At 40.7% G+C, this 71,450-nt stretch overlaps 4 protein-coding genes across 10 annotated transcripts; 1 reads left to right on the top strand and 3 right to left on the bottom strand.

Annotated features, from left to right (window-relative positions):
* The first annotated feature begins 11,279 nt into the window (after positions 1-11,279).
* LOC105048507 (glucose-1-phosphate adenylyltransferase large subunit 2, chloroplastic) lies at positions 11,280-36,027 on the top strand. Of its 4 annotated transcripts, none has more exons than XM_019845940.3 (15): positions 11,280-11,792; positions 12,182-12,304; positions 13,323-13,496; positions 13,821-13,913; positions 14,004-14,087; positions 14,175-14,230; positions 15,740-15,833; positions 15,963-16,075; positions 16,148-16,220; positions 16,416-16,496; positions 16,637-16,723; positions 16,801-16,905; positions 35,171-35,277; positions 35,365-35,425; positions 35,498-36,027. In XM_019845940.3, exons 1-15 carry the CDS (start codon positions 11,568-11,570, stop codon positions 35,597-35,599), a joined length of 1,578 nt encoding a protein of 525 aa, XP_019701499.1. In that variant the 5' UTR covers positions 11,280-11,567; the 3' UTR covers positions 35,600-36,027. The 4 variants fall into 4 exon arrangements, with proteins under 4 accessions (XP_019701499.1, XP_029121281.1, XP_073108757.1 ...); XM_073252657.1 differs by having other exon boundaries at positions 11,656-11,811; XM_029265448.2 differs by lacking the exon at positions 16,416-16,496.
* A 285-nt stretch (positions 36,028-36,312) lies between these two features.
* On the bottom strand, positions 36,313-39,895 carry LOC105048497 (mannan endo-1,4-beta-mannosidase 1). Its single transcript, XM_010927816.4, has 5 exons — positions 39,400-39,895; positions 39,084-39,278; positions 38,190-38,312; positions 37,354-37,553; positions 36,313-37,096 (listed from the first exon to the last, which is right to left on the bottom strand). The coding sequence occupies exons 1-5, from the start codon at positions 39,715-39,717 to the stop codon at positions 36,640-36,642; spliced, it is 1,293 nt and encodes a 430-aa protein (XP_010926118.1). The 5' UTR covers positions 39,718-39,895; the 3' UTR covers positions 36,313-36,639.
* Positions 39,896-44,121: 4,226 nt separating this feature from the next.
* LOC105048481 (GTPase ERA-like, chloroplastic) lies at positions 44,122-55,469 on the bottom strand. Of its 4 annotated transcripts, none has more exons than XM_073252653.1 (10): positions 53,970-54,430; positions 51,578-51,723; positions 51,309-51,449; positions 51,120-51,233; positions 50,792-50,917; positions 49,061-49,159; positions 48,857-48,958; positions 46,190-46,270; positions 45,983-46,088; positions 44,122-45,691 (listed from the first exon to the last, which is right to left on the bottom strand). In XM_073252653.1, exons 1-9 carry the CDS (start codon positions 54,376-54,378, stop codon positions 46,002-46,004), a joined length of 1,305 nt encoding a protein of 434 aa, XP_073108754.1. In that variant the 5' UTR covers positions 54,379-54,430; the 3' UTR covers positions 44,122-45,691; positions 45,983-46,001. The 4 variants fall into 4 exon arrangements, with proteins under 4 accessions (XP_073108754.1, XP_029121288.1, XP_073108756.1 ...); XM_029265455.2 differs by having other exon boundaries at positions 44,122-45,688; positions 53,970-54,429; XM_073252655.1 differs by lacking the exon at positions 53,970-54,430 and adding an exon at positions 55,400-55,469 and having other exon boundaries at positions 45,211-46,088.
* Positions 55,470-57,605: 2,136 nt separating this feature from the next.
* Positions 57,606-69,743, bottom strand: LOC105048490 (uncharacterized). The gene is made up of 6 exons (XM_029265316.2): positions 69,575-69,743; positions 67,671-67,778; positions 62,064-63,726; positions 61,810-61,835; positions 59,119-60,015; positions 57,606-57,813 (listed from the first exon to the last, which is right to left on the bottom strand). Exons 3-5 carry the CDS (start codon positions 63,487-63,489, stop codon positions 59,272-59,274), a joined length of 2,196 nt encoding a protein of 731 aa, XP_029121149.2. The 5' UTR covers positions 63,490-63,726; positions 67,671-67,778; positions 69,575-69,743; the 3' UTR covers positions 57,606-57,813; positions 59,119-59,271.
* Between the last annotated feature and the right edge of the window lie 1,707 nt (positions 69,744-71,450).

Below are 71,450 nucleotides of genomic sequence, written 5' to 3'. Positions count from 1 at the left end.
AAGTGAAAGATCTCGTGGCACCCTTCAAGTACTTCGAGATCTTCCACATCTCCAGGGCGGAAAATGCTCGGGCCGACGCACTCTCCAGGCTCGCGACATCCGACTACGGCACCTTGGGCCGGACGTTCATAGAAAGTCTTGAACAACCGAGCATCGACGAGGTCGAAGAGGTGCTACAACTGGCGACAGAGCCGAGCTGGATGGATCCGATCGCTCAGTACCTGACTGACGGATCTACCCCCGAAGACCCCGCGGAAGCCAAACGACTTCGGTGGGTGGCTTCCCAATATGTGATGATCGACGACCGACTATACAAAAGGTCATTCTCCTTTCCCTTGCTGAAGTGCTTGGGGTCGACCGACGCAGACTATGCCCTCAGAGAAGTGCATGAAGAGATCTGCGGTGATCACTTGGGGGGCAAGTATCTGGCTTACAAAGTCCTGCGACAGGGTTACTACTGGCCCACTATGAAGAAGGATGTGGCTGAGTTGGTTTGGAGGTGCGAACCATGCCAAAGGTATGCCAACATACAACACCGACCCGCCAACCAGCTCACTTCGATCGTCGCTCCGTGGCCCTTCACCCAGTGGGGAATCGACATACTCGGACCCTTTCCTCCGGCATCCGGACAAAGAAAGTTCATTGTCATCGCCATCGACTACTTCACCAAGTGGGTGGAAGCTGAGCCCTTGGCGCAGATTATCGAGCGGAAGATGGAGGACTTCGTTCAGAAGTCCATCATTTTCAGGTTTGGATTGCCGCACACCATTATCACCGACAATGGGCGACAATTCGACAATCAGGACTTCAGAGACTTCTGTGCGAGATTCCATATCACGCACCGACTGACCTCGATCGGACACCCGCAATCTAACGGCGAAGTCGAGGTGACCAACCAGACCATCCTGCACGGACTAAAAATCTGACTGAATGAAGCCAAGGGCCTCTGGGTCGAGGAGTTGAACTCCGTCCTGTGGGCGTACCGGACGACACCCCGGGTCCCGACTGGGGAATTACCTTTCAGTTTGGCCTATGGAACGGAAGCCATGATCCCGCTGGAGATCGGATTACCATCGACCAGAGTCGAGCAGTATCACGAGCCCGACAACTCCGAGTGTCGGAGAGCCGACTTGGACCTTTTGCCCGAACTCCGACGCGAGGCACAACTCCGTATGGCTTCCTACTGACAAAAGGTGGTCCGATATTACAACGCCAAGGTCAAGCCGAAGCTTTTCAGGCCCGGAGATTTAGTCCTAAGAAAGGCAAAAATCTCGAAGCCCCTGGACCGGAGAAAGTTGTCCCCGAACTGGGAGGGACCCTATAAAATAGCCGACACCTACGGGCCGAGAGCCTACCGGCTAGAGACCTTAGAAGGGACAGCCGTCCCACGGACTTGGAATGCCGATAATCTGAGGTTGTACTATCAGTGAACCCTGTATCCCTTCACTTGGAATACGAATTCAGTTTCAAACTTCGGAGTTTGGAATTTCGACTCTTCGACTGTTGTTCGACGCTCGCCAAGGAGTGCGAGCCCCCGACGTCCAAACTCGGACCTAACATTTCACTGCAGACCGACGGACCGACCGTCGCCGATGCATCGGACGCTTAAAGGGACCAACGCATCCGCGACGACGGGAGTTACACTCCTTCTACACCTAAAACTCTCGACCAAAATGATCGGCCGACTTGCCGACTCAGCCCCGGTCGAGAAAGGCAAAGCGCCAATGCGACCAACATCGCATTCGCAACTTATCGATCAGGTCACGACCGGTCGAAGGGTATTTGGCTTACCACCGTTTATCACATGGCGCGACGTAAGTACCCGACCTAAGTCTGGATAATGGGAACTCGACTTACCATCATTTTTTCGACCAAATGCGTCGACGTCGTACGACTAAATACGTCGGACGCCATCCGACTGATCATATCAGACGACATTCGGGTCATCCGGGTGCGCCCGAAGGTCGGTCGACCTTCGACCCCGCGAACAACCTTCGACTTCGCTAGCGTGCCCAACTCAACGGAAGCATGTTTGGAAGTCGGTCGACCCCCGACTTAACGAACGTGTCTGACTCGTGTCAGGACGACGCACGTTCGACTTTGACCTTCGACTTATGACCGAGTGACGAACATTCGGCTCAGGCCTTCGACGGACGCGCACTACGACCGCCGGGCGAACGGTTCGTGATTGAAGTTCATCTTGCCTTTCCTACGACGTATGTTGCCGACTACCTCAGCTAATGACTTGGGATATCGCTAAGTGACCTAATGTGGCACATCGGGTCTTCGACTCTACGACCCTACGACCCTATGACTCTACGACTCTAAGTCAGAGCACATCCTGACAGGCGAGGGGAAGAAGTTGAGAATGAAATTGAAAGTACTCTTAAGTATATCCAAGTCTACAAAATTGGGCCGAAGCCCAATTACAAATATGTAAAGCAAAACAAAAAAGTGACAAGACCCCGATCATTCTTCGGAGTCGATCTCTTCGACCGGGAAGAGCTCGGGGATGACCGGTGTATCCACCATGGTCGGTGCTGGATCGGAGGTCGGCGCTGGATCGGAGGTCGACGCTGGATCGGAGGTCGGAGCCGGGTCGAGAGTCGGGACCGTCTCTTCTTCGGCGATCTGCTCTGGGACGGTCTCCTCCACCGCAGCGGCGTCTCCCGATGATGGGTCGGCCACCTCTTCCGTAGCTTGATCCTCAGCTCCGGGGGGATGATACCGCTGAGGTCCAGCTCCGGGTACAAGGCCTGGACTGCATCCCGACCGTCTTTGTACCCCACCCGATACGACGCGAAGCCGATTTCCAGGAGTTCCTCCCGATATCTATCGGAGCCGTGAAAGTCCTCCACCGCCTGACTCAGTGACTCCTTCACCGACCTCGCCTCCGCTTCCACCCGATCGAAGGATTCCTTCGCCGACTCTGCCTCTGCCTTCGCTATGTCGGTGTCGGCTTGGACGATTGACAGGTCCTCCTCGACCTTGGCAAGATTCTCCAGGCTGACCCGGAGCTGCTCGCGTTCGGCCTCGAGCTCGGCAACGACGCCGTCCCGCTCGCATCGCAGTCGGTGAGCGGTCCGACCCTTGCGCTTGGCTTCTCCTCGGGCCGACTTAAGTTCGGCCTCGAGACAAGAAATCTCGTCCTCAAGCCTCGCCTCGCGGTCGGTCGACAGCTTTAATTGCTCGAGCAGAACCTCTTTGTCAGCTTCGACGGCCGTCGCCCTGTCCTTCCAGGCCGCCCGGATGTCCCCGAACCTCCGGTACCCGACCTCTAGTTCGGACATAGTGTAAATCAACTGCAAACGAGGACTAACCGTCAGAAAGGCGAAACAACAAAGACAGTAAGAAGGAAAGGGACGAGGCGGAACTTATCCTGACCATGGTCGGGTAAAACGAAGACAGCATCTCGGTCACCTGTCGAGCCTTCAGAACCTCCACATCGACTGGGAGGAAGATTCCCTGACATAGCCTCCTGGCCAAGTTGTGGTCGGCCAGGGCTGACGCTCCTTCGGTGGCCTGAGCGCCAGGTGACGCGGTGTGACTTCCCGACCTTGGGTCGTCAGCAGGGGCCATCGTGGCTTCCCCCAATCGGCCGCCCAGGCCTGTAGGTCGGGGAAGGAGGGGATGCTCGAGCTTGATTGAGCACCCCCGGCGGCAACTGCGAGCGCCGACGGATGACGTTCGGGTTCTCGAACGGTATCCGGCACCTCCTCCATCGGCGAAACCACCGATGTTCCCTCGGTCACTCCCTCCACCGGCCGCTCCTCCGATAGCGCTGTCAGAGCCGAAAGTGCGATGACCGGCTCCGACTGATCGGCCTCCGATGTGGTGGCGGCCGGCGCTGCTGTCGAGGGCTTCTTCGGAGGTCGTGAGGGCCCGACACCGAATGCCGGCCTCTTCCTCACTGCGTACTATCTGATCTCAACGTCGGTCGGCCTCATCCTCGGTGGCGTCCCTGCAATTTCAACAAGAGAATTAGCATATGTTCGGGGACCAACGTGAAACCAAAAGACAACTGATGGATCGGGTGGTACCTAGATGGGGGATCAGGCTCAGGCCAGCATCATAGAGGGCTTGTTCGGTAACAAGCTCCCTCTGCTTCGGTACCGACATGTCCTTGAGTCGGTGGAAATCCTCCCGGTCGTCCGCTTCCACTCGGCTGTTCTCGTTCGCCTCAGTCCGAGGCACGCCCCAGCAAGAAGGAAAACCCCAGGGAGAAGAAGAGGAAACGAAGAAAAATTGGTTCTTCCATCCGTGGATGGACGATGGAAGACCAATAATGAAAGAAAGACCCTTCCGGGGGTTGAAGAGCCACCACCCTCGGGCCTTAGGGTGGGGTCGGAGGACAAAGAATGCCTGGAAGAGAGAGATCCGAGGGTTGGTCGGCAACAGCTAACACAACAGGGCGAAGCTGATTATCAACCGAACTGAATTCGGCGCCAGTTGCGCCGGACAAAGTCCGTAATAATCTAGCAGATTTCGAACAAACTCCAGAATCGGAAGCCGAAGACCAGCCCGGAGGTCCTCAACGTACAGAGCCACCTGGCCCGCAGGCGGGTTGTTGACCCGCCCTCCGGACCCAGGGGCGGAGAGTCGGAACTGCTTCGGGATACAATACTGTTCCCGAAGCCGATCGATATTCAGCCACGAAAGTGAGGAAACCTCCACTTCCGGGGTCGACCGAAGATCATCGGTCGAGTTCCCCGACCGAGCCTCCCGAGGAGAGGTCCTGGCCATGACACCGGAACCAAGAAGAAGGGAAAACCAGAGAAGAAGTAGAAGAAAAGATTTCAAAGGAAGCGAGAGCAAGACAAAAGGAAACACAAACTCTGGATGAACCTTCCGAAGAACGGGGATGGGGGCAGCTACCTGCGACGGAGGAGAGACCGTTTGGGCAGAGTCTCCGCAGCAAGACCGTGAGAAGTGAGGCTTTGAGTACAAGCGGCCCCATATATATAGGGCTTTCCGACGGTCGGGATATGGCCGTGCCGATCAAGACCTCTCGGATGATCGATGCGTGGCGACATCCGGGCCCTCCTCAGGCCCGATGGTTCGGCGCACCCATCCCAGATCGGGCCACATCGCCTTCATTAATACGAATGACGCCGACCCAACGACCTCCCGACACGTGGCAGGAAGGCCGCGCCTCAGAATTAAATTGCCTACGGTGATTCGCATCCCCGACGCGATGCCTGACAGTGGCCCGCGCTCCCAAAGAAGGCGCCAGGCGGCGATTTGCGTTCCCCAGAAGTCGCCTGACACCGGATCATCTGACACCAGATCATCTGACGTCGAATCATCGAACGTCAGGACGCCTGACATCGATTTGTCCGAATCATTCGCTGGTGAGATCAGCAAAATCAAGGCATGACGCTACAAAGAATCCACTCCTTTCGCCCAACGCCCCACCCGCATGGAAACGCGCAACGATGTGACATCAGGCTCAGAAGTGGGGGAGAACTGTTGGGATATACCGATCAACCCTAATGCCGACTCACCAACGCCGACCGGTCCTCGACGCCGACTCAACGGCGGGTCCCGATGTCGACCCATCCATCGGGATGGACCGACCGACTTCATCCGACCGACGGTGGGCAACACCGACAGTATCTACCGATCGCCCGAAGGCCGTTCCCCCGTCGCCGACGCCCTGTCGAGTGGGATACCACCGACTCACCATCGGTTTGGACAACCGACGTCCGACCTCTGCAGGTCCTTCTAGACGCCGAATGAGCGGTATGGGCTGCAGTCCTATCAAGGACATGTCGTGCAACCGTCAGGAGGCGTTGTCCTGCCAGGAGCCTGAGGCGCTGTCCTGCCAAGGACGCGAATTAATTTCTAAGACCTGTCAGTTCGTCAACGACGTGACAACCCTGACGATTTGACAACTCTCTAGTTGTCTACATCACTGACGACGGCGCCATGCCGCGCTCCGCTATATATATCGGGGAAGGCAACAGTGCTGGGAGGTCCCTTTCGAAACTCTTGAACTCCCTCCTCTCTAGCTCTCTCTCTCCCTCACTGAGCTCTTTGTTTCTCTTCTACTGTTGTCTAATCTCCTCTCTGACTTGACCGTCGGAGGGTCTCCGCCGGAGTCACTTTCGGTCAGTGCGGACTTCTTTTACAGACGCTCGTTTTCGACGATCAGACGACGAGGAGATTGACTGCAACACATCTCAAAATCTTCATTAATTAAGGATATCGGGAAAAGCCTCCTCGTGACGGAACAAAAACTCATATTATCTTATCATCCTATATTAGATTTTATCAAAATTTTCTGGCCGTCACATTGCATCAGTAACGTTTGCTCTTTTTGTGACAAGCACAAGTGGATGAATTCGCTTTAGCACGGAAAGAGACTTGATCGGAAAACATGCCTCTAGCTACGTGTTTGGAACCATTCGTCTCCACCAACACACCACGTGAAATTTGATTCGAGGGATGATTTTTTTTTTTTTTAATAATTATGGGCACTGGTGGACCCTACTTGCGATGGAACAGAAACTCATTCTATCTTGTGCTCCATTAGTTTTTTATGATAACATTGCATTGCATCAATATCATGTGACGGAGACCATGAGTCGGAACATCCTTTCCCTCACCAAGCATGTAATTGTTGTCGGGGAATCTTGTGGAGCTTGGTAGCAACTCATCATACAAGATCAGTTATGTAACACAATTTAATGGAACCTCATGTCGGCTTGTTTGATTTTAGTAGATCCACCAAGATTTTGGCTGGGCATGCAAATGTGGCGCATCCGGAGAGAGCAAGCATTGCAAGCATGTTGGGTTTATACATAGCAGGCAAATGTAGAACTAATGTGGTTCCCATAGGGAAACTTCTTTTTTGGAGAATTCACATGGTGAAGCTAGCTTCATGGCCAAAAAGAGAATGAGGTTGGACATCTATTGTTGAAATGCTTGACTCTTTATCCAGAAGACAACATTGAGAATGAGAGAGAGAGCGCCGTAGAACTCTTGTTCCACTCACCCATTCACCACGAGTATGGTGCATGAAATACCATTGGATAGTGGATGATCATTGTCACAGCTGTAGGTCTTTATCTTACTTTTCAGCTGATCCTTATCTTTGCACTATTTCTTACGATGATGGCGATGACGTCGATGTTGGGTCCGCCCTCTATGAGATTATGAGTAGGGATGCAAATGAGTCGGATCGGATCGAATTATGAGTGATCTCGATCCGATCCAGTCTCTTAATCAGATTCTAATGTTGGATCCAAATCCAACCCATTTGAAATCGGATCAGATCAGATGGGTCCATAATCAAAAAGCCTGCCGCATTGGATCATTTAGATCGGATCGGATCCATATATAATCCAATCTTAATTTAAAAATTTTAGATCCGATTCAGATCCAAATTCTAATTGGATCTTGTTCATACGATAAACCAATATATATATATATATATATATATATATATATATATATATATATATATATATATATATATATGAAGTTTATGGCAAAAAATATTATTTTATTTTGACTATTAATTTATAAATAATTTTTCAAAATCTCACAATCAAATTGAGTAAAACTATATGAAAAATAATAATATTACAAGGGTATTTGAAATTTTAATCTCACTTTATTTGTCCTATAGTTTATATGTTGGATTTAATATTAAATTAGAATCAGATCGGATTGGGTCGCATCCGAATTCAGTAAATCCAGATTCGATCTGAAATATTGAACGGATCTAATTTTTTAATCCGATCCAATTTCTTGGGTCTTTTAAAACAGATTAGATTGGATCTAAATGGGTCGGATCATGAGTCAACTCAATCTATATGCAGCCTTGTTTATGAGCCGGCTATTTGAGTGACTTTGCCAATAGCTATATTTTGGATGATGGTTCTAACACTGTAAAATGCTTGTAAAGACTAAAGATGATGATGGGTCCAACAAAGAACCTATGGTCACAAGGCCATAACCTGCATGTTGGCCCTGACACATAGGAGCCCATGGTGGGGGACCACATGCTTGCAAAAACGTGCATGCTAGAATGTTCTTGGAAAAAAAAAATGGTGTGGGGAAGATAGGAGTGTGCGCTATAGAAAGTACGCATCGTGGGCCTCGCGAATGAATTAAAATTCAATAATTTAATCTGTTCGAGGATAGGAAATTGACTGTCCCCGTTGAATCGTCCACCTCTCCCTTTACGATCTGTGAATGCTGATGAATGGCGGAGTTCGGAGAGGTTTGCGATGTGTGCAGTTGATGATCCAACGGTCTGCGGCGGCGAAGGAAGGTGTATTCCTTTTTCTCGCGAAAGATACAACCGCGATCCTAACACTTCACTCGTCCGAGAACAAAAAAAGCTGTAGGTAGTAAGCACTTCGAGTTGCAATTATATATTACAACAGACAATTATTTTGGTAAAATAAAAATCGTACATGCAGAAATTAAAGCTTCAACTTTTGTCTCCTTCAGCGGCCAACGGGTATCAGCGTGTCGGCATTGGAGCACGGAGCGGATCCATGAAACATTGAAAACTTATAATCTACTGCGGATCTAGCTCCATGGTGGATTGTGAATTTTTTTTTTTTAGGGTATGCGTTACATAACGGGACAGAGGCTTTGAAATTCGCGTGGAACACAAAGATCTATCTCTTTATAGCGTGCATTGGAGGATACGAAGGTACGTGAATCAAAAATTCATTATGTACTCCAAAGTCTCCCAAAATTGGAGCAATGAAAAAACGACACATCGGCCATTGATTGCATGGACGCGTCCCATTGGGACTATCCGGCGCGACAGGCAGGCCGGGACGGATTCCTTGCCATTCCCTGCCGTACCATCGGAATTCAGCGGCGACGACGCGGACCCCCTTCCCACCAGCCGTCCTGATTCTGCCACGTATCGGTTCCAGCGTTCTCCGGTAAGTCGGGACCACGGGAACCTCCTGATCTACCCATGGGGCCCACCTCCACAGACACGTAGGTCCGAATGGGCTCCTGGGATTTGTGGACGAAATCACAGCCGTACATCCGTCCGTCTTGTCGCTTCCTTCGGTGGTCCTTTTTAGTGTACCTCCCCGCTGTGCCATCTCATCTGACTGCGAGATGCCGTTGCTTGTTCTATTACATCTTCTCGGCCGCCCGATTGCTGGATCTTTGGCGGTGGAATTGCAGGCGGGTCTTTGTCCGGATCGTAAGCCTCTGTATTCTGAGTTGACTGCTTAACACTGGATTTCTCAGCGAAAATAGCATATTGGCTTCTGCCACATAGACAGATTTGTTTAAGATATGAGGGGAAATGGTTTAGCTGCAACTACGGTTGCGACCACAAATTTACGGGAGATTGGAGCGCGCGGGGATTTGAAGCATCCCCTGTCAATGGGGGAATGCCCACGGCCACTCACCCTGAGCAAGACTGCTTGATATCACATGTGCTGCCCATCGGATTTCCTTTATTAGATTAGACTTTTTTGTTTTTCACCACTATAAGAAGAAATAAAGCATTATGTATAATAGCTACAGAATCGCCATGGAATTACCATAAATGTTTGACAAATGACTAATTTGTTAGTAAAAGTCTAAAAGAGGGTCGTGAAGAAAAAGATTGATCTCTTTTAGTCTTGAGGCATGGGCTTGAATGCTTTATTTGTCGGCGTACAAGGCTATGTTTTGCTTTTTCAAGCAAAATATACTCGGCAAAAAGCTTGGGAACCTTGCTATTGCGATATCTCCAAAGCCACCCATTTGGTTACATTTCATTGTGACAGCTAGTAATTATCATCACTTTGTAAATTATTTTTTTAAATTTGAAATATCATTTTTTAGATTGTTGTTTATCTTGAAAATGGAATCATAAACCAATAGATGTTATTTGCTAATATCATGGCTAAAGTTGTGCTTTTGGACTATGGTAGCACATCCATACAAATCCAAACATAGTCTTAGGGCCGTTCTTGTATGGATAAATATCATACAAAAATTAATCAATTTTTTTATTGATCAATTTACGTATATTTTCATACTTTTCAAAATAATTAAGTTATGTTCCCATGAATAACATTTACCATGAAATAGAGGAAAATCTTACGTACCTAAAGGGTGGCTAAATAATTTTTCCATCAATCAAAAAAATAATTTTTTTAGTTCATTCCTAATATACTTTTAACCTTATAATAATATAATATAATATTTATATAATATAATATTATATATAATAATATTATAAAATATATATTACAATAATATAATACTATAATAATATAATATATTTTTATATATAATAGTATATATTAGTACAACATAATATATAATATATAATATTATACTATAATATAATATTATATATAATAATATTTATATAATAAAGGGTATTATAGGAATATGGATAGATCATAGCAATTTATCTAGAAAAATAATAATATAAAAGAACATAAATAATAGATTTTCAAGCTATTTTCTAATATACAAAAGAATATGGATAAATTATTTTACTATCTAAATATTGTATGAAAAATATTTATTCAAAAAAATATAATTTTCTGAGTAAATATTTTATCCATAAAAGAATGGGCCCTTGACACCAAGAAAACAATAATTATTGTTTGACTGGAAAAAAAAATCCTAAGCTATCAAAGGCAGAGTTATCATATATATATATATAAAACAATACTCTATGGATCAGTATTGAAATGTTGCCAACTCAGCTTCTCAAATGAGTTTTGTTATGCTATCCGAAAAGAACACATTTTTATATTAAATTATATTATTAATGTATGATATTATTATATTTTTATAATTAAAATTTATTTATATAAATAGTTGAAAATACGAGTGATTTTAAGAATTTGAATATATATTATTTTATTATTTAGATATAATTTTTTTATTCGATTATATTAAAAAAAATATTTTCATACATCCGATCCTGCGTTAGTTTGATCAATGTTCTAAACATCAGGAGAAGATGACAGAAGAAAAGATCCGATCATAAAAATAGATATATTTAAAAATATGTAAATCCAAATATAAACTGAAGTTGTCATCTAATCTAAGATAATAACCTAAATATCATTAACCTAGTAATAAAATTTTAGGCAGAACGGGTTTTCCGTGATTCAATGGACTTAATTTCCCAAGAGCTATAGAAGACTGGTTTTTTTTGGGATGTCTGCTCCCTGGAAAGTCGAAACTCAGAAAAGAATATTCCAGTGAAGCGAAATTTTATAAGAAGGAAAAAAAAAAAAAAAACCATGATATAACGTGACTGATCACATGCCGAAGGCCACAAACGCCAGCAGCCGCTGTCACCGTTTCACGCCTTTGTTTCACTCTCCCCTTGCTCTCCAAAACCACGCCTGCAACCACTTGAGATCTCTTGAGTTTTCCGTGATCTTAGATTTTTGTTGCATCACTTGTGGTCCATTTTCTCACAAAGATCGTGATCTTTGTCTCAGATCATATGCTCTTTTAGTTGGTTCTTATATGATCGAAGTTTGTGCGTCATTCGAGCTTGCGTTGGCATACTTTTCTGGTTGCTGCTCTGTTTAAATTACAGATTCTGTGGTAGAAGGGAAGGTATGATTGGACCTATCATGGATGTTGGTAGTGTGGGATTGAAGGCCAATGTACACTTGAGCCCAGTGAAGAACGGTGGTGTTGGGAGTGGAGAAACTGTGATCTGGGGGGAACGGTTGTGTGGCAGGGTGGCAAAGAAGAGTGTGAAGAGTAGCAGTTTGGGTGGTAGGGGTAAGTCCGGTGTTGCATTCTGTGTTCTCATTTCCGATATCAACAAGAAGACCCTGGCAAGTGATCACGCTCCAAGTACCTTTTTTTATCTTACAAGCATGTAGACATTCTTTTCTCTTTTCTGTTGAGAAAAAGGGTAGCAGTTCTTCCCTGTTTCATTTCACAAAATGTAAGGTTAGAAAGAGAAAAAGAAAAAAGTTCATAATGCAAATCTTTTTCCAAAAAAAGGGAGTACTTTCAAATATAATTATGTATAGACTCGTTTGCTTGGATTGGTAAGAAATATCCTTCCAGTTTGTTAGGCTATTGATCTCCCCTTATCTGATGGAGGTTTTTGGAGTTTGGATGGTTTGTATTTCTGGTTTGTGTCTTCGTTCTGATATGTTTGATCTGCTTCGGCTTTTGATTGATGAATGGTGTTGCTAATTCTTGGTCACAAGTTCAGGTCTTTCAGGCACCAATCTTGGGGAATCCGAAGGCAGACCCCAAGAATGTTGCTTCTATCATACTGGGAGGAGGTGCTGGAACGCAGCTATTTCCACTCACTAGTACAAGAGCCACACCAGCTGTAAGAACTATGCATGCTTCCCTTCTTCAAGGATTATTTTATCAATATGTTTTTACGTTTGTAAATTGTTGGAGTGATATAAGCTCCTACAGGAAAAGGTATAGTTTTATTCTTGACTATTTTGGGGTTCCATCTTGTCATCTTTAATATTTTACTTGATTGCAAGTAAAGTTGGGATGTATTTGGATATATCTTTAAATTTGGTTCTTCTATGGTCCATCAGGTGGATCTTGATTTCAGAAAGCTTGATCTTGATTAACATAGAAATTTGAGATTAGTTTCAGACTAGATTCTGGCAGAAGCTTGGTACCAAGCATGACTCTTTCTTTTAATGGCTGATGAGGAGTGTATTGCTTGTGAGTGATGGTGGACACGATAATTTTCCAGACGTTTTTTTCTTCTTTTTTTTTTAAAAAAAAATTTTCAAGAGTGTACCTTGATGAACATTTCCTCTGTGGGTTGATTTCCATGAAAGAATATTTTATCATGATCATTAACAGTACAATTTACATGCAAGTCAATCTGGTTTAATTTTCCTGCATCAGCCTGCAAATTATCCCAACTCTTCCTACAGAATTGTTCTCTGGTTTACTATGGCTGGTTGTCTGTAGTCCCGTGTACCAGCTCGTGTTTATGGTGGAATTCTATATTCTTCATTCTCTAAACTCTTTATGCGCTATAACTTTACATGCTTCGTTTTTGTAATTTATGTTTTCTATTAAAAATCTAAATGAACAATTCTTTCTATTCATGTAATGACAAAATTTGTTGCTTTTTGTGTACTTCCTTCTCCATATTATTTGATTCATTGATCAATAGGACTTAAAAGCATTCATAGTTCATAACTATTATGGACAAGCACTAATCAAATCAACAAAAGAGGCAATTGTAACTTTGTTTCTGATAAGTGATAAAGGTAGTCACTTTTGGATTTCCCAACATTTATTGAATTGACTGCATGGTTTCTTTTTCTTGTTTTTAAAGAATAACGTTGACTACATGATTTTACATTATGTAGGTGCCAATTGGAGGATGCTACAGGGTTATCGATGTTCCTATGAGCAATTGCATCAACAGTGGCATAAACAAGATATTTATCATGACCCAGTTCAATTCTGCATCTCTCAATCGCCATATTCATCGTACATATAACCTTGGGAATGGCATCCACTTTGGTGATGGATTTATTGAGGTAAAACTTCTTAATTTTTAAGCTAATTCAAAGTTCCTTTCTCACTCTATTGAATAATACCATGCCAAATCAAGAAGATCATCAGATCGACTGTTTTATATCTTTTGATGGTATTGGTGAAGCAGGCAAGTAGCTGATAATGAACTACATAGCTGGCTGAAAACCACTGCATATTGTTAACTAAGCTTGCCTCAGAATAAGGATTCCAATTTTGTTGTGTTTATGATATATTTTTGTAATCGACATTGGAATTGTTTAGAGTTAATTTTTTAGTGCAACTCTGCTTCCATTTCCAATGAAAAGTTGATTTCATTCCATGAGCAGGTTTTGGCAGCTACACAAACACCAGGGGAAGCTGGAATGAACTGGTTTCAGGGCACAGCAGATGCTGTTAGACAATTTATTTGGGTCTTTGAGGTAGGAAAATATTGGACAAAGAAGGGAACTGCTAAAGCATATGATGAGATTTCATGTTACATCTTCCTTAATTTCCTTATGCATCAACAGGATAACAAGAACAAGAACATTGAACACATACTGATTTTGTCTGGAGATCACCTGTATCGGATGGACTACATGGACTTTGTGGAGGCATGCTGGAGCATAGTTAGTCGATTGTTTATACTGTTTTTATTGCCATATTTATTAACAGAGGTTTATTGTACATGACATATGCAGAAGCATATTGATGCAGGTGCTGATATTACGGTCTCATGTGTTCCTGTGGGTGACAGGTATGTTGGATGGACATAATTACTTTGCTTCAGTTCTGTTGCTGTTATCCTAATTTTATCTGTGTTCGTTGCTCAAAAAACATATATCCAGGTTCAACTTTTAACTTTGTTCTAAATACTAAGTTTGTAATTTTTTCTCAAAAGAAAATTGTAAAATTGTTGCTTGTGTTTTGGCTATGATATATACTACTTCATATGACTGAATTTCTGAAAAACCAACTTCCAGAAGTCATTCTATGTTCAGCTAAAAAAAAATACATGCTAATATCACTCTAAACTACTCTTAAGTGACTAATTATATTTCATAATCTAGTCATAAGAATTTCGAAATTATTAAATTTCTTTTGGAGTTGATGAAATATTGTACTTGGCAGGCACTATAGCTACTCGAAGCTTAGTATACTCTCACCAAACAATGGCAATATGTGAATACAGCTTCTACTGAAATAAATAAGAACTTTAATTCTTGACTTCAGAATACTCTCACTGACATGCTTCAATTCACTACTTTAATTTCTTTTTATTAAAATTTACCAATATTTATTATTTTTTGATACTAATGAATACACATTAAAATAAATAAGAACTTTTGAGTAATATGTAAATATGTAGATCAGAAATCATTTAGATATGGTCTAAAGATTTGAATGATCATTTTTCATCATTCTTTGATCCTATGTAGGATAAAGAACTTGAATTGTTGGCATGCCTGATCTGAAGGTTGTTTTTTATGACTGTAGGAGTGTAAATACATCTAGGTGTCTTTTTATCAGTGCCTTACACAGTATAAAGCTAATATTTCCTTTTGTCAGTTCCTTACACAGTATAAAACTAATATAGATCAATTAGAGGAAACACATTGCCTGTAATTAGAAATAAATTGCTAACTAGTAGTTCCCCAAAAATGTTGAGCAGACTCAATCATGGCCTGTGGTAAGGTTGCTATTTATCATCAATTATAATAATTTGTTTCTCAGCCTATCTCTCATCTTCTTATACTTAGTTTACTGCTGCTTGAATCTCAAAATCTTTTCCTTTGCAGCATCTTTGTTTTTTGGGCAATCCCTTTGCAACATCTTCGGTTTCATCTTCACATATAGTTTTAATTTCCTTCACATGTAAATTATTTCTTGGCCAATTTGTATTTGGTGTTCAGTTTCATAACCATGTAACCGTTTGCTTAAATCCTTCGAAGCAGGGAAATTATTAATTCCAAGTTTCTTATTCAAAAATCAAAACTTGTACTATATTCATGTTCTAGTAGATAATGTACATTAAATCACCTTCTCTATTTGCTCTCAATTTTCTAATCCATCTCTTAAGCTGAAATGATATGAAAAAGTTAGTTTCTGATAAAAACTCATTTTCTGTGCTTGATATGATTGGTTAGTTACAATGGTACTTGTCCATAATTACAGAAAAGTGGTGGGTTGCTCCTTTTGTTCAATCTTCTCTTTTAGCAAATGCTTTTTTTTTGTTTTCACTGACTTGGTAAATATTATCTGAAAGTCGAGCATCTGACTATGGATTAATGAAGATCGACAAAAGCGGCCGCATTATCCAATTCTCAGAGAAACCCAAGGGTGCTGATTTAGAAGCTATGGTTAGAATATCCTCTCAATCCCCTCTTCTTTAAAATCTCTCTGAAGCATGGAATATACACTCTGCTGCTACCACTAATCCCATCTCTCATAAAAAACTTTAATTAGAAAGTCTCTTTGGTGGTATGCAGAAAGCTGATACCACTTTTCTCAGACTGTCTCGTCAAGATGCTAAGAGATACCCCTATATTGCATCAATGGGAGTTTATGTCTTTAAAAGGGATGTTCTTCTAAAGCTTCTAACGTAGGTTTCACCTTTCTCGAGGAGACAGCTTATTTCAGGGTCTTCATTCTTGATAATTGTTATCTTTTTTAGGTGGAGGTATCCGAAATCCAATGACTTTGGTTCAGAGATCCTTCCATCAGCTGTAAAGGAGCATAATGTTCAGGTGAGAGAGCGTACTTTAAACTGGAATTCTGCTTATCTATTTACTTTACCTCCTCTTCTGATATTGGATGAGTGATCTGTGGTTATAAGCTCAAGGTGGGGTTTTAAGCAATATCTGAATCTCATTGTTGGTTCATCCCTCTGCTTCTATTGTGCTATGAAGATTGGTGCATTATGAATAATCCTGAATTGGCAGGCATATTTATTCAATGATTACTGGGAGGATATTGGAACAATTAATTCATTCTTCAATGCTAATTTGGCACTCACAGACCAGGTTGCTATTGCTTACAGAGACAGTAGGAAGTAACATGTATTCATATACTTTGCTTCGCATCCTTATTGTTAGAATTTCTTTATTGCTGAAAATATGAAACAGAAGCTGAGTCTCCTATCCATGTTTTGGTCTTTGTGCAGCTTCCAAAATTTCAGTTTTACGATCCAATGACACCCTTCTTCACATCACCTCGATTTTTGCCCCCAACCAAAATAGAAAAATGCAGGGTATGTGGAAATGCATTATGAGGTTCTCATCTCTATTATAATCTTTTTGCATCTCACAGTGAAAATGAAACATGCAGATCTTGGATGCAATTATTTCACATGGATGCTTCTTGCGTGAATGTAGCATTCAACATTCTGTAGTGGGAGTGCGCTCACGTTTGGATTATGGTGTAGAATTGAAGGTACGGAACTAAGATTAAACTTTATTATCTAAACTTTAGCCCCTTCTATTTGAACAATAGTAGTTGACATTCTTTGTAGTGTCTAGTGAGTCATATTTCCTGTAAATTTGTATGGTGGATGTTTGTGCGCGCACATATGTACATACTTGTCCCTTTTTATTTTGGACCAGATTGTCCTTTATTCCAATATTGTTCTGGTAAATGCTAATTCATTCGGAAGGTAAGCCATTTAAAACCTCCATTTATTTAAAGGATTGGTTGTGTTGGAAAAGATTTAAGAGGGTTAAATGTTAGATATGTACAAGTGGAAGTAGCGGATTCCATAGATTCAGGGATAACTACTGAGACGAGGTGCTTCCAAATAAAGACATCAATTCTAATCATTACATGAGCATGGGATCCCTTTTAGGATTAGAATAGAACGGGCTTCTCCCTCTTAATATGTGTAACCGTACTTTAATGCTCTTCGACTTGGGACAAAATGCTTTCTTCCTATTCTCTCTCTCTCTCTCTCTAAGGAGGAGCAGGTGTCCCACCTGACTTCATCAAGCTATACCACAAGGTTTTCTGTACCGGTATCGGACGGCATGCCGGTGCCGGCCCGGTACGGTATGGTACCGGTACCATATTGTACCAACACATGGTACGCCAAAGCATACCGGTTCGGCCCGGTACGGCAAGCCCTGCTATACCATCTTCCAAAGTGGCCTCCTATTCCCTGTTCCTCATTTTACATGTCCATCCTATCCGATTGGTGTCCATGGCTCCATTCCAACTTTCCTTATATTCTAGCAAATGTTAGTTTCCTTTTTTCTTGCCGATCTTTCTATTCTCATCTCGTTTGCTCTGCACCCTCATTTAATTGAACATGGTATTTGTTAGGATTTGACATCTCGAGATTCGGTCTACATTGAGCCCACAGCGAGGTTCGCGACGAAAAACGGAGTCCAACGAGACCAAGATCACCCCAAACAGAGTCCGGACGGAGGAGATACGCGCGTTTGAAGTCTGCACGGAACTCGAGGTGGCGGAGGACCGCCGACGGCTGGCCGACGGAGTGGCGGCAATGCAGCCGCGCGCAGCGGTGCGCGGCCCAGGCATGGCCAATGCGCGGGCTGGGCGCGCACAGAGCGCGGCCCAACGGGCGGGCCCGCCCGGGCCTAGGCGCACGGGCCGGCCCAGCCCCAGGCACGCGGGGTGCAGCCCAAGCCTAGGCGCATGGCGCAGGCACGGCCCAGGCCCACACACGGGCCGGCCCAGGTCCAAGCGCTACGCAGGGAGCCCGTTTGCCCGGTCCACGGTGGATCGGGCGGTGCACAGAGGAGCGCATGGACTGCAGAGCCGTTTCTCATCCGTTTCTTGCGATCCACAGCACTATTCTGTGGATCGGAGCGCGATCCAACGGCATGGGTTTATCCCAATCTTGATCCAACGATTTGAAACTTAATTTGGGCTTGATAAGGAGTCTTAAACCTAATCTAATTCAGGTTTAAGGCCTATAAAGGCCTGTATACAGTGAACAGTGGAGGTGTGGCTTTGTGTGGTTCGGCTGGTGGTCTCGTGGGCACGGTCGGCTTCGCACGGAAACCAGAGATGAACCTGTGAAGAAGAGAGAGAGACGCGAGGAAGCTGTGGAGAGGAGCAAGGCTCCTGGACAGCGGACAGCGGATAGCGATCACTTCAGGGGTTCAGGGGGGTCTTTCTAAAGAGAGCTTTTGTGAAGGAGAACTTCCTGTGAGGGAGAAATCGGATGTATGAGAGTTGAGGGTGAGATCTTCTCTTGTAATATTTTTTTCTGATAGTGAAGTTTGTATGCCTCGTGGAGGCGAGCTTTTTTTTGGTTGATCCACGTATTTTGATTGTTTTCTGTTTTATTTTTTCTTTCTTCCTGCTGCATCGCGCAGTACCGAAAAGGTCTTGAGAGGTGGTGTCCTGGCCAGACATCCACCCAACAAGTGATATCAGAGCGAGGCGGTACAAGGATACAGATTGTAGTGGTGGTGAGCAAGACTGAAGATGGAGAAGACAGGATCAATCAAGATGGAAGTTAATAAGTTTGATGAAAAGAGCAATTTCTTCTTGTGGCAGACAAAGATGAAGGACGTACTCATCCAGCAAGGGTTGATTGATGCTCTCTTGTGTAAGGAGGAGCCGACCACCATAGAGGTGTGGGATTGGAAATGACTACAGATGCAAGTGGTGAGTACCATCCGCATGTACCTAGCGGATGAGGTGGTGATCCATGTACTTAGCGAGACTTCCCCGACAGTGCTGTGGTCGAAGCTCGAAGAGTTGTACATGACGAAGTCTCTCACCAACACTCTTTTCCTCTGGAGGCAGTTTTACCAGCTGCGAATGGCTGAGGGACAGAGCATGCAGGAGCATTTAAGTCATTTCCAGAAGATCCTCACCGACCTCAGCATTGGTGAGAATGTTGAGAAGATCAGAGCACTGGTTTTACTAGCGTCGCTTTCCTCTTCGTACCAGTCTTTGGTAACTGCTTTTCTAGTGGAGAAGAGCACCATCAAGATGGACGAGGTCACCATGGCCATACTCCAGAACGAGATTCTTAGGAGGGAGAATTCGGCTTCGAGCTCAGATGGCGATAGCTCAGCCTTGGTGGCTTCTGGAGGAGCAGGAGGTGGTAGACGGAGCGACAGAAGATCGCGACGAGGGCGGTCCAAATCCAGGAGGGACTTGAGTATGACTAGGTGTTACCGGTGTGACGAGTTGGGGCATCTAGCTTGAGATTGCTTTCAACTTAAGGATCAGACGATGGCTGCTGTAGCGACGGCTAGTAGCGATTCAGATGGAGATGTCTTGGAGATATCTGACGAGATATCTACTTCTTTCCAGCAATAGATTTTAGATTCTGCATGTACCTATCATGTATGTTGTAGAGAGAAGCAGTTTGACTCCCTAGAGAACAGTGAGGGCACTGTTTATCTGCCGGATGGATCGAGCTGTGCGATCAGAGGCATCGGGATGGTTAGCTGGAGGACACATGATGGTGCAGTGAAAAGATTGGAGGAGGTCCGATACATACTTGATTTCAGACGGAATCTTATCTCACTGAGCAGACTGGATTCGAGAGGCTACAAGACGTAGCTGGTGGAGGAATCCTGAAGATGCTACGTGGTGATAGGATTATTTTGGAGGGGAAGAAGGGGAGGAGAGGACATTATTATCTGGCAGGGAGTCCAGTGCGAGGTGGAGCTTCAAGAGCTAGGTGGAGCCTAGAACGAGGTGGAGCTCCAAGTGAATGTGGATCGGGCACGAGACAGGAGACTCGGAAGGACGAGAAGTGATGTTGCAAGGTGAGATTCCTATTGTCCAGGATGATGTCTCGAGCAGGTCTCAGGTCAGGAGGAGCACAGCATACAACGGAGATAGGATCGAGCGGTCTGATTCGACTTCCATATTTGTCCATCCATGATCAGGTGGTGTTTGCCCCAGAGCATGGGGGCAAGGAGATCCAGAAGCTCTCGGATTTAGGAGGAGGTCGAATATCGAATCGAGGTAAAGATTGTTAGAATTTGATGCCTCAAGATTCGGTCTACATTGAGCCCACAACGAGGTTCGCGATGAAAAATAGAGTTCAACGAGATTAAGATCATCCTAAACAGAGTTCGGAAGGAGGAGATGCGCGCGTTTGAAGTCTGCATGAAACTCGAGGTGATAGAGGACCGCCGGCGGTAGGCCGGTGGAGCGGTGGTAGTACAGCCGCGCCAGCGGTGCGCAGCCCAGGCGCGGCCAGCGCGTGGGCTAGGCGCACGCAGGGCGCGGCCCAGCGGGTGGGCGCGGCCCAGGCCTAGGCATGCGGTTCGGGCGCGGCCCAGGCCCAAGCGCCACGCAGGGAGCCTGTTTACCCGGTCCACCGTGGATTGGGCGGTGCAAACAGAAGCGCGTGGACCGCAGAGCTGTTTTCCATCCATTTCTTGCGATCCACGGCACTATTTTGTGGATCGGAGTGCGATCCTACGACGTGGGTTGATCTCGATCTTGATCCAACGGTTTGGGACTTAATTTAGGCTTGATTAGGAGTCTTAAACTTAATCTAATTGAGGTTTAAGGCTTATGAAGGCCTGTATACAGTGAACAGTGGGGGTCTGGCCTTGTGCGGTTGGCGGGTGGTCTCGTGGGCGCGGACGGCTTCGTGCGGAAACCAGAGATGAACCCGTGAAGAAGAGAGAGAGATGCGAGGAAGCTGTGGAGAGGAGCAAGGCTTTTGGACAGCGGACAGCGATCACTTCAAGGGTTTAGGGGGTCTTTCTAGAGAGAGCTTTTATGAAGGAGAACTTCCTGTAAGGGAGAAATCGGATGTACGAGGATTGAGAGTGAGATCTCCTCTTGTAATATTTTTTTTCTCATAGTAAAGTTTGCATGTCCCATGGAGGCAAGTCCTTTTTTGACTGATCCACGTATTTTGATTATTTTCTATTTTATTTTTTTTCTGCTGCATCGTGCAGTACTGAAAAGGTCTTAGGAGGTGGTGTCCTATCGAGGTGGTGTCCTATCAGACATTCACTCAACAAGTGGTATCAGAGCGAGACGGTACAAGGACGCAGATTGCAATGGTGGTGAGCAAGATTGAAGATGAAGAAGACATGATCAATCAAGATGGAAATCAACAAGTTTGATGGAAAGAGTAATTTCTCCCTGTGGCAGGCAAGGATGAAAGACGTGCTCATCCAGCAAGGGTTAATTGATGCTCTCTTGTGCGAGGAAAAGTTAACCACCATGGAGGTGCGAGATTGGAAACGACTACAGATGCAAGCGGTGAGTACCATCTGCATGTACCTAGCGGATGAGGTGGTGATCCAAGTACTTAGCGAGATTTTTCTGACGGTGCTGTGGTCGAAGTTCGAAGAGTTGTATATAGAGAAGTCTCTCACCAATAATTTTTTTCTCTGGAGGCAGTTTTACTAACTGCGGATGGCTGAAGGACAGAGCGTGCAGGAGTATTTAAGTCATTTTCAGAAGATCCTCACCGACTTTCTTAGCATTGGTGAGAATGTTGAGGAGAAGACCAAGGCATTGATTTTGCTAGCATCGCTTCTCCCTTCGTATGAGTCTTTGGTGACTGCTTTTCTAGTGAGAAAGAGCACCATCAAGATGGACGAGGTCACCGCGGCGATACTCCAGAATAAGGTTCTCAGGAGGGAGAACCCAGCTTCGAGCTCAGATGGCAGTAGCTCAATTTTTGATGGCTTCTGAACGAGCAGAAGGCGGTAGACAGAGCGACGGGAGATCGCGACGAGGGCAGTCCAAGTCCAGGAGGGACTTGAGCAAGATCAGATGTTACCGGTATGATGAGTTGGGGTATCTAGCTAGAGATTGCTCTCAACTTAAAGATCAGACGATAGCTGCTGTAGCGACAGCTAGTAGCGATTCAGATGAAGATGTTCTAGAGATATCTGATGAGGTATCTACTTCTTTCCAGCAGTGGATTTTAGATTCTGCATGCACCTATCATGTATGTTGTAGAGAGGAGTAGTTTGACTTTCTAGAGAATAATGAGGGCACTGTTTATCTGCTGGATGGATCGAGCTGTGCGATTAGAGGTATCGAGACGGTCAGCTGGAGGACACATGATGGTGCAGTGAAGAGATTGGGAGAGGTCCGATACATATCCAATTTCAGATATAACTTATCTCACTGAGTAGACTGAATTCGAGAGGCTACAGGATGGTAACTGGTGGAGGAATCCTGAAGGTGCTACGCGGTGATAGGATTATTTTGGAAGGAAAGAAGGGGAGGAGAGAACATTATTATTTGGCAGGGAGCTCAGTGCGAGGTAGAGCTTTAGGAGTCAGGTGGAGCCCAGAATGAGATGGAACTCCAGGTGGAGCTAAATCAGGCACGAAACAGGAGACTCGGGAGGACGAGAAGCAACGTCGCAAGGTGAGATTTCTATTGCCGCAGGATGATGCCCCGAGCAGGTCTTAGATCAAAAGGAGCATAGCATATAATGGATATGAGATCGAGCAGCCTGATTCGACTCTCATATTTGTCCATCCATGATCAGAAGGTGATTATCCCAGGACATGGGGGCGAGGAGATCCAGAGGCTCTCGAAGTTAGGAGGAGGCTGAATATCGAGTCGAGATGGAGATTGTTAGGATTTGATGTCTTGAGATTCGATCTATATTGATCCCACAGCGAGGTTCGCGATGAAAAATGGGGTTTAACGAGATCAAGATCAATCCAAACGGAATCCGGACGGAGGAGATACGTGCGTTTGAAGTCTGCATGGAACCCGAGATGGCGGAGGACCGTCGGTGGCCGGTGGCAGGCCAGTGGAGCGGCGACAGCACGGTCGTGCGCTGCGATGCGCGGCCCAGTCACGACCAGCACGTGGGCTGGGCACGTGCAGGGTGCGGCCCTGGCCTCGGCTCGCGGCCCAGGCCCACATGCGGGCTGGCCTAGGCCCAAGCACTGCGCAGGGAGCCCGTTTGCTCGATCATGGATCGAGCGGTGCACAGAGGAGCGCGTGGACCGCAAAGCCATTTTTCATCTGTTTCTTGTGGTTCACGGTACTATTCCATGGACCGGAGCGTGATCCAACGACGTGGGTTGATCCCGATCTTGATCCAACGGTTTGGGATTTAATTTGGGCTTGATTATGAGTCTTAAACCTAATCTAATTGAGGTTTAAGGCCAATAAAGGCCTATATATAGTGAACAGTGAACAGTGGGGGTGTGGCCTTATGTGTTTCGGCTGGTGGTCTTGTGGGCGCAGACGGCTTCGGGCGGAAACCAGAGATGAACCCGTGAAGAAAAGAGAGAGATGCGAGGAAGCTGTGGAGAGGAGCAAGGCTCCTAAATAGTGGACAGCGATCTCTTCAAGGGTTCAAGGGGGTCTTTCTAGAGAGCTTTTGTGAAGGAGAACTTGCTGTGAGGGAGAAATCGGATGTACGAGGGTTGAGGGTGAGATCTCCTCTTGTAATATTTCTTTTCTCATAGTGAAGTTTGCATGCCCCGTGGAGGTGAGTCTTTTTTTGACGGATCCACGTATTTTGATAGTTTTCTGTTTTATTTTTTCTTTCTTCCTACTGCATCACGTAGTACCAAAAAGGTCTTGAAAAGTGGTGTCCTGGTCAGACATCCATCCAACAGTATCCAACTTTACAATGCTTCAAAAATTACTTATCCCTCTACCTTTTCTCCTGCAAAGTCTCATCTTATTGACCACTCCAGAAATACATTTCCTTTCCGTCATGCTCCAATTATCTTTGTTCCTATGCTTCTCTGGATACAAGAATAATTATAGAACACATTAGTATTTCTTGGCCTTGGACTTGGTTTGGGATCTCCTATGGTCTATTTTTTCATAATCCTATAGATAGGTATTATCATTGTATTAGATAAACTTTATCCCATATATTTTTCTCATCGATTTATTTTTAACATGCATCATCTATAGATAACATACTGCAGGAGGCATCCTATCAATTGGCAGTCACACACAACTTGCGACATGTTGTGGCCAACTCTCCGTCGCTTGTCGTTGGGAACGAACACTTATAAAACAGCATCCACGCAGATCGAATTTGTGTCCGGTGGGAACCCTTCGATGCCTAAGTCAGAGAAGAAAGTTGATAAATAGGAGTTAAATGTAAGTAATAGCAGAGTTTTGGTCCAGAGTTCGCTTACCAACCTTATTCCCTTACCCCCTTTTATAGATGAGATTGTTGTAACTGTCGGATGTGGCCCCGCATTTTATGGCGCTAAATTGTCGGGCCATAAATATAAAATTAGTGAGACGTTACTTTCCCTTAATAGCCGCAACATAGTCGATAACCATTCATGACGGTTATGGTATGTTGAGCAGATTAGCCGATCATATGTCGATAGAACCGATCATATGTCGGTAAAATCTGTGAGCGACCGTCGGCTAGTAGTTCTGTTATGCCGATAGTTTAAGTTGTCCGCTGTCGATCGGTAGTAGCCGCTGTCGATTGATAATAGTCGAATCATTAGTCGGTCAGTCGGCAGTAGGTCGGTGCAGCTTGCTCAGTTGGTCGATGAAGAGTCAAAACTGCATATTCAGCCGATGTAGAGTCGGGGTTGTATGTACGATCGGTCGGCTGTTGTTGAGTCGAAATCGGTAATCGGTTGACCTAAGTCGGAGGTCGATTGACTTATCCCAACAGTTGCCCCCCACTCCCAAGTTTAAGGTGAGTCGACGTGTGTGTTACCACGTAGTTTGTCATGTTGGACGAAGAGAGTTATTTTTTGTCACATCGAATCTCGATTTTGATGCCGTTTTCTTCGAGATACAGATGATTGGCTATTTTGTCGTATTGGCAGGTACAGTTGTCTGTTACACTGATCAGACGATTTGGTATCAGTTGTCAGTGTCAGGCGTTATTTCGAAAGGTCGATTCGGCGTCTGATGATATGATTCTGACAAGTAGATTTGTTCCACGTATCTGAATATTATTGGATCGGAATTGTTCACGTGGATAGAGGTGACGTGACTCAATCTGGGGCAGGTGCATTGAACCGTCTGATCAATGGTCGGTCCAGATGTTGCCACATATCGTCATTTGGTAGATCTTCGATTTGACCGTCTTCATCTCGACCGTTGAGGGATCCTATATATAAGGTTGCTCTCAGTCAAATTTTTATTTTTCACTATTTTTGATGCTGGAACTCTATCGGATTGTTACCCCAGTGTCCAAGGTTATCGATCAATTGCTCCCAATTTTCAGGTTAATTTTATCTTTCTTTTGAGTCCTTTTCTCTAAAGTCTTTGTCTTCTTCATAGTCGTTCTCATGGCTAGGGCTTCTCCTTCTCGGGAAGATCGATTGGAGAATTCGATTGATGAATCCAGTTGAGTCCGGATGTGGAGGCCTCTTCACTTTCAAGATCGAATGTTGAGTGACTTCGGGAGCAGTTTTGTATCCTGAAGCAGTTTCAACTTTTCGTTCTTGGGGCCGATGGTCAGGTGAATAACCCACCTTGGGCCAGGTGGTCTTCTATGTTGAAGATCTTCAGGCGGGTTTTCGATTTCTGATTTCGAAATTTATCCAGAATATTTTGGATTATTACGGACTTTGCCCGGCTCAGTTGACACCGGACTCGATCCGACTGATAATTAGTTTTGCTTTGCTGTGTCGGATATTGCCGACCATGCCCTGTCCTTCTCTTTTTCGGGCTTTCTTCATCCTCCGACCTCATCCGAATGCCCAAGGGTGGTGGTTCTTCAACCTTCGAAAAGGTCTTTTCTTTATTACCGATCTTCAATCATCCATTCATGGATGGAAGAACCAGTTTTTCTTTGCTTCTTCTCTTTCTTGGGGTTTTCCTTCTCGTTAGGGCGATCCATGATCCGATCTCAATGACAATAGCCAAGTAGAGGTCAATGACCAGGAGGACTTTCATTGGCTGAAAGATATGTCAGTGTCGAAACAGAAAGAGCTTGTAACTGAACAGGCCCTTTATGACATCGGCCTTAGTTCGGTTTCTCGTCTAAGTATAGTATAGTTGGTCGGTTATTTCTGACTTTCTTTTTACTTGTTGAATTGTACTGATCTCCGTTGTAATTACAGCCATGCAGCAGAGAGTGCGAGTGTCAAATGCCGACATTCGTCAGCATGCTGCCAAGAAAAGGGCAGCATCTGAGGTCGGGCCTTCGCGATCGCTAAAGAGGCATCAAGCACCAGCTCCAGTCGGCGTTTCAACATAGGCCGTGGAACCTGATGCCCCATCGGCATCAGTTTCCGAACCAGTCTTGGCACTGTCAACTTCAACAGTGCTCCCTGCTATGTCGTCCGAGGAAAGGGCGGCAAGGGGAACTATCGAAACAACATTGGTAGTCTCACCATCTGAGGAGGTTCGGACTGAGACAAGAGAGCTCGAACAATCTGCGGCTGCGCCAGTTGCTCCTTCAGTTGGGGCGCAGTCAAGCTCAAGTTTCCCGTCGCTTTCAAACATGGGGCCACTGACAACAGATCGGGGAAAAGCTCCGATGGCGTCGGCGGATGATGCAGCATCGGAGGGCCATGCGGTGCACTTCGACCTCCAAGTGCCCATCGATGAATCGGCCCTGGTTAATTCTGTACTGGCCAACTGACTGTGCCAGACGACTCTTCTTCCGGCTGATCGGGAGCATCGGAGGAAACGGTCGGTGGTCAAAATATTTTTGTCCTTTTATCCGACAATCATCGGGGTAAGTCTCTTTGGTATTTTTTTTAATCCGACTTATTTTCTGTCTGCAGTTGATCCACGACATGTCTGACCTGGAGGCCGGCTACACGAAGTTCGCCGACATCCGTAGTACGTGAAAAAATAAGGTGGCAGCCGCCGACGTTGAGAAAGCTGCTGCACTTGAACAACTTGAGTCGGCGGCAGAGCGGGAAGCCAAACTTCAGGAGGTTTTCCGACTGACTGATGACTTGGCATCCTCGAGGGTCAAACTTAAGTCGGCTCACGAGGCTATTTCGGCTATTGAGTCATAGGTCAAGAGCAAGAAACACTCTATCTATCGGCTTCGACGAGAGCGAGATGGATGTATTGAAGAACTCGAAGCCGAACATTGGCGTCATTGGGTCAGCCTGAAAAGGTTGGCACTGGCCGAAGAAGAATTATCCTCTGCTCGAGCCGATGCTGATTTGGCCAAGGCAAAAGCAGAGTCGGCAAAAGAAGCACTGGGTCGGGCAGTCGAAGATTTCTGAGGTTCGAAAGAATTCAAGAAAGAGATCTTCGAAAGTGGCTTCGCTTCGTACTGCATCGGTATGAAGACGGTCCAGATGCAGTTGGAAAACTATACCCGAACCTCGACTTGAGCAGCATTGTCCCTCCAAGATCGGAAGACGGAGTTACTGAAGAAGAAGCTGCTCCGACTCAAGAAGAAGCACCGACTGGGCCCGAAATCATTCATGTCGATGATGCTACACCCGAGCAAAGAAACGATGACGAAGCTTAGTCGGTGAATTCTTTTTTTTTTTTTGTTTCTGTAATCTGATGCTTGTAGTCGGACTTCGATCCAATTTTGTAACTCCTTTTTTGACAGTGAATGAAAGTATTCTTTTTCTAAGTTTAGGTTCTTGTTTTACTCGTTCACAATGCTTGCAACGTAGAATAACCACCGAGCATTAATCGATGATCCGATCATTCGGTAAGACTTGTAGAATATCCATTAGTCACGTAGTCGTTTTGACATACTTAATAGAAATTAGGATAATGATTGTAGGTCGAATATTCCATTTCCGACATTTGGTCAGGCTTGTACGTCGAATTATCTGATAATCTGTGGCAAGCCGAATATCCCTCGACTAGTCGTAGCCTAGTCGGTATAATTTCAATCTGACCTTGGTCGTTTTGGTATTTTTCGTTCTGCTTAGTTGGGACTAAGTCGGCATATTAGTCTTTCGACAATAGTCAGCTTTTACAATGGAGAGCCAATATTGAGAACCGAAGTATAATCGACGATTCAGCTTTTGCGGTGAAAGTCTGTGTAGTCGATGTCGGTTGAGATTGCAGTCGGTATGTCAGTTTTTGCATGAGAATCGAAATACAGTCGTCACCGAAATAGTTGATTCTTCAATTTTTATAGTGGAGGCTGAGATAAACTTCGTGTCAAAGTACAGTAGATAGCTCGATTTTGGCAATGAAAGCCGATATATAGCCAGTAGTTGATAAAATTTGTCAAAGGCTTGCAATTTTGAGTTTCTGATTGTATTTTAAATAATGTACATATCGACACTTTTATTGATAATACATCTTCATATTGTCGGCATTCCATGTTCGGGGAATCGTCGACCCTTCGAGAGTTTTAAGCCGATATGCGTTCGGTCTAAGAGTTTCGGATATTTTGTAAGATCCTTCCCAGTTCGGAAATAATTTTCTTTGATCCAAAGGTTTTGAGGCTTCTACTTTTCTTAAGACCAAATCTCCTGATCGAAAGACCTTCGGTTTGACTCTTACATTGTAATACCGGACTATCCTTTGCCGATATGCAGCCATCCGAACTTGAGCTTGCTGTCGGAGTTCTGGAAGGAGATCTAAGTCGGCTCTCCAATGCTCGAAGTTTCTCGGCTCACTATATTGCTCCACTCTTGTTGACGGCAATCCGATCTCAAGCGGTATCATTGCTTCTTTTCCATAAGCTAAGTTGAAGGGAGATTCCCCAGTTAGTATGCGAGGAGTTGTTCGATATGCCCATAAGATTGGATATAATTCTTCTATCTAGAGGCCTTTGGCTTCATTCAGTCGGGTTTTTAGCCCATGTAGGATTGTCCGGTTGGTTATTTTCACCTCACTATTTGACTGTGGATGGCCGACCGATGTGAGTTTATGCGTAATATGAAACTTCGCACAAAATTCTTTGAAATTTTGGTTGTCAAATTATCGACCATTGTCGGTGATGATGGTGTGTGGTAAATCGAATCTGTAAATGATGAATTTTTGAATGAAGTCTTCCATCTTGCTTTTAGTGATTTGTGCCAGAGGTTCAGTTTCTATCCATTTGGTAAAGTAGTCGATGGCGATTACTATGAATTTCCTCTGACCAGATGTCGGGGGAAAAGGATCAAGTATGTCAATCCCTCATTGTACGAAGGGCCATGATGCTACAATCGACGTCAGCTGATTAGCCGGTTGATATTGTATATTTGCATACTTTTGACATGGTTCATACCTTCAAACGAGTTCAACTGCGTCTTTTTTCATGATGGGCCAGTAGTATCTTTATCGCAAAACTTTATAAGCTAGAGACTTGCCTCTTAAGTGATTTCCGCAAATCTCTTCATGCACTTCTCTGAGTGCATAGTCGGCATCTGTAGATCCCAAACACTTCAGCAAGGGGAGAGAGAACGATCTTTTGTAAAGATATCCATTTATTATTACATATTGAGAGGCCATCCATCGAAGTTGTTTAGCCTTTGAGGAGTCCGCAGGAAGGGTCCCATCGGTCAGGTATTGAATGATCGGATCCATCCAGTTTGGTTCGATAGTGAGCTGCAATACCTTTTCGATTTTATCAATACTCGGCTGTTCGAGGCATTCAACAAATATCCGACTCAGCGAGTTGAAAGCGGTAATAGCCAGTCGTGAAAATATGTCGGCCCGAGCATTTTCGGTTCTTGGAATATGAAAGATCTCGAAATATTTCAAGCTTGTCGTCAAATCTTTCATCTTCTGAAGGTACTTCATCATAATGGGGTCGCGGGTCTCAAATTCACCCTTGACCTATCCAGTAATCAATTGTGAGTCGGTGAAGACCTTCAAACTGTCGATCTCAAGCTCCTTGGCTATCTTCAAGCTGGTCAAAAGTGCTTCATATTCGACTTGATTATTTGAGCCTTTAAAGTTGAACCGAAGGGCGTACTCGGTGACTACTTCGGAATTCATGAGTATAAGGCCAGCTCCACTACCTTGTGCATTAGATGCTCCATCAATATGCAGCACCCAGGTCTATTTTAAGTCGGGTTTGGGAGTCGTAGCCTCTTTTATTGTGTTGTCATATGTATCTTCTGATTTATTATCGAATATAGTACATTCGGCGACAAAATCGGCTAGGACTTGCGCCTTCATGGACGGTCGTGGGCGATATTGAATGTCGAACTTGTCAAGCTTCACTGTCCACTTTGCCATCCGACCTGACATGTCAGATCGATGTAAGATTGCCTTCAGCAGCTGATCTGTCAGAACTACAATCGAATGGGCTTGAAAGTACGGACGAAGTCGTTGTGCCGATATGATTAGGACGTAGATCATTTTTTCCGCCTTTGAGTATCAGACTTCGATATTGTGAAGTACTTTGCTGGTGTAGTAGATTGGTCGATGGATTTGATTCTCATCCTCCTGGACGAGCACCGAACTAACTGCTTCCGCTGAAGTTGCCAAGTAGAGATACAATGTCTCTCCGACCCTTGGTTTTTTGAGCAAAAGTGGAGAAGCCAAGTATTGTTTCAAGTCTTCGAAGGATTGTTAGCATTCATCTGACCATGAGAAATTCTTTGTCTGTCGTAAAGTTTTGAAGAATGACAAGCATCTCTCGACCGACCTAGAAATAAATCGGCTGAGCGTGGCAATCCTTCTGTTGAGTTGCTGTATCTCTTTCTTTGAACTCGGATGCTTCATGTTGATAATGACTTTGATTTTTTAGAGATTAATCTCGATTTCTCATTGTGAAACAAGAAATCCGAAAAAATTTTCGGAGGTTATCCCAAATGCACACTTAGTCGGGTTTAATTTTATCTGATGCCATTGGAGTGTGTCAAAAGCTTCCTCCAAATCTCGAATATGATCTGAAGTTTGGGGACTCTTCACCAGCATGTCGTCCACATATACTTATATATTCCGTCCAATCTATATCATGAAGATCTTGTTGACGAGCCATTAACAGGTAGCGCCAGTATTTTTCAGACCGAAAGGCATTACTTTGTAGCAGTATATGCCTTTGTCGGTCACAAAAACCGTGTGCTCTTTATCTTTTGGTGCCATGCGGATTTGATTATATCTAGCGAAAGCATCCATGAAACTCAGAAGTCGGTGGTCAGAAGTCGCATCAACCAATTGGTCAATCTTCAGCAACGGAAAGCTGTCCTTCGGACAAGCTATATTCAGATCGGTATAGTCAATGCAGATCCTCCACTTTCCATTGGCTTTTCTTACCATTATCACATTGACAAGCCAGTTGGGATATGTAGCTTCTCTGATGAAGCCTGCTGCGAGGAGTTTGTCGACTTCATCAATGACCTTTTGTCTTTCAGGAGCAAAATGTCGCTTCTTCTGTCTCACCGACTTAATATTTGGGTTGATGTTAAATCGATGAGTTATTATTTCTAAAGAAATCCTGGGCATATCGGTGGTCGACCAAGCAAAAATGTCGGCATTGGCTCTGAGCAATTTTATTAGTTGTTATCACTCTGAGTCGGATAATTGAGATCCAATTTGGATCATTTTTTCGAGATCTTCTTTTAACGGGATGGAAATCAGTTGTTCAGCTGGTTCACCCCTCTCCTGATTCTCTTTAGTCCAATTTGTCAACAGGCAAAGAGTCTTCAGGTTTATTATTTTCGGTGGAGATAAGAAAGCAACATCGGGTGAGTTGTTGATCTCCACGCATCTCTCCGACTTCATATCTTGTCGAAAATCGGACTAACAAATGATATGTCGAAACCACTGCTCTTAGAGCATGAAGCCCAGGTCGTTCGAGTATGGCATTATAAGTCGAAGGTACTCGAACCACCGTGAACGTTATGAAAATAGTGCTCTGTTGTAGTTCGGTCCCAGCGGTTAAGGAGAGAGAAATTTCTCCCTCCATTGTGACAGCATCTCCTGTGAAGCCGATCAGTAGTGTCGAGACTTTTCTGAGTCGGTCCGTCAGCAGTCGCAATCGGAAGAAAGTCGAATAGAACAAAACATCGATTGAACTTTCATTATCTACAAAGATTTTTTTTACATCATAGTTCGCTATTGTTGTCGAAACAACAACAGCATCATCATGGAGAGTCTGAATTTCTCGAACATCTTCCGAAAAAATTATTACATTGTCGAATCATCGTGGCTTTGCCGACTCATCTTCGGAAGTCCCCTCCTGTCCAATTGTTTGGAGATCATGTTGATTACCCCCACAGTCGGTTGATTATTTACAGTTTCTTCAGTTTGCAGTGGAGGTCGTTGATCAGCAGAAGGTTGAGTCGGTGGATCTCTTCGATATTTTCGAGGTAGCCTCGTCGAATAAGGGCTTCTATCTCATCCTTGAGCTGGATGCATTGTTTGGTATCATGATCATGATCACGATGAAACCGACAATATTTTTTTCGATCGTGGTTTCTCGACAATACCTTCATCGGTGGGGGGTGTCGTAGACATTCTGCTCTTTCTATCTCTATAAGGATTTGCGCACGAGGAGCGAAAAGAGGAGTATAGGAGTCATACCTGCCGTAACTCCATCTTGGACTCCGTCGTCGGGACGAAGCTCGCTTATTGGGTGGTGTTCGACTTGATTCGGTCGGAGCTCCTTCCTTTTTCTGTTTCTTCTTCTTCTAACTTTTGTCTTCTGTCTGGCACCGGTCAGAAGCTCCTTTATTTGCGTGCATATACTTGTATGCACGCTCTAAAAGTTCGACATAAGTCCGAGGGAGAGTTTTGTCCAAAGAATATATAAATCGAGATCCCCTTAGACCTCTTTTCATGGCTGAGATAGCCATATTTTCATTGAGGTCTTTGACCTCAAGTGTGGCCGCATTAAAACGAGCAACAAAATCTCGAAGTATTTCAGTCTCTCCTTGCTTAATCGAGAAGAGTCTATCAGAAGTTCGTGGCAGTCTTCGACTGGTGCTGAAGTGAGCCACGAAAGAATGTTCTAGCTGTCCGAAAGAATATATGCTTCCCGACTGAAGCTCGGAGTATCAGGCTCGAGCAGCTTTCCAAAGAGTTGTCGGGAAGCCGATGCATAAGAGGACATCGGTCACCTCCTGAATCGTCATGAGAGCCTTGTAGCTCTTAAGGTGGTCGATCGGGTCGGTAGATCCGTCGTATGGTTCCACCTGAGGCATCTTGAACCGAGATGGGATTGGTTGGTCCAAGACGTGCTGAGAAAGCGGCTGGACGGTGTGGAAGTCGTAGTCGTTGGAGGACTTCCGACCTTCCACTTGAAGTTGAGCAAATTGACGATTGATCTCTTGAAATTTACGTTCATAATCATCGAATCGCCGTTGAGAAACTCCGCAGGTAGAACCACCCGACGAGTTTGAAGGAGACATGGAGGGCGTTCGCAGTCGTTTCTCCTTCCTAATACTATTGAGACGGGAAGGAGAGGGGGAACATCGGGAATGATGAGTGGCACATTGAGAGTGTCGAGAATGTCGTTGTTCGTCTCGATGAAGAAGTCGAGATAGTCGCTCCAGAGAAGGAGACGGTGATCGCCGTGGATGACGGCGGCTGTGCCTGGATGGCACCGATTGTGCCACCGGTTGCTCTGTCGGTGGCTGTTGCTGCTGGGTTTGTTGCTGTGGGAGGCTTTTGACTGCCTTCGTGAGGACAGTCATCTGCTGCATGAGTGCAGTGATCTGGACGTCCGTGGTGATCACAGGACGTGAAGAACTAGGCTTTACTACAGGAGGAGGAGGAACCTCTTTCCGACGGGAAGAGTGTCTCGCCGACCCGATTGCAGTAGAATGATGGGCCCTAGTTTTCGCCATAGTGAATACAATTTCTCTTCTCCTATTTGGCGCGTCAATCTATTATGGCCAACTCTCCGTTGCCTGTCGTCGGGAACGAACACCTGCAAAATAGCGTCCATGCAGACCGGATTTGTGTCCGGTGGGGACCCTTCGATGCCTAAGTCAGAGAGGAAAGGTGGTGAACAGGAGTTGAATGTAAGCAATAGCAGAGTTTTGGCCCAAAGTTCGCTTACCAGCCTTGTTCCCTTACCCCCTTTTATAGATGAGATTATTGTAACCGTTGGACGTAGTCCCGTATTTTATGACGCTAAATTGTTGGGCCATAAATATAGAATTAGTGGAGCGTTACTTCCCCTTAATAGTCATGACATAGTCGATAATCGTTCGTGATGGTTATGGTATGTTGAGCAGATTAGCCGACCATATGTCGGTAGAATCTGTGAGCGACCGTCGGCTAGTAGTTCTGTTATGCCGATGGTCTAAGTCGTCCGCTGTCGATCGGTAATAGTTGTTGTCAATCGGTAGTAGTTGTTGTCGATCGGTAATAGTCGACTCATTAGTCGGTCAGCCGGCAGTAGGTCGGTGCAGTTCGCTCAGTTGATCGATGAAGAGTCGAAACTGCATATTCAGCCGATATAGAGTTAGGGTTGTATGTCCGGTCGGTCGGCTATTGTTGAGTCGAAGTCGGTAATCGGTTGACCTGAGTCAGGGGTCGATTGACTTACCCCAACATGACATGACAATTTTCCTCTTGAAACTTCAAATGTCCTATAGATGTTCCAGGGTTCCAGTGAAAAACTGAAGCTACCATGTTTTATTGTCTGCGTACTGGGCTTCTGGTCCAGATATACTAATTGTGAATTAAATGACTGAATTAAATAGCATGACAATCAAAATTACAGTGTCATAGTTTTTTAAATAATGTCATAGATCTCTGATTACTCGGAAATGCTAATTATACATCCCAGCAGCAATATGGGTGCTAACGTTAGGTTAATATTTGAGAATGAAAAAGATTGAAGTATAAGTCAACTAAACATTTCAAAACCATTGGGACTCATTCAAGTCTTGCAAAGAAACTTGACTAATGCTGAGTATTTTACTTTTTCTTCTGATCATCTCAGGATACTATGATGATGGGTGCTGACTACTATGAAACTGAAGCTGAAATTGCTTCTCTGCTGGCAGAGGATAAGGTGCCAATTGGTGTAGGACAAAATACCAAAATCAGGTGAGACTTAGAAACAGTACTGTTTACGAATGTATGAAAGCTTAAATTTTATAAGACAACCTCTAAGGTTTTCCTCTGTTCTTCCAGTAATTGCATCATCGACATGAATGCTAGGATTGGGAAAAATGTCATCATTGCAAACAAAGATGTATGTGCTAACTTTCATATCTACTTGTCAGAAATTTCAATATTAACTTGCAGACTTTGTCCCTCATAACAGGGTGTTCAGGAAGCTGATAGGCCACATGAAGGATTCTATATACGATCCGGGATCTCCATAATTCTCAAGAATGCAACCATCAAAGATGGTGCAATCATATAAAATGCAATCTTTCCGGATGCTTTATATTGACAGTGTATTTTGACGCTATGGAAGTAGAGGTTTTAAGGCTGGAGAAACAAGGAAGAGGGATAGATGATCTAGGCAATGATCTTATGCTGTAACGATCATTGAAGCTAGTGTTCAGTTTTTTTATATCTTGCTAGCAATAAACTTCAAAGGGCTTTCTACGACAGCTAGAAAGCAAGCAACAGTGCGACAGCCGCATCCTTGTCTGTAATTCAGAAGTTTGTTCATATTTCAGAGTGCTGTCAGTATCAATAAATTTAGAGCCATCTCGCTTCTTTTTTCATGTAAATAAATATAGCTGCAGTGGGCCTTAAGGCGTTTTGTAGTATAAGTTTATTTCACAATGGAAATCTTAGTTTTTTTTTTTTTTTTTTAAATTACTTTTATGGGGGTATTGCGCATGGATGAAGCAGCAGTTATCTTTCGTTCTTGCTAAAAACTTATGATGAGAACTACAGAAAGTGTTATTATTGAATTAATGTGGTTTGAGGTAAAGCTTCTGCATCACTACATTGCATCATAATATGGACCTGTTTGAGGAAAAAAAAAATGATGATTCAACTTGACATTGATGAAGAAAGGGTGCAGAAAATTTTGATAAAGTTGTATCAATTAGATATCACTGGCCTTGAATTGGAGATGGAGACTAAACATACAGTATTAATGTTTCTTTTTATGCAGGATACTTAGCAGGAAAAACTCTTTTATTCTTTCAATTATGGATGGAAAAATTTATTCTATCGTCATCACTTGGAGATCTGTGTGATTGCACATTGATCAACAGTTTAAACGAGAAATACTTAGTTGATCACTTATAAAAGACAACAATAATACTACATTCCAGTGCCTGCAGATATTCTTTGCCTTCCAGCCTGCAAGTTTTCTTTGCCTTCGATTCAGCAAAGCCATTCCTTGGATGAAGGAAAATCATCTCAAAGAAATAATAAACTTAAGCTTTCATTCATCTAGGTATCATGTCAAAATATCTGCACCCTGTGAAACTATTAGCTAGCTTAATTTCCTATATTCTTTCCCTTGTTTTCATTCTGCCACTGCTGCTTTCTGATGGCCTCAGCCTCCTGTATTTTCTCAATGTTTCGCATTCTAGCATACAGCTTCCCCAAGTAGCGAAGCCTGTGGCAGTAGGCAGTGATCATGTTGCTTGTAGAAGGTGCTTCATTTAGAATAACTTCATATCCATCTCTATATGAGTCCATCCCTTCAGTCAGGAGCTGCCAGAAAAGGCCACCTGCAGTCGCACCCCCAGTTCTTGCTGACCAATAGATTTTAGAATACACTGTGTTGAACAATGCATCCCTTTGGGAGCTGCTGTAGCCAGGATCTTTCCAGGATTTTCCAAACTCGGTTAGGAGCAATGGTTTTCGGAGGACATTGCGTGCATCTTGGATGTGGGAGTCAAGCCATTTGTTCAGGAAAGCAAGTTGTGCTTGATCATTTGTATCAGACAACCTGCATCCAATCAGGGAAGGAAAATATGGATCAATAATTTTGGGAAAGCAAGTTGTGTTTGATCATTTGAGTTGGACAACCTGCGCCCAGTAAAGCAAGTGAAAATATGGATCAATACTTATAAGGATGATAAGTTGTATAATAATGCAATGCATTCTTAGCTGACTCGATGATTAGAAATGAGAGAACTAGAAATTGTTTGGATGCAATTGTATTGTTCATTTGCATTCCCCATTTGTTCTGCTGTGTATGATTACCATTGATCGGGATAGGAATGAATGGTGGCAAAATCAATTCCAGGAATCTGATTGTTGGATATGAAATCTGTTCCCACTTGAAAGCCTGGATTGAATTGCTTCTCTGCTGATGATGTTCCATAGAATCCCTCGAGACCAGCTTCCAGCAAGTGACTACTGTCTATGGATTTCAGAAAGGCAGCCATCTCTGTGATCCATGCCTAAAAAATAAGAACCAATGAAGATGGTTTGATAAGAACTGACATCAAGGAAAGGTAGCATAAAATTATCCCCTACATCTTGCTGCCCTTGGAAATGCCAAAATCTGTTGTCAGCAGATATTAGCAAAAATGCCAGACTGATGTTTCAGATCTGCATTTTAAAAGCACTCGTATCAAGAACCTGTTAGTTTAGGATGATCCTTTTGAAATCTCTTAGTAAAAACTGTAGATACTTTGCTAACTCTTGGGAGGATGTTTAAATTTATGGCTGGAATTTAGTGAAGCTTATCTAATCCAAAGAAGCATTCTTTTGTGAGCATATACATCAAAAATAAGGGGTAGTGCTTTACACTAAGAGGATCAGAATGCATTGATTTAGAGGTCTACAATGGTCCATGTGCCAAGGATATCTTCCTGAACCTAAAAATCTCATGTTGTTATTCTAAAAAATGACTGGAATGTTGGATCAGGAAGTGATATGTCGAACGCTTTCGAAAGGTCGATGAATGAGCAATAATATTCTAATTTCATCAGGAAACAAGGCAAGAACTATCTCCTTTTTTAAAAACGAAATGCTCAATGGGAATCCTGGGAACAATGATTAGTAAAAGAAAATGACAAAATGAGTAAGATAACCTGAATGGTACTTCCTGATGGATCTGATTGGCATCTGGGCTCATTCATAAGCTCCCATGCAAAGATTGTTGGGTCATTCTTGTAAGCAACTCCAGTGATGGTGTTAACTCTTGTGAGCACAGTCTTCACAGTAAGAAATTCAAAAAAAAAAAAAAAAAAAAAAAAGAGGTCAGAAAAGTGGTGATCAACCATTGAAGTCAAAAAGAGATCACTTTTTAAAAAACAGTAAAGGAAATCATAATCAGTTGCCTAAAGGTTCATTAAGAATATATAGGTGGTTAAAGTCCAGAAGCTATACTTGTTAGAAGGCGACCCTTCAAGATAATTATTAAAAAAAAACAGATTTTGTCGAACAAGAAACTTATTTCCGAGATAATAACTGAAAACCAGAGAATAGAGCTATTAAAACAATATATTCATTTTAATACAAACAACCCCAAATGGCATTGAGCCAAATCAAGAACTAAATTTGATACTTCATCAGGATATGCAAAAAAAAAAAAAAAAAAAAGGGAACCAAATGTAAGGAAAAAAAAAACATAAAAGAGAAGAAGAGTACGAAACATCATTTTCTGAAGGTTTTCTGCCATTGGACACTAAAGTCCAACCTCTCCGAGCATCTGTTGAAGATCTCCACATTCAGACAAAAAGGAAAGCTCAAACTTTCCTAGGAGAAGAGTACAAGGACACCTGTTAAACAGATCCATATGTTCTGTCTGTCTCTTTGTTCAGGGACTCATGTCTCATTCTTTTTTTTTTTTTTTGTCACCAGAAAAATGAAAACGTTGCTACAGAAGAAAGCATCTCCAAGAATATATAATCAAATAGAAGTTAAGAAAGAAAAAGGAGAAAAGCAACAAAGTGGAATTATATGTTACACTTCCTTCTTCCTACCTGGACATGATTTTTGTAAAATCCTTTAACCACAGGGTTGGTGAAGAATTCATCATCTGATGCAATGTTCTGTCCTTGATTCCTGGCCCACTGCACATACTGCTTCTTCCCTCCAAAGCTATCATAGTTGTTCACCAAGCTCAATATAAGCCTGATGTTGTACTTTCCGGCCTCAGATACTACGAAATCCAACCCCTGGACATAACAAACAAATAAAAAATATTATATAAATATATATAAGTTCACAAAAACTCTAGAAAAATTTAGGAGAAAATGAAAAAATGGTAAAAGAAAACAAGGAATGTATTTGCGAGACCTTGAACATCTGTTCATTGTAAGAACCAGGGGAGTACTGCAAAGCTGTGCTCCCCCCATCATTGAAGGCCCAAGTCCTGGCCACGGAGAGCCCACGGCTCGAGGCTTCCATGAAGGCATTGGAGATCTTGTACCTCTGAGAAGGATCGGAGGCCACGCAGGTGAGCCAGTAGGCATTGAAGCCATTGGCAAAGAATGGGCTCCCATTCAGAACAAAATGCAGCCCACTTGTCCTAATGAAACCCCCCTGAGCCTCCACACGATGCTGTGGGGTCAACAAGAAGACCAAGAACACTGCTAAAAGGCTTAGTTTCTTCATCTTCTTCCTCTATTCGGGTGGGTTTTCCAGAAGGAATGCAGGAAAAGGAAACCTCAGAGGAATTAATGGTGTTTCTTTTTTCTGTCTCAGGTGCGCAGAGAACCTATGGCTGAGCACAGAGAGTGTGCAGGCTCTTTTGACAGGCCTGTGGAGTGATGCATGTGACCGACAACTGCATCTGCTTATAAAGTGCGAAACAAGAGCAATTATGTAATAATGATAATAGTATGACAAAGAACACTCCTGGTCCCTCTCCGTTTGAAAGAAATGTTGCCTTTTCTTTTAATACAAAATGTGGACGGTTGAGAAGGTATTACCTGGGGTGTTTCTTATTAAATATGGTTTAATTGTTAGAATTGATTACATCAAGTAAGATTTACTGGGTCAGCTAAGCAGCTTGAGTCAAACCAAATTATCAAACAAATTGCTGTAATCAAGGGACTGCTATATGGGGGACTAATGCCTGTGAACATATTGCATGATGGAGTCAATTTTGGTAATAGTGATTTTTGCAGAATGCGCGTGATTGATGGATAAAGCCAATCCCTTTGATCAGTCACAAAGCCTTCCCTTATTTTTTTTATGGAAAATAGGTCAAATAAGCCAATGTAGAAGCTTCTACCGGATATTGACGGTTTTCAATCTTTTGGTAATGATGTCATCAAAATCTAAATTATGCTTCTAAGCTACATATTAATATTCTGCCACTTTTGGATAAGCCCATTTTGTTCCTAGATTTTTATGATTTCTTTCTTTTTTGCTATAAATCCTCAAAATTCCAAACAATTATTGACGGTGTGTAAATTTCTTTTTGGGGCAGTATTATCTTGAAAGAGCATCCATCGTAGAGGAGAAAGAGAATCTGTTAGTTATTTTAGGTTTGATTAATCAACAACACAAACTAGAGTTTATAAGTATGTGAGACAAAGAGTAAATAAATATATGGTTTGGGGACGGATGATTTTTTTTTTTAATAAGACGGTCATTTAAATAAATTTTATATAAATATAATCAAAAGAGTCAAAAAAATAAAATATCTCGAAATTATTTTGAGATAACTCTCAATATAGTCCAAAAAATTTCTTCCATATGCTCTGCTGCTACAAAAATGCCATCCAGTTAGTCATTGAATACACGTCTGATAATCAGATGATTCACTCCCTCTTATTAGTGATAGGAAACATCTTTATGTGGAGGAATTTTTTTTTTTTTTTTGGAAGTTAAAGAAGTCTGAGTCCCTGTTTGCTTGATTTCCCAGTGAACTCAGATGTTCATGTTCTGTACTTACGACAAAAGAGTACCTTACACTGTGCATGGCCCCATCAGCGCCATTTTTTTTTTTTTTTTTTTTTTTTGATAAACAACGCGCCACATTTTAATTTCTGGGACTCCGGAAGCCCCTCCTAGAGGGAGGGGGGTGGGACTAACGGAACCAAGATCCATCGGCCATCGCGTTCTCTCGTGCGAGCGAGCCTCGGCCCGGCGAACCACCTTCTTTCATCTCCTCCTCTTTTATCTTCCAAGCCCTTGACAGCTCCACCACCTCTCGCCGGCGGCCAGCATCTCTTCTTCTCCTCTGCCCCTTAAAAGCCTTGCAACAGGACATTTTCAAGCTCTGAGAAGGACCGGAGGGGAAGAGGAAAAGGAGGGATTTTTAGTTTTATATTTACTCTTCCTGATGACGAGTTCGGTTCTATCTGAATGCTATGGTCCAGATCCAGGCTCCAGCCGCGCGGTTGAGCCTCCGCTGGTCCTGCCACGTGGCAATCGCATATTCTTATGGATGACGGTGGGGACAAAGGGAGGCGTTCGCCACTTCGAAGATAGCGGGGCTCCGTTAGCTGCTCCTTATGGATGCTTCGAAATGCCCGCATCAGCTTATGTGACAAAATATGATGGACTCTCTATGTGAAGCGACGTGGAAGAGCCTCCCGTAGAATTTTTATTCATTCAAGCTTGCCCCTCTACCAACCACGTGGCGATCGCTGGCACGCACCGACGCCCATGTTGTGGGCCCCATGTTTCTCCAACTGGCCTGTGGATGCGATCTCGATTTATGCTTTCCGCTCCCAGAAAACAAAGAAAAGAAAAAAAGACAGCGTCGGCGCAAATTCTAACGAGTCCGCTCTTTACCTGCCACGTGGCAATAAAGGCAGCCTCTCCTCCCCCACCCGGCATGGCCGAGTGGGGAGCACGTGATGTGGTGAATCATTGCCTACGGTACGGACACCATGGACACAGCTGATACTGATTTCTTTAGATCTTGTTCATCAACATCTGGACGCGTCATCATGTAAACCAGCAGCCGGTGATTGTCTTGGTCCACGACCATGCTAGTGCATGGAGTATGAAAAATGATCTTTTCATGAAATTTTTTTTTATCATATCAAATTTATCATAATTCAATAAAAATATTTATATTTTATTTATTATTATATATTTTATTGATTTTTATAATAATATTTTATATTATATTTTTAATTTTTAATTTTTGATTTAATTATTATAAATTTAATATTATATCATCGTTGGAACGAAAATAACGAAACTCTTCTCCTCTCTGTGTCGGCCAAATTATTCTCCACAAAAATGTGGCCGATCACCGACACGAGCACGGTTTATGGAGCCCACAGAAATGAGGCAGGGCGATTGGTAGACGTGGGTGCCAAATTATGGCAACGACAACGATCATGAAAGGGGTTGGTGGCGGTGCGAACTTTGCGAATGCAGATACATGGAGACTAGTAACGAAGGACAGGATACGGAGTTTGTGGCGTTAAATGCGGTGCGGACGGTGGGGTGGAGCAAATCACGGCTTCTGCGTAACCAAAGTGGGCATGCCAACTGCCATCGCTAAAAGCAAGCACATAACTTGCCATCGCTAAAAGCTTTGGCAAAGCATGCACATAACTTTGCACGTGCAAAGGTATTGGAGGGTGAATTTAGATTTTGAATGTTAATATAAAAGTTGGCTACGATATTTTTCAATTTGATAGCTTCCTATATATGATAGAGCATTAATTGTAGAGATAGAGACTCATAGTATCCTTCCAAAGTTTTTGTTGGAACATTTTATTTTCCAGTTTTACCCGATGTATCCATATTAGAATTGTATAACCTATCTGATGCAATCTTTGATGAGCTGTGGAAGCAAAAACATGTGAACCATTGAAACCTTTACCATCACTTGTATTTTGTAGTCAATCTTAAGAAATAAGTCAGCAGTAGCATTAGGCACTGGACAAATAGATCTGATTCCATCAGCCATCACCTAACGGACGTGGTCCAATCCAGTTCATGATTTGTTTTTTTATTTTTCATTTATATATTTTAATAATTTCGATCTCTGTTCTTTTGGATATCTTTTTTTTTTTCTCTCTCTAGAGCTGTAGATTGGATCCCACGTTTCCCATGAACAATGCTGCAGGCACAACACGTCAGGGCACCGGAAGTTGCAAACCAAGTCACTTCTCTTTTGAAGGAGAGACGTGGACTCAACAAATGGTGCGCGTACAGGGAAGGGAGACTTCCGAGTCAGTTTTGAACTCTTGTTGAGATGGAGATGCCTATAGCTATTGGAAAGGAAATACTGTGTTTTGATCCAAGAGGATTTGATTTATTTTATCAGTTTTATGTTTCACGAATTCTTTTTTAAAAAATTTCCAAGATAAGCCACGTACGATGAGAACCAAAATCGGCCCAAATCCTACCATTTGTTCCTTTGAGCCTGTTACGTCAAGGGGCTCGAAGTAGAGACATTTCCAAAGAATGAATCAAATAAGTAATTCATATGCACATATTTTTCTGAACAAATTATTCAACTTTGTCATGGGAAAAATAAGTTGCCTGGCTTTCTAAATTCTTCACGAAAACAACAATCCTCATAAGTAATCATATTAACTCAATGATTTTATCTTTATAAGCAATAAAATAAAGCAAACCGAATATATTAGCAGGTGAAAGAAAAGCTAAAAATGAACTAGTAAAAGATATGCGTCCTCCAAACTCCGGGTTTCCCGGTAAGTTGGTTTGAAGAATAGGTCCAGAAGAAAATGTAAGGTCCAAGGTTGCCTGCTATGGTGCCGTAATAAGTGGAGACAAGGGAGCACGAGGTCAAATAAAAAGGGCAAATGATAACTTGGATCCACCTTTGATAAACTTTGTTGCATAAATTAAGGCTGGGTAACATGAGCATTTTCAATGTTTTGTTGCAAGTCGTCGTCTCAAGAAGGAAGAAGTATTGAGAAAGAAAAAATAACCCAAGGAAACTTGAGATGGGAGCAAAGTGGACCGACTTCCTGTGAGGGTTGTTTCTTAATTGAATGCATCAGTGGGAGGGTTCAACTGAATCCTGATCTTGGAATCCAGACTCCCCCATTGGTAGGTGTTTCATCACATGAGAAGTTCTAATAAAAAGGTCCCTTCTAATAATTGGATCTCAAAATTGTTGCAAAATAAAGTGCATAAGCTTTTTTTTTGATACAAAGGAGGTGTTCCTGAAACAGAAGAAGTTACATAGAACACAAACTTTAATGCAACTTTTCATTATTCGGTGCAATCCATCAGTTGGTACGAGAGCAATCATACAGTCACTCAATCATAGGTGCAGCTTTCACAATTCATTTTCTTCGAGTCCTGGCAAACTCTTCCTTCATGAGACAGGACCATCTTTTGATGCCAAGGCAATTTTAAGAGAGATGGCTCATAAAAGAGAATTTGTATTGACAACTTCCTAATAGAATGCTCCAGTTGGAGTTTTCTCTTCATCATAGAAACCACATTCACCTGTGAGTAGACATAATTCATCATGAGAAATTCTAAGAATAAACCCTCTCCAACAATTTGATTCTCCAAATCGTTGAAAATAAAGAGCATGAACGTTGATCTAACTTTTCTTCAAGTCCTTGCAAACTTTCGTCCATGAGATAAAGCAGATGACAAGATACACGGACAAAGCAGATGACGAGATGATCGATGAAAAAATTATTGCCAAGTGAAGGCAGAAAAACAAGTAATCAAAGAACTAACATATAATTTACATTCATAAATTTTTACTAAACTAACATATGGCATATGCTTGCTCCATTTAAGAATCAATAAATGCCATGCATCAGCTTTTTATATTTTAACCAAGAGGCACAAACCTAGAAATGTTGCCTCACATCTTGTTGGCTTTACGGATCCCATTATACGTTGAGAGGAGCAACAAGGTCAAGTAAAAGCTATTATACACATTTCAAGGTGATTCGCAAAACTAAAATAGGAAGAAATGTATGCTTAGCGTGAAACAAATTCAAATTAGAAATTTACAAAATATAGCTTCTAGAGACTTGTCCTATGGGCTTTTTTAGTGTAACTTTTGTGATATATGCAAATGTTTACTGCAACACAAAAAGAACAAGGTTATGGTAAGCTTATTCACTTAGATAGGTTAAATGTTCTCACAAGGATGATGGGTATCAAATTATTAATTGCAAATCTATGAATATCCACTTGGCTCCAGAATGCAAGCACACCTAATCATATCAATTGGAAATTCAGAAAGACGAAATATCATAATACAATAGCAAATTGAAATTCTAGCTAAATGAAAGAAATATCAGCACGCATAAAGTGCTCATATTCTCTATGAAGCACTAAAAACTGAACCATAAATCATAGAGAGAGATGAGAAGCTCTATCATGGTGCTTCAACAAGCAGGATTCAGGTTGCTTCAACAGCAGAATTCATGCATCAGTCATTCGCTCTCCCCTCATGAAGCATGAGGAATCAGAACAGGCTATGCTCCTTTGAAGAACAGGAGAAACTTGATAGCTCAGTCACCTTAAAAACTTTGAAAAACAAACAATGGTGGGAGATGGTACTTCGCTGGAGTTTTGCTGCCACAATGGTACTATCATTCAAAGCCCATAGTGTAATCAGCTTCTCACATAATCTTGGGAAAAGAAGCTTCCAAGTTCTAACAAGATCCTGCTACAGAGAAACAGAGATCAGAATTTGTACTTCAGCAGCTACAAGCAGCATTCAGTTCCTGATTAGAGATAGGCAGGCTTTGATATTTAAATCAGACCAAATCATGCATGGACAAATACCCCCATGTCCATGCCTCCGTGGACAGGATGCAAAAGAAACTGATCGACTGAGTGCAGAAAGGGATTGTCCTTTAAAAAGAGGAACCTCTTATACTTGGAGGTGAGGTTTTGTAATAGCACTAATTTCATTGGCTTGTGTGTGAGAATAACAGGTTACAAACAGATTAATTACATGTGGGAAGCAAACCAATTTACAAAACTTGAATTTGACCACCATAGCCATAGTATTTCAACAGGCCTTCATCCTGCCGCCAATTTTCTTTCACCTTCACTTCTACCTGTTCAAACCATAACAACAAAGATAAGAATTCAATCAAGAAATTTTTCATAGAATACCACAAGGAATCCTAGGACTGAAACACACGACACAGTCCAGGACCTCAAGATAGACTTTCTTCTGCAGGAAATCTTCAATATCAAGCCTTGCAGCTGTTGCCAATACCTTTAAAGCCTTTCCTTCCTGTAGTTGTACAAAAATATTTGGTCATCAACTTTAATTTTATGAGTAACATGATTAATAAAGAATCTTAATTTAATGAAACATGAAACATATTTGGGTGGGGGGGGGGTGTGGAGGGGGCAAGCAAAGGTCCGGTAGTACTGATAATATTAAAAAAAATAACTTTCAAAATGGATGACTTTTAAACTTAATCTACCCTTCCATCTTTCAAAATTTCTTCAACTCTTTATAAATTAATTCAAAAATCAGTATAGTTTGAACCAAACCAATCTGTTTTAATCCACAGATCATAAAGTCAAGGGTGGGCGAGAAAAGATGGGGATCAAACAAACCATTGATTTTTATGGCTCTCTGTTCAAGTGGAATAAGGAAAAGGAGAAGGCACACAAGCTTGATACATAAATGATTAAAAAGCAAGATTTACCAACCCTGCTTTCAGGGTCTAGACTCCTGCCCAAAAACCACCAGTACCAAGCTTTTAAACAAGGGATCAACTTCAGCCACTTCTTCATCATGTCTACTATAATTCACCAATTGTGTCCTATAAATCCACCCACTCTGTTGTGTCAGAGCAAAAAGACAAGTCCCATAAAGTTAGAAGTAAGATCATGGTAGCCTCCAACCATCTCACAATGAAGAAGCAGGTGAATGGTTGTTGATCTCTGAACATACAGAAATCTGGGAGAATGAAGGCAACATAAGCATTGCACTCTCAATAAAAGTTTATACATTCTTGGAAGCCATGAATTGATGAACAGACTTTGCTTGAAGCTGACAAGAACCACACCAAATAGTAAATAAGAAGTTATCCAAATCACAGAAACCAATATGGACAATAAAGAGACTTGACCAAGGAAACATCAAAAAAGCAGAGGATCTGATGAAAATAATTCATTTTCTAAAATGCATAAAACTGGCCGTCCTTAAGAAGATAAAGATGATAAGAACAACCACCCTCATGAAGCACCTTAACCATAAAAGCCTTTTGCAACATACTAATTACCATATGGGAAGAAAAAAAATTCTCTCTCAATCAAAGGGCCCACCAAAGTACTGCACCTTCTCACTAACATGGAAACATCCTCACTTTCAACATCGAACATATGATTTTCTCCAACAGAACACAACTAAATACTTTCTTGTTTTCTGGCTCTTTAATTGTCAATCTCTTGGTGCTTCCCCACTATTTTCTTACCTTGCTAGATGCTTTTAGGTCTTACAGGGCACGCTAGTTGCATACTGAGGAGAGTTGCAGCGTTCTCAACTAGAGTACCATTATAGTCAAAGTTCGAAAACAGGTTAAGATGAATAGAACATGTGAACTACAGCTCTAAAAGTAATATATGTGGATATAAGGTTGTCAACAAGATGTGGCCAAGAAATTTATTTAGATGAATTCCATTGTACAAAAGCATATAGGGCAGAAATAATAGTTCAAATAAGATAGGAGGAGGGTCGATAATAACTAAGAGTGCCATTTGAGTTTGAGGGTAGATAATAAATATGGGTGCTATTTAAGTTTGATCTGATCACCAAATATCATTAGAACTTCAAGGAGGTTTGCACAAGACTAGACATATTATGTTTCTCCTGTACAGATCAGACTGTTGGATACCGCTGAGGCACATGAGCACAAGATTAACACAGAAAAAAATGCATATGATAGGTATGCTTATAGTAAACTAGAAAGATCAAATTTAGATCCATCTCATAAAATATGGTAAGAGCACAAAAAGAAGATAAAATGAACAAGGATACCTACTGGATGACAAGATTGGGATAACAATGCTCAACCCATACAGAGGGGATAAGAATATCATCATCTTTATTTTGCAATAAGATCTAGATGAAACAAGACATCATAAGTACCACAAACTCTAGAAACTGGCAACATGACAGTAGCTGGTGTTTATACTGTTTTATAAATCATATCGCCTCATATGGATAGGGGTGGCAAAGATTGACCCAACCCAAAAAACCGACCTAACTCGAACATATTTGGGTCGGGCGGGGTCAAAGGATTTTTAGTTAGGGTCAAGTATGGGTCAGAAAATCTGACCCGAACATTAAATAGGTCCAGTATGGATTACAGCTTTGATCCAACTTGGGCCATGAGGGTCGAGCTCTATTTGAGTCAAAAAAGTTCAGGTTGGATGGAGTGATGATCTTGGATATGAGTTTTTTAAGCGAGTGGTCTTTTTTCTTGATACTAGTTGTTTAAATTGTTTTGGAAATTAGCCAATGAGAATTGTAAATATAGAATCTGATATGCTTGTGTTTACCAGGGACAGAATCCTGCAAAGTAGATTAGATTGGGATCAAATGGGTGACCTGAAATGACCTGTAGGTGGGTATGGGTCGAGAGGTTTTGACCTGATGTTAGGTCAGGTCAACTATGGATCAAGGTTTTGTATGTTGTTGTCCTTAACCCGACCAACCTGACCCATTGCCACCCCTACATTTGGAGCCATTTTGAAATAAATTTCCTTCAGTATACATGGAAAAGCCAGCAAGTACAATACTTTAAGAATCTGCAAGAAGAAGAAAAATATTCAAAAATCTCATCTTCAAGATTTATTAGAATACCTTGCCAATGAGAATAATCTTCTGTGAGTTCTTCTCAACGATAATTTCAACTTGAATAAAATCCTTTGATGTTGGCCTGCTCATATATTTCACAACATTGACCTGTAACATGCAAATTCCTGTTAAGCTGTTGGCTTTATTACACAGGAAGAAAAATAACTTTGCCTGCTGAGCCGATGAACGAAGAAAATGTGGGATAAATACCTGGCAGGCATATGGAACTTCATTCCTATATTGCATAAATATTTTCTCCCTTACAATTTCTGCCACAAAGAATCTCTCGGGGTGTTCACTGGTGATGTCCTGAAACCACAGAAAGCAGATATGGCAATACTCCTAAACGTGCAGCTTCAAAGATAACATTTAGACCACAATACCAAGAAAGATTTTTTGACAAAAAGAAAAATCCATTGTCATAAATCAATAAAACTCATCCCCACTTTAAAGTTACCCATAAATCAGAATATGAGTGCACATATGAAATTTGCCAAGCCTGTGTGTTATTATTAGGCTATTAGTATATCTCAAAGATTATTATGCCATGAGTAGGAAAATCATCATTTTAGGCCCAAAAATTGCAAATTAAGGACACAAGTTTTGCATGTAGCTGGACTTCTTTTGCGGTTAATGGCCATCGAACGTGATACTCACTTGCATTGCATCATAAAGCAGCAGATTAAGGTATGTATTCACAACATATCCGTTTTCACTCAAGGGCAAAGGGCCTCTGACTAAATTAATCAACTTAGGTACAGGGAGTTTCTTAAAACACTGATAGTCTACATTCTTTTTTTTTTTCCTTCTGATTTCTTCCTGTTGCTTGTTTATGCAGAATCTCAATTTGAAGTAGACAAGGACCACAAATAAAACAAAACAGAACCAGTACATTCAACATTTGTTTTGAATCAGTATGTATTAAATGTTTTGGCGAAACATCAATTTATTAGGTCCCCCTCCCTTTCAACAACGAACACTTGAAGATATAAGTCAATTATTATTATTATTATTATTATTATTATTATTATTATTATTATTATTATATAAGATACAGAAAAGACATAAGTCTATATCTAAGATGGAGAAGTATAAGATACAGAAAAGATGTGCCAACCTCCAAACAATGAACAATTGGAGATTCACTAAAATTCATGCTTGAGTCAACTGGTTCAAGCCAATTTACCAGTTGATTCTTTTGGAACCAAGTTTTCATGGAATTTGCTTCAACTTAAAAACTCAGCCTACACGAAGAGGTCTAAATCATCCTTGATTCAGTCAATTGAATGCAAAAATTTAATTCGGCTCCAGACTAGACCAATGCAAATTGGTCTAAACCAGGCACTTCAAACCAGTTTCTCCAATTAATGATAGTGTATTGTAGCACAGTTCCTTGAATTTTTCCTTTTGACATGTTCCACATATGTTCTTAGTAGAGTTTTTTGTTGCATGTTGTTTCTTGCTTTTACCTTTTTTTCTTATTTGGACACCAACCTTGGTCTTTAGGACTTGTGGCAGCACTAAATAGGCCTATAACCTAATTCCTATAGTTATACTACATTAAGATAAGAAAAATTAGTGGTACTGCTGCCATCATAGACACTGATTACTCCTAATACTAAGTACTTTGAAATCAGCACTTAGAACAGTAAACTTAAAAATACAGCAACAAATTAGTCATTGGACTTGGGAAATAGCACTTGCTTCTTCGGACAAGGTACTGTCATACTAGTCTCAGTGCTATGCATCTTTGATCATACATCAAGGATTCAATTCCTCGACTTCTAAACCAAAAATCACATCACACTAAATCTATTTCCAAAAAAATCTGTAATACACACAAAAACAGGCATATCATTATCTAGAACATAAACTGCCACATTTTTTTTGCCTTTTCACAAACATCGGTTTTCATTAACTTCTAAGTGCCAGCATACATACCTTGGGATAATAAGCAGGACCAAAAGGAAGTTTTGACAGTATCCAATCCTTGACATCATCCACTCCTTGACCATATTTGGCACTTATAGGTATGACTTCATCAACATCGGTGAATTTCTCATACCACTGCAAAATGTGATATTCTCAGTCCCTACAGTTACATGAATGACTTGTATCTAAAAATAAATAAAAAAACTGAATCAATAAATGAAAAACATGAATAGTAAAAACTAAGAAATTGAAAACACCATTAAAATTTTTGAACTTTCAATGTATAGTCACACACATTGCCAACATCAACCAATGGAAAATGCTTTTTAAGTGCTACCTGAAGTTTCTTTGCAATCTCCCCAGGCTTAATCAGATCCTTCTTATTCAATACCAACAGAATAGGAAGCTTATCTTTGAGAGATCCAACACCTTCCTCCAGCACGTCATCAATCTAGATCTTGAAGAGTAAAGCTCAAAACGGTGCATGAGGATTTCAAAATGAAAAACTTTTCTTCAAAGTATATACCTTCTGAGGAACCTTACAAGCATCGACAACCATAAGCACACAGTCAGCATTAATGGCAGCACTTCGGACATTTTGCATCATCATAGAGTCTAATTTGTGCATTTTCTTTTCAATAACACCAGGTGTATCATAGAGTATCATCTGCAAACTAACCCATAACTCAGATTAACAAACCACAAAATTTGCTCAGATGCTTCATTACCATAGTCTTTAAGATCATTAAGAAAGTAATCTCAACTAATCATGTTCATTTAATGAAAGCATAATACCTGATATTCAGGGCCAGAACATATACCAAGAATACGATGACGTGTAGTTTGAGGTTTCTCTGTAACAATTGAGAGTTTTTGACCTATCATTTGGTTTGCAAGAGTGCTCTTTCCAACATTTGGCTTGCCTAACACAGCTACATATCCTGCATTCAGCATACATAAAACATGTAACCTTAGAATCAAGCAAAGTTTATTAAAAGAATCATAGGACAACATAGTAACAAGATACAGGAATTCATTATCGCAATATGTTGATCATTTTCTATTGGTGAGTTTCCTTCTAAGCTTATGTTGCTAACAGAAAACTTGGTAGCAAAAGTGAAAGGAAATAGGAAAATGGAAGTAAGATGCTTAGTAGCCGAGGACAAAACAAGTCCTAAACAACGCACTTCTTTCAGAAGTCCCACTGCTCACAAACCAGTGATGTCAAAGGTGCCAAAAGGCGCGCCTCAGGCACTCAGACGAGGCGCCAAAAAGAGTCATGATCCCTTGATGTTTCGGACGATGCCCCTTCACTCAGGTACATGCCTTTGGTGCCTTTTAGGGCCTTTCTCAATAAGACGAGGCATTTGCCTTTGGCACCTCAATGAACTCTACGATTATTTTCTTTTAATGGCTGAAAAATGTAAAAAACCTAAAAGATCACCCATTTAACTTCTCAGCTCTATTACCAATAGAAGATAAAGTGATCAATTAATATGGCAAAGTTAGTCTTGAAGAGATAGAAGCTGATTCAGATGAGACAGAAGAAGATGTTGAAGGATATAATTCTAATGAAGAAAAGATGAAAGTGATGACAACTATGCAAGTGAAATTGAATCTGATGATTCCATTGATGAACTTTAGACTTTAGGGCGGTTTATCTTTTTTGTTTCAATTATATGATTTCACTTTAGGACTGTTTATATTTTCTATTTTATTTATGAGACCCATTGATGAACTTTAGGGCTTGTTATATTTTCTATTTCATTCATGAATTTAGAGCTACCTATGGCTTGTTATCATGTACTTTATCTTAAACTAGTTGAACATTTCACTGATTTATATATGTTTTATGTTTAAATTGTTGATTATGTGATAATTCATGTTATAATAATTATTTCTAGTTGTTATTTATTTATATATCATATTTTCTATTTTTTTTTCCAATTTTAGCGCCTTGCTTCACTCGGGCTAGTGCTTTTCTAGCGCCTCTCGCCTCAAGGCGCTAGACCCCCCCAAGTGCCTTAAGGGCGTCTTTCGCTTTTGACTACCTTGTCACAAACAACAATTTCATAAAGTAACACCAACATCTAAATTTTAACCTAAGAAACCTTCTTAGATCTATTGCGGACACCAAGTAGAAGACAAAAATCTGCATTCCCTTCTCTAGCAATTATACAAAAATGGTACACATGCATGCATGTGCACCTGAATGCATGAGAATATTGCCTATTTGAGTATGCCACTGTTAATCATTCTTCACTAGTCAGCTGTGATACATGGATGTAAAATAGACATCTTTATCCATTTGTCCATTCTTTTGTAAGATTGATCCAAAAAAATAAAACTGCTGAACATTGCATCCCGCTTGGTCATGCAATTTTGATTTCAACCTCATTTTTGTTTACATCACTACAAAAATCCCATTCCATGTCTTCTTTCAAACTACATTGATTTTTACGCCCTTATTCTCTGAAGCTTCCTCTTTTTTTACAAGTTACCATTCTAACGCATCATCATTTCATCAAATCCCATACCACAGGTAACATGCAGTATGTTACCTCTCAAACAAAGTTGTGAGTTTATCCATGATAAGAATAAAAAGGTGCAGCAGCAGGATTAGTGTCAATCCTTGAAGCCACTACAACTAGAAATTCACTTCTGCTGTATGATCACTGGCAATGCTTATTGCACCTTCTTACAATGGATTTCTTAGTACCCACCAGGCACCAACTGACTTCTCATGATATTCAGTCATTTTCTTTCTATAACTCAATAAAGATCTTGTGCAAATTATCTTCTTTCTAACTAACTCCATCAGTTGCTAGCAAAAAACTATCCTCCAATAATGGCATTCCAAGAAAAACCTCCCCTTTTTAAAATAACCGGCCCTAAAGAACTGCCATTTTTCCAGTTCTTTTTAAATTTTTCACAAAAAGCTCCCCTTTTCTTTCTCTATCAAGGAGTGATTTCTTTCACATCAATCCTCTTGCAACAACCCAGAGAAAAAGAGATTCACATACCCAATGTTTAAAATATATTTTTAAAAAACCATTTTTCACCTTTAAAAGTCCTTAGAGGCGTCGACTTCATCATAGAAACTAGAAATAAAACCCTAATGAAAGTCAAAAACCAATAATGAAGTCCAAAAGAGAAACCAAGAACAGGAAAAAGGCGAATAATTGACCGCTTCGATGGTTCGGGTTAACTGAATCCTTCTCGAGCTCTTCCAGCTCATACTCGTCGAGCAGCGCAAGATTCCTATCAGGCTTCTCGCTTAGAGATAGAATCGAAACAGAAGAAGACGACTCTCCCTCCTCCTCCTCCATCTCCTCTTCCTCGTCCTTTTCATCCATTGTATCGCTTCCAGTGGAGCGGCTACTTCTATGCCTGCTCTCCAGGGAGACGGCGCTTGCTCTGGCCAGCGAGACGGAAGATCGAAATGGGATTCGGAAAGAGAGAGAGAAGGAGACCTCGCGGAAGAGGAAGCGAGACGAAGAGGAGGAAGGAGGCAGAGAAGGACGGAGGACAGTTCCTCTCTCCCTCGCGGAGGAGGGAGGCGCCGCAGAGAAGCGTAGGGCCAGACCCAGCTCCATGACCCTCGACTGGATTCTCGAGCCAGCGCATCCAAGAGATAAGAGATTGAGAGATCCTGCTCCAAGTTTTGTCCGGGCTTGAATGGGCCACGGTCATGGACCAAGTCGCTGAGTAGGAGAGCTGGCCCAGCACTTCAAGGGTTGAAAGAGAAATTCTTCGTGCACTGCAGGCAGTACAGAACTGCCGTACAGCCTATGATGATTGATTCGCGCACAAAACGAAATGCGATGCATTCGGCCTATATAATTTTTTTTTTTCATCGACTCCATATAGAAATCAATTATCGCAGATGATGTACATGTACCATTTGCTGTGCATAAAAAATTTTTCAAGATTGAAATGATAGGCTTAATCAAATCCACCAGCTCAGTGATGGACTAGCCCCATCAAAGAAACAAAAGAGAATGCAAAAATATTTATGAAAACCATCCTACCATATATATTTAAAACCATCCAATAAAAAATTATCATATACTCTATTATTGAAAAAAAATCCATTATTATGCTGAAAACTTGGGATAGAAAAAAAAGTTCATTTTAACTATGACAACTTTTGCTTGTTTTAATTAAAAAAATATTTTTTTTAAATGATATGATAATTTTTTTATTAGATGATCCAACGTAAACGTGATAGAGCAACTCTAATTAATAATTTATTGAAGATAAAAGAGTGGAGCAATACAAGCATGTCCATTTATGATTGAATTGGTTTATCAGCTTAGGAGCATGGAGCAATACAAGCATATCTCTTTGTGGTTGGATTGATCCATTACTGACCTGATGGATCTAATTCAACCAATAATTTCACCTCCAAAAATGGTCCTTTAATAATATACTCATGAACTTGTCTCAATGTGAAACTTGCCTAATTCATTCAAATAGCAACAGTGACTTGAGCAAATGATGTGTGAGCTTTTTTTTCTTTTGGATTAATTGATGAGCATTTCATGTTCCGTGATAATAACTTAACTTGAGAAATTGTTTCTACGAGTTACAAACAACAATCCACAGAAAACTGACCTTTATCTGAGTGTGAACTGAGAACCGCTTCCCGGTGCAAGCGCTGAGACGAGGTTTGCCCATCGCCTTTAATTATGAACAATAGCTGCACATAAGGTCGCATATTTCAATATATATCGTGGCTCAACATTGAATCTGTGAATGATCATTGAGTCTTACTACTTTGTTATAAACTAAGACATAAATCATCAACAAACAAAGTTGCTCTTATTAGCCTATTGTTAATGAACAAAATTGCCCTCGTCAGTTATTAATATGTACTACTTCCGTGAATATGAAAGCTGATGGGAAACTCGAATTCTTTTTTTCTTGGGTAGAAAGACTCGAATTCTTTTTGATGCAAAAATCCAATGCTGTATGTAGCAACCAGGAAACCAACTAGCATGATTTGGGGGTCTGTTGCTGAAATCCCACGTCGTTTCCACGATTTGATTTTGTATGATGCTTATAGTCATATTTATATTAGGGCCTCTTAATACGGCCGGTTTCAACCAAAAAAAAGGAAAAAAAAGCATGCTTCTGTTGGGGCGCTCTAGCCAAGAAATGAGTTCCTTCCCCGAACAAGCCACGGAGCATCTGTGAGCCATTGCACTCTCAGCCAATCAACCAGGAGAGCATGAGGGTGTCATCACACTCAGAGACATCATCTCAGAGTTCTCTCCGCTATGCATGGATATAAGAAATTATGGGGATAGAATCTTCAAGTTGGTTGCCATGTTGACGGAATGATGACATAAAAACATTAAGATCTTTAGTCTCAGTCTCTCAGCTTTGAGAAAGTGTAAGTTGCTGCAATTGCAACCAGAAACCTTTTCCGCTCACGAATCAGTGTGGCACATCATTTGCCTCTTGTTTGCAAATTTTTTTTGAGAAAGCATCAGACAACAACAACTGATATTGTTCTCTCTGTAGTCATGGCCATGCCCTTTTTTTTTTTTTTTTTAAAAAAGTAGATAATTAGCACCGTCCAACTTGCCACTATGCCACTGATGCGCTACTCCCTTGGCCGTGGCTTGAACAACAAGGGGTTGTTTAGCTTCCTCAAAGATACTGATACTTCTCCCAGGAGAATAATGCCTGGATGCATGCCCGGTGCCCAAAATTAAGCTCCATTGCCACATATATTATGATCTAATGGGCGCTTTATACAATACATGGAATCCATGAATCACACACTTCATCCTGTTAATCAAGTACTATTTCTGCTTAGATAGATCACATGCACTGCACATGTCGAAAGCTACCAGCACCAGAAGGGAATCACAACACAAGCATAAACCATCGAACAATAATACAACTCAACTCATCTCAACTAAACCCTCATCCCAAACTAGTTATGATCGGCTACATGAATTCTTTTCCTCCATTCTTTGCTTAGAACTACATTTTTTGGAAAATACAATGATATCAAATCCTACCTTACTACTACTTCCCATATAATTTTCAATTTACCTCCAACCCTCTGTCCTTCTACATATATAAAATTATGCACATGTTCAAAGCATCTAAATCATCATTCTCTCATTTTTCCTTAATTGGTGTTACCTCTACCATTTTGTAAATGACTCCATTTCTTATTTTATATTTTCTTATAGGATCACACATCCATTTCAACATTCTCATTTTGGCCACACATATCTTGTACACATATTGTTTTTTTAACTACCCGATATTTTGTACAATAAAACATAGTTGGGTATGGCTTTCTTATAAATTTTTTCCTTCAACTTGGTGGATATCCTATGAACACATAACATCTCGACTTCAATCACATAAATAAGATCCTCTTCAATCTCCTCTCATGAATAATTGATCTCAAATATCGAAAATAATCACTTCATGATCCTCAATTTTTCACTTCATCTTTATTTTTAATTTTTCTAAGTCTTTCTTCTATATATTCCATCTTGGTCCTACTTAACCTGAAAACCTCATATCTTAATACACTCTTCTATGATTCTAACTTACAGTTAACTCCAACCTCATCTCATCTGCTAAGACTATATCATTCGTAAATTACAGACACTAAGCAATATCATCCTAAATATGTTTAATAAGCTCATCCATAACTAGTACAAAAAGGTAAGGACTTATAGTAGATAAAGGAGGAGGATTGCAGTATATTGAGAGCCGGCTTAAAACTATAGTTACATCCTATGAACATGAATCTGTATAAGAAACATGGCAAACATAATACAAAAGAAAATGATGGAGAATAACCATATATAACATTTCACTGCATTAGATACTTTTGTTTCTGAACGTCAGCAAACCATGTCAGGTTTCACATTTCAATGACAGTGCTTCATCTCACAGACACAGTTAACAAAGAAAAGCTGATAGCATGATTTCCTATACCTGTGGGAAGCTTAGAAACTCGAGCATAGTTGTGTATTCCATGCGAAATATTTGCTCTGTAAGTCAAGCATAAAACATGTCATCTCTAGGTGAGAGGAATGAAAGCATTCAGAACAAGGCATCATCATTCAAATTATATAGGTGAACTAGTGACATATGGGCATCATATCTCAAGATTCACATGCAATTATATTTGAAACTGGGTTTTCAGAACCTGCAAGTGACTTGGAGGGCAAAAAGCAAAAAAACATTTGATCAGGAGCACAGAGATTCAACTCCAATGGTCCATCAGAACCCAGTTGAATGACTTGTAAAATTAGATAGATGGAGATGTGTCCTTAGTTTCAAAGAGAATGATAGACTAAGAGCAACTGGATTATAAGTACGGTCAGAACAGAGAAATTTACCAGGCATCTGCATCCCTAGTCCAAGTTCCACTGGAACCATGACCAAAACACACAGCTTATTCACAGTCATTCTGCAAATTAATAACCAGCACTTGGGTAACAGCCCCAGAAGCTTCACAAACCTTTTATGTAACTTCCAAAAATTTCTTAGGATCTAATTCAGCTCACCCATCAAACAGTCAGATAAAATAGTTACCAAGACAACATAGAGCCCAATCAGCAAAGCATCTAAGAAAGACATCAGAGAACTTCAAAGGCTTCAATTTATTGAGCCAAGACTAGATATTTTTTGTTTTTCTTTTGTCTGGAGAGGAAGGCTTGGGGGCGGGTTGGCAAGAGTGAATCACAAAAATGCCTAAATTGCAAAGATTTGAAAATTTTGAACCTAAATCAATAGGATTTTGATGTTATTATTTATCAATGAATATTATCATCTTTAGTGAGTTGCTGCATGGTTCATTAAGTTCGAGTAGCATCTTGCAGACTATATAAAATACAAAAGCTCTAGGCAATATGAATATATAACACCGAATCAAAGTGTAGAGAGCACTTCTAAATCCTAGAAAATCTAAGGAAGCCAGTGACCTATGAAAACAAGGATTACAAAAAAAATATGCTTATGTAAAAAAATAAAGTTTGGAATTCAGGTTCCCTGAGGATAAGCAACAAAAGACTAAAGACTAAAAGCCCAGGACACGATGATGTTTTATCAATGTTGCATGGATGAGGATACCAAAATCAGATCTGGACACATATCCAGTGTTTGACTCAACAAGAGAGAAATTGAGATATTGAGATCGTAGGATTAAATTTAATTTAACTAAATTATATATTTTTATATCTTCAAACATGATTTGTTTATATATTTAAAATATGTTGTGGACAAGGTAGTTTAGGTGACAATATCCCTGGTAATAATCTGTATAAATTCAATGAAATAGGTAAGAAACATACCAGCGCAATGCTGAATCTTCCAAACCTCCCAATTGCACTTAACTTTAGCCTCTTTCATTGAGCGAAACAGTATGCACACAGGGTTTACCGACATTACCATCGCCTTCCGCACCTTCTAGGCTGAAGTAGTCAGGAAGCACAGGTTGAGGTTAATCACTCATTACTTGACGAAAAAGCCTTGTTGTCTTCAGAATCCTGGCTTTTCCAGACCACAAAAGATCCCCTTCTCTGAAATACACATGGCTGAAAATTTTTTATTGCTTTCCCCATCAATGCCATAGCTGCAATGCTTGGAAATTGCTTGTCATCGTATATAACTTTCATATTTTCTGGCTTACATAGCACTGATGTTGCTAGTTTCGCTTGAACGGGTCCTGCTTGAGGACTATTATGACACCATCTTTGGATCCAGGAATGTATTTCTTTCACTGGTAGCCCATAGGAATTCACACCGTTATCTGGTGACAGCATAATCTTATCAAACCTCTGCTGATCCTGAAGACATTTCATTAAAACAGAGTTGGATTTGCTATAGTTAAGTACCCTACTGAACAAATTACTGCCTTCTCTACAGAACTGACCATCCCCAGTTTTGAATCTCTCGATGCCAACAGCAAGAAAATTTGAAGGGTTATGTCTGAGACGTTTAACCCATGTGCTGCTTGCCTCTGCATGTACTGGGATTTCCATTAGAGTGCTGGAATTGGAATTATTTGGCTTCTCAACATGAGAAAGAATGTGAACTGTGTCCATGCACTCTGTTCTAGATGTGCTCATTTCCCTGTTACTCATAAAGGTTGCTCTGTCTGAAGAAGTGGGATGCTCTATGTCCATGGTAGGAACCTCAATTTCCGCCTCCTTGCTTACAGCTTGTTTAATTGGTGAAGCTGCCATTGACTGACATTTTGACAGGTTAGGGCACAGATCTATACTTTAGTAAAAATAATCTGATAATCATCATAAATTATATGTTGGTTAATCATGATATGCATGTAAACATCAAGACAGCTGCAACCTTTTTGCACAAAGCTGCATGTTAGAAGATCTGACACTGTTAAAGATGCAAATATATACAGGGCATGATGAATCTCATAAATAAGAGCATCAGCACACTAGGAATGAGGTGGCTATGTTTTAGTTTGAGATGACACAGGAACTGGAATTATAATAGTTATTAGTAACACTAATCTCGATAAATAAGCAGCGAATAAAATCTAAATCTACACAGCACACCTGCAGAGGCTGGAAGAACAGAAAATAACAAATCTTAGATAACAATCTCATCCATGAGATCACCTTCCTCTTTTTTCCTATTTATCTACTCTCCCTCAATTTGATATATGCTATATGCATCTACGAACTAAATGATATCAGAAACATGGTCGCTACACAACCAAAGCTCTATGATGCAAACAAAAGATGTAGCACAATATGGAAAGGTTATCTAAAGGTCGTAAAAAATGATGACCACAACAAATTGCCATACTTACTATAGCCCAGCTAAATTGTTAAGAATTGAATCTCTTAGTTCAGGGATATAAGCAGTGGCATCAAATGTCCAGGGAGATACCATCTACTTTAACCCTTTACCATCCAAAACAATCTCTTTCTTCTCTTCCATATTACAACATCAGCTTTTGAGATGCCATCCTTAACTTGCCATTTATTAGATCTATATCTGTTTTTTTAAATAGGACAACAGAAACTGGTCAATTTTATTACTTCAGACCTCTAATAACACTGGGTGCATGAGCAACCGCATGCCAAAGTTGTGGGTCATATTGTGGTGCAGCCAAGAAGTGCAGTTGACAAGCTAGAGATGTGTTTTCCTTGGATTAACGATTAAAGTTCCTTTGGATTAACATGACATGTCAAATAATATAAGACATGTAGTTGTTGGCATATGCATATTAACTTGGCATGGCACCTTCCTTGTATTTAGTCAGTAACATGATTAAAAACTGGTCATATAATATTATACAACATATAGGCATAGATACCTACACAACATATCCAAGTACGTATGCATGCACATATGGATGGTGCATGCACATGGAATATGTATAGAAAGATAGATAGATTAAGATGATGGATGGATACATGAGAGAGAGAAGAGTCCTACTAGGAACCGAGCAGAATCCAAAAACTGCAAATCCATTGTGGGTCATCAGAATTGATAATCTATACTTTTAGAATGATCTACAACATATCAATGTGTAAAAACCAAAATTATGATATGATATTTAATTTAATCTATAGCTTCGAAGCCTTCAAATCCACTAAATTTTGGTTAACACATGTTTTAGTATGTGTGGATGATGATCCAGTACCTGGATGTTCAATTTATAGGCTACCATACATATTTGCTCGATAGATCTACTGTCTTGTTCATTTTTGAGTCCAATTGATGCAAAGCTGAAAGACCAACAAAGATATGCATTTTGCTTTATGTTGTAGACATTTATATGTTGTTAGACCAATGATCTAGAGTCTGGTTCTATAAGCAACTTAAGTAAGACAATCCATAGGTTTTTTTTGTAACACAATTCAGACAAGCTCAAGAAGATGCAATTGTACGATTCCAAAGTTCAGGAGCCTGAATAATCTTGTCTATGGCTATTCAGCAAACAAAAAAAATCTAATCTGCATATTACTTAAGCTAATGCGTGAGGACATGTTGATTGCCTATACCTCTTGCACTCTGGAAGAAGTTTCACCTGCAAAACATGAAGACAAAAGAACAATCAGGCAAAAGATATAGGTTATCTATATATAAATTCTCCTAACAGCAAGATCTACACTACTGCAGTGCTATAACATTTCCCAACTCCCACCCAAAATTTGCAGTTAGGTTTGCAAATACTTCCAAGAAAGAGAATGTGGAAGTATGTTTATCTATATTCACTATAGGTAAATCATGCATGAAATTAACATTAATTATGTACCTGCTGGAGAGATTGGTGCCTGAAGAACACCAATATGCATTGTATCAGTCTCCAATGGTGATTCGTTCTGTGTTTCCAAAAGATAAGTATCGGTGCCAATGCCATGTTCCCTATCTCCACTGCTATTTGAGTTTTCTAGTGGCTGCAAATCTTTAGATTGCTTGCCATTGTACTCTGGAATGGTCACCGATGTCAGCTTTTCAGAGAAGGCAGATCCTTTTACTTTAGCAGTTTTCTTGGACTTCTCAACCATTTGCTCTCCATGAGACAAGTTCATAGCTATCTTCTTTGTGATTAATAAATACTTGGCTGAATGATGAAGACATCCAACATCATCTAGTCTGTTTAACACTGGGAAACTTTTGTGACTAGCTAATAATCCACTACCAGAAACATTAAGTAGCTCTTCATTATGTTCTCTAGCTAGTAATGGAAAGGGAAAATCGCCTGAGCAAGAGTCTCTTGGTATTTGCATAGACCCACCGTTCACCATTGGCCATGAACTCTTAAAATTACTAGAAATAATTTTGCCATCACCTTTGATTTCTGAGATCATGAATGCAGCATGGTTGGAGCAATCACAAACCGCATGTTCCAAACTAGTGAGAGTTGCATTTAAAGAATGTTCCTTAATCACATGCTCTGAGATCAAACGATCACTTTCTCCTCTGATGCAGCTAGAAGGCCTCATATCTGATCCAAAGAATTCTACTCCATCAATTGCTGAGTGGGAGATTGATCCTGTAAGATCATCTTGGCAATTCAAAAAGCCTTTAACAGATCTAGAAGATTCAATCTCTTGTTTTTTCCCAGTCATCCTTTTTGCATCAAGCTGCTGCTCTTCTGATGCAAATTCTATTATATGGGGAACCAATTTAGTTTCATTCGATAGTTTTTGAGGTTCAGAGAATCTACTAGTCACAGCACCATTTCCAGTCCTTTTTTTTGGATTTAAGATGCTCTCTTTTTTGCGGTTGATGTCAAACATGGGAAAGTGGTTCAACTCTGAGCTAACATTTCCTGAATTCATGATATGGAATATATCAAACTTCCCCTGCTCTGCAGAAGACTCTGACAACTTATGAACAGATAATGTATCTGATGCTGCTGCTTTAGCATCAAATAACTTCATTTTTTTCTGCACTACAGTATTGTTCATAATCTTACATCGTCCATTTTCAGCTCCCATGGATTCGGTTGATTGGTGAACATCTGAAGTCAGATATAATTCATTAAGTTCAGCTTTATACACATTCTTGTTTACAGAGGTCTTTCCTCGTTTCATACCTATGCTTAACATATTGGCCTCTTTAGATTTTGTATTTTCAACTGGCAAGGACCCCTGTTCTTTTAAAATATCTTTTCTGTATCTTGCATCAGAAACAGTACAGTAATTACAACTGGTTGAACTGCTGCTTGCTCGCATCCAATGTGCCTTCCACTGTGATGGTCACTGATGACAAGATTTTCTAACATTCACATTACCTAAAACAAGTTGCATATCTTCTCTGTTGTCATATCTTTGTACAAAAGGGTCTAACATGATATCTCTTTTGATGAGTCCAATAACCTGAGAAGACTAATAGATGTGAAGCTACTCCAGAGTTGATGCAATGATTTCGAAGTGTTAAGAGAGTAGTTTTTGGATGCACTCAAGAGTTGTCTGCAACAGAAGAAAGATTCAGCAACTGCTGGAGTCCAAGATGAAAGATACCTTTCTCAGAGCAACCACAGCCCAAAAGTAACAATAAATGCACAGAACAATCAACCAGCAAAGGGATATAATGCAATCAGATAATGCACATTGCAAACCATTTTTCAGAGGAAGGGAGAGAAAATCTTCATCCAGCTGGTGCAATAGGCCCTGTCCCTCTTACTGATAATGCCCCTTGCATGTTACAAATATGCCATCTATGGCAGAAATATGCTACGAAATGAAATGTCTGCTAAAGCTTCATTAGTTCCTCAGTGCATTGTCTATGGTAGAGGAGAACTTATCCTTCAGATAATTATGCTGATCATTTTTATATCCCTTGGCTAGCCACTCTTTTGCATTGATCTAACATGTCTAGAACCGTCCCTCTCAATCTGTTCAAGAACAAACTGATTGTGAATTTTCACATGCTTGTTCCAGTTGTCATAATGACTTAACAGGAGTTGTTAAGGTGCTTTTGGTGTAAAAGAATATGAGTGACGTTGCTATTCTACTACAATAAAATGGTGTTTAGATTCTAAGATATTCTTACAAAATATTTGACAATACCTATCACTGGCTGTTCTTTTGAAACAAGGTTATTTCTTAGTAGCCTGAACTTTACTAATGGTGGCATATCTGTTTCAGAAACGTGCGCCTACACCTGCTTCCTAAATTTTTTCCCACACCTAAACACAAATCCACACTTGCAACCACTTCCATTTCTGGAAATTAAGGGCTCCTTCACATAGAAAAATGCAAAAACCCGAAACAGACTTGTAAAAGTCCGACCTTCACGCCCAGTCTCCATTTGCATACCTAGGGTGGATATTAATTGCATTTCACTGATTTTATCTGTCCAACAAGTGATGCCAAGACAAATAGTCTTTAATGTATTTCAAAATTATCTCTCATGTTTCTTTATGTGATAAAGTAAGAGCATGCACAAAATTATTGATTATTCATGGCAAAACCAAGCTTAAGATTTGACTTATAACAAGCTAGTTTCAAGAATTGACAAACCATAAGCCATTAATAAGCGAACCATAACTTTAATTAAGGAATATGACTCAAGAGAGTTTTCTTGATTCTCTGGCTCATTTAGATATAATAAATTTGAGAAAACTAAATTAAATTCTTTTTTTCCTAAAGCTAGCCAAGCCATCTAGAATTACAAACCTTTAACCTTAGAAAATAACTCAAGTCAACATAGTGAAGAGCCAAATCACTGAGTTTCCAGATCAAGCTTCAGAAGCTACATTGCAGAACCCTATCAACTCTTCTCTTTCTTCTTCCTTTCAATCTAGAACTTTTCTATTAGAAATGAGGACTTTGTTGAATAGTGATAGTATGTTTGCAAAGATCCAAGCAAATTGAGCCTCATCATACTAAAAGCAAAGTTTTAAGACAACAAGATAGAAGGAAAATATAACACCAAATGCCACTTCTATTCAGATCATCATGAAGCAAGAAGAGGAGGAACTCTGGCAGCATCAACAATGGGGTATTGAACAGGGACAAGTCAACCAAGATATTCTTTGAGCCTATTGAGGTACATGTTTATTGCAAGCTTGTCTTTCTCTTGGTTGTGTAACATGATCCTTAGATGGACAATTGGATCCTAGAATGAGACTCTTGGATAGTCTTCTAATGAGTTCTGTAATCCTCAACATCTATAAGTTGGATGTAACCTTGCACAGAGAAAATGGTAATGATCAATCCATTGGGTTTTTGATCTTTGGTTACCTAATTATTGTTTGATGGATTGAAAAAACTTGTCCAATGACCTTGCCTTCTTTTATTATTTTCTTTGTTAGTGACCAAGTTTGAAGGTACAAGAGAAGATGCATCAATGTGGACCATCATTTTTAGACTGTGGTTGAAAGGGACATTGAAGGGTTTCAAAATGATCAAATTAGCTTGTGCAAGTTCAATACAAATTTGTTGACAAGAAGAAGGACATGAAGCAGTAATTTAAAAATAAAGGGAATGAAAAAAAGAAAACAGAATAAAGTATTCATCCACAATGCATGCATGTACATTAGCATTTATTCTTTTCTTTCCTGAACCGAAAGATAGGGTGTAGCATGTATGTTTGCAAACATGTGTTTATGTGGATTACTAAGGCTCTTCTTATTTATGCCAAAAAGGATGAAACAAGAAGTTAGAAAGATAAGAGAAGCATTCCCATTGGAAATTTAATGTAAATGAATGATGGTAAAAAAAGAAGAAGATTGATTAGATTCAAGGTTTAAGATAAAAATAAAGTTTTGCCTTTCTTCTGATGACAATGGAAGAAAAAAGATGAAACTGTGTTGAGATAGAGATAAAGACTTGGATAGAAGGGATTGCTCTTTCCATAACAGTAAAAAAACCTAGAATTCTGGCCAAAACATATAGAAAACATTTATACCATCATGCTACAACATATGAACATTTCCACGCAAATAATTAAGAAAAGTGAATAAAATAATGGTAGTGATGTTTTCTAAAAAATTTATTGTAACTGATAACATATACACTAATGGTGCACTTTAATGCCTACAAATCAAGGAATCATGAACTGGACGACCAATAGAGGGTTGAAACTCGACTTGATGTCAAGAGCAGAACAAATAAAATGGGATTGATGCCAACAAAGTTTCTATCCCAACATGAAACATCTAGATATGGTTCTCTCTCATGCTTTGTTGTGCCCAAGGAATTGAGCAACTTGATGTTGAAGGCAGTTTCAATATTAACATCTTCAACAAGTCCTAATGACTGGTTATGAATACTTCACCCTAGGTTGAATAACATAAAGTAATTTCTGGTCTTAAAAGAACCCTTAGATTTCAGTTCACTTATTAAGCATGATTTATGAACATTGTAGGTTCAAGAGCAGTAGAGTTGATTCATCATGTTTACTAATATGACCAATATGACAACCGTAATGATTGATCATGTTATAGGTGGAAGAAATTAATGTCACACCCAATTATTTTTCTATCCTTATGCCCTTTATGCATTAACTACTTTATTCTCCTATGAATTTCTACTAGCCTCTTTGAGGACAAAAAAATATTATGGCACTCCTTTCTCATGCTGATGTATTTGCAACATACTAATGCACTATTTCGTTTATTGCTATTTTGACTTCCTAATACTTACTATTTATAAATGTCACTCTTTTTAGTGTTCTCCACATTGTTCTCCTTGATAAACATTCTCTAATTCTAACATAGCAACTCTTGAAATAATTATTAATACTTACAGCTTATTGAATTTTATGTAATCTAATTCCAGTAATTGAAATTCTATAAAAGAACAGATTGTTGCTATGACTATGACTAAAATGTATATCAAGAAATGCATACTGTTATTGCTGATGTCATCTGGTTATATTCTTCAGGTTCATGACACCATTTCTTCTTTGAATCTACATCATGATAATTTAATGATGTTTACCTCATCAAGGATCCTATCTTTTTGAAGAAATTAAAGTCCATTACAAAGTTATCGAGCAGGTATCTAAATCATTAGGCAATGTCTTCCTTTTAGTTTTGTGTTAATCAGGTAAGTTATGGGTTTGCCAAGCAACTACCAAAAGACCATCTCAATTGCATTTGCTGCAATCTGGCATCTCTTACATGGGGGTCAGCAAATCTTAGACTATCTCTGGAATCAATCAACCCAAACCTCTAAGCCTTTCTGTTGTCTATGAAAGCTTGTTTTGCAAACAATGCTGGATTCTAAATGGTTATTGTCAATGAATCCCAGGTCCTACTGATAGGAAAAACATACACAAGGAGCCATGTACTTTTCATAAGCACTTCTTTACAATTTTCCACACCCTTAAGCATGCTGATAGAACAACAACTTTTCAATTTCATTGCAAAAGTACAGCAAGAGATCATTAGCTAAATTGATACTACCTCATTCCAGTGTACACTCATAATCACCAAATATGTTTTTGCAAAATGTCACGGTTGTCAGAAGGCAAGATCTGGTCCAGTTTTCAGCATTCCAGTAATCATCATTATCTGCCCAAGAGAAACAAAGGTAGCCAATACAACATCAAGACATAGTTGGTCTAATGTTCTCATACTCTAGAATCACATTAAAGAACTACTCAGCATGACCTAAAAAAGTCAGTAAATATGTACTTGAATAAGTCTAAGACAGGAAACAATTACTAAGATTTCGGTATTTTGCTGAAACCAGATGATTTGGGCAATGGAAACTAATACCAAGTGTTAATTATCTTCATTAAGTCTTCATTTTTTATTAGTTCATCGTAAATAACTGATCTCACTAGCTGGTATTGGCTAGAACACTAAGTCAGAAAACAGTGGATTTTGAAGCAATAATATATCATTTGGCATAAGAAACACCCAACCCCCAACAGATAATTTCCTCCAGTGCCTAACTTTGAAGATAAGCAGGATAAAACAAATTGTAGCAAGAGGGCAAGACATGATCCTTGTCATGGCTGAACCAGCACATATAGCTATCATGCACTTATTGACACTATATATAAAATATCATCTCTTACTATCTTGGCCAACATAAACTGATGCATCCAGAGATAATGACAAGTTAGATAATGAAACATAAGCCAAGATATTGATACTTTTTTTGTACCATGTTATTTTGAGATTTTATATCATTAATTATTGAAATAAATATGCAAATCACTAAACTGTCATCTATTTACTGGGTCAGCTGATATTTCCAACTGTATCAGCCAAGGTATCCAGATAACATGATCGCTTTAAAGATTCTTCAGTCTTCCATCATGACTGAGATAAACTGATACCGTGTTCATATTGTGAATAAAACCTTGACACGATCAGAAAACTGGACCAGTAATGAAGTTCCTAAATGTAACTCAAAAGAATCAAATGTGATATTATCACATATAATGCAATTATGAGTTACACACCAAGAGAAGGAAAGAGAGCAGGGAACTCTTCAAAAAATACAAACAAGAAAAGATAGGACAAAGAAAAGATGCCAAATTCCAGCTATCAGCAGTTGTCTCTTTCACCTTCCTACTTGATGTTTTCCATCCAGTTGCTTTACAAACTATGCATCAACTTCTCTTTCTCCTACTCCACTGAAAAACCATTGGGTAGTTTAACTTGCTAATCAGGTCATATTTTCTACTTCCTTTTCGCACACGATTGACAAGAAAGAGAAGGAGTTTGATCACTGAAACTTTGAAAATTGAGAACTAAATCATTCAAGAAGAAGCCCTTAGTTACAGCATAAAGAAAAGGCATAAGTTCTTTCAAATCCACCCAAACGAGATTTTCTTTAGCAATTCCAAAGAGAATACCAGATCATCAAAGGAGACGTTGCTCATCATTCAAAACAGAAAGTCAAATCCCACAACCAAGATCAATTAAATCAGGAAAGGGAACAGAAAGCTTCTTCCTTCGTAAAAATCTGCTCTTTTGCCTTTCTTTTTCAGTTGTTTTAAATAAGAGATATTCCTGTACCAAAAAAAACAAGAGATATTCCAGCAAAATCATTCTTTCTTCCTCATAGAACCTTAAAACTATCCACAGATCGATTGGCCTCCCTTCCAACTCCACAAAAACATATATTCTTTTTGTCTTTTCTTGAGAAGACAAACTAGCAAAAAATATCAAGAGAGGAATTGGTAAATCAAATCTATCGTCTCGTTCGGAGACTTTTATCAAAAGACAGTACAAAATCAAAGCAAGAATCAAGCTCTCGAGTACAAATCCCATAAAAATCAAACAAAAACCAAAAATCCAACTAAAATTCCAGAAATATCAGAAGAAAGAAATCTAACCGTTTCACAACTCACCCGACCAAAACGTATCAGATTTCTCTCCACTTATCACCGCCCATCCTTCTCCACTTCCAATCGAGACCAAAATGAGATTCGACTTCACCGCCAAGAAAGAGGGACAGCGGAAGGGGGAAAGAGAACAGACGCGAGGACTAGGAGAAGTCTTGGCGCTTTATTCGCACGATGCCGTTGGGAGTAGAAGAGAAGGCAAAATTACTCCACGACCCCTCAATTTGTGCGTACGACACTTCGCTCCCTTTTTCTTAAAATTTTTAATTAGACCCCTTAACTTTCAATTGCTTGGAGTGTGATCCTCCCGTCTCTATTAATTAGGTATCAAGAAATTGTATCACGTGACAAGCATATGATAACTTTGGACAATCTTTAAGACTAAAATATCTCAACCCTTTAGAATTCATAATGCTATTTCTCTGCTGCTCTACCGCTCCTTCTTTCAGTCATTCTCCCCACCAATTGCATCCAACTTGTGATCTCCCTCAGCTTCCACAACTTCCATTGACCGCAAGCACATCGGAGATGCACATATAACCATACAATTGCTATATTTGGATTATGGACGGACGGATAATTTTTGGCTATTTTTGTGATAGATATTATTTGCACGAAGGAGCAAGATTTGGGTTATATATGGATTTGGATGTAGACTCCGTAAGATTAGATTCGGACTATAGTTAGATTGGATATGAGGTTTATAACTAGAAAAGCTTAAAAATTAATCCTCATTTATCTGTTTACTAATTTTGTTTCTCTCATTTCTCTTCCTATTCATTTATTTACTTTCTTCTTTCTCTTTCCTTTCCTATTTTTTATTCTTCTTTTTTTTCTTATTTATTTTTTCATGCATGTGCGCATTGCGCGTGCGTGCGTGTGTGTGTGTATATATATATATATATACATATATATATATATATATGTATATATACACACGCATGCACACATGTGTGTGTATATATATATTGGAGATTTGTAGAAAAAATTTTTCGCAATATGATTTACTGGCTTCACAGGATTTTGAAAGAGATGAGGTTTGGAGTGATTATATAGAGAATATTGAGGTAAGATTTTGCTTTCACGGATTTTTAGATAATATCACAATAAGTGATGCAATTATGTGCTAGTTTCGTTCAATAAATATAGAGAAAATAAATTGATGGGCTAAAGTATGTGACATGAGGAAGATATATAGAGCTTCGGAAATGAATGATAGATATAGAAAGAGATTAAACACTTGTGTTGCTTCATTTTTTTTTTTTTTTTCTATCTCTCTAGATTTAGATATTATTCTACTTCTCTCTTTGTTTCTAATTATAGAAACTTTCTTGGTGGTTAACTACTCTTTAACATTAAACTGGAGAGGATCCCAACTCTTCTAATAATCCCCGAAAGATCACGGGTGCTCATGATTCAAGATTGAGAATGATGTGGATGAGAGGGCATTTTTGTTATTCACCAATGCCTGTTGACGATATCTTAGAGGGAATGGATGGAACGACCATATTGCAATAGATTGAAAGTTAAGGGACCTAGTTGATTTTTTTTGGAAAAAAAAAAAAAAAAAAAAAGTGCCAACTATCATGTGGGCAAAATTGAGGGGGTTATCAGATAATTTTTTTTGAGTCTACGTAGCTGCATGACAGCCGCGTTTTTATTTGGCGACCCGCCAGATTATTCTACCAGCACCATTATTATTTAATGAAGAATCTTGGTGAGGGATCCGGGACTAAAATAACAAACGGGACCACGAAAATATCTTTCTTTCGTTGCATTTTTGCGCCTCGGTCCGTACGACCGTGGTGAACTTACCCCTGCCAACGTCTCCAACTGGATGACAGGACTGGACCAGCAACAACTGAATAGCTCCAACAATTCA

This window comes from Elaeis guineensis, chromosome 2 (genome assembly GCF_000442705.2).
Source record: "Elaeis guineensis isolate ETL-2024a chromosome 2, EG11, whole genome shotgun sequence".
NCBI lineage: Eukaryota > Viridiplantae > Streptophyta > Magnoliopsida > Arecales > Arecaceae > Elaeis > Elaeis guineensis.
Note: the sequence above shows the minus strand (reverse complement) of the source record. Positions and strands in the feature narration are given on the sequence as shown.

Bases quoted from the DNA above. Each gene is read 5' to 3' on its own strand.
- LOC105048490 (XM_029265316.2), bottom strand. From the start codon at position 63,489: ATGCGAGCAAGCAGCAGTTCAACCAGTTGTAATTACTGTACTGTTTCT. The intron at 61,836-62,063 runs GTACATAATTAA...CATGTTTTGCAG, and splicing joins GGCACCAATCTCTCCAGCAG to GTGAAACTTCTTCCAGAGTG. The intron at 60,016-61,809 runs GTATAGGCAATC...TCAAAATGTCAG, and splicing joins CTTCTTCCAGAGTGCAAGAG to TCAATGGCAGCTTCACCAAT.
- LOC105048481 (XM_073252653.1), bottom strand. From the start codon at position 54,378: ATGGAGCTGGGTCTGGCCCTACGCTTCTCTGCGGCGCCTCCCTCCTCC. The intron at 51,724-53,969 runs GTCAATTATTCG...TGCTGAATGCAG, and splicing joins TAACCCGAACCATCGAAGCG to GATATGTAGCTGTGTTAGGC. The intron at 50,918-51,119 runs GTAGCACTTAAA...CACATTTTGCAG, and splicing joins AGATTGCAAAGAAACTTCAG to TGGTATGAGAAATTCACCGA.
- LOC105048497 (XM_010927816.4), bottom strand. From the start codon at position 39,717: ATGAAGAAACTAAGCCTTTTAGCAGTGTTCTTGGTCTTCTTGTTGACC. The intron at 38,313-39,083 runs GTAGGAAGAAGG...CTTACTGTGAAG, and splicing joins TTTACAAAAATCATGTCCAG to ACTGTGCTCACAAGAGTTAA. The intron at 37,097-37,353 runs GTAATCATACAC...GATTGGATGCAG, and splicing joins CATTCCTATCCCGATCAATG to GTTGTCTGATACAAATGATC.
- LOC105048507 (XM_019845940.3), top strand. From the start codon at position 11,568: ATGATTGGACCTATCATGGATGTTGGTAGTGTGGGATTGAAGGCCAAT. The intron at 12,305-13,322 runs GTAAGAACTATG...TACATTATGTAG, and splicing joins GTACAAGAGCCACACCAGCT to GTGCCAATTGGAGGATGCTA. The intron at 16,076-16,147 runs GTAGGTTTCACC...TATCTTTTTTAG, and splicing joins GTTCTTCTAAAGCTTCTAAC to GTGGAGGTATCCGAAATCCA.